The sequence below is a fragment of the Impatiens glandulifera genome, chromosome 2 (genome assembly GCF_907164915.1).
Source record: "Impatiens glandulifera chromosome 2, dImpGla2.1, whole genome shotgun sequence".
Classification (NCBI taxonomy): domain Eukaryota; kingdom Viridiplantae; phylum Streptophyta; class Magnoliopsida; order Ericales; family Balsaminaceae; genus Impatiens; species Impatiens glandulifera.
Genome location: NC_061863.1, coordinates 5,306,833 through 5,378,921, shown reverse-complemented (window position 1 = coordinate 5,378,921; position 72,089 = coordinate 5,306,833). Strand labels below are relative to the sequence as shown.

The 72,089-nt window shown below is 29.1% G+C and overlaps 4 protein-coding genes, 1 long non-coding RNA gene and 1 pseudogene across 5 annotated transcripts in view; 2 read left to right on the top strand and 4 right to left on the bottom strand.

Moving 5' to 3' along the window:
- Positions 1-13,316: 13,316 nt before the first annotated feature.
- On the bottom strand, positions 13,317-14,396 carry LOC124924214 (annotated as a pseudogene).
- A 24,160-nt stretch (positions 14,397-38,556) lies between these two features.
- On the top strand, positions 38,557-40,360 carry LOC124926681 (40S ribosomal protein S6-like). Its single transcript, XM_047466958.1, has 5 exons — positions 38,557-38,646; positions 38,740-38,804; positions 39,217-39,274; positions 39,369-39,477; positions 39,659-40,360. The coding sequence occupies exons 1-5, from the start codon at positions 38,641-38,643 to the stop codon at positions 40,171-40,173; spliced, it is 753 nt and encodes a 250-aa protein (XP_047322914.1). The 5' UTR covers positions 38,557-38,640; the 3' UTR covers positions 40,174-40,360.
- A 2,841-nt stretch (positions 40,361-43,201) lies between these two features.
- LOC124924213 (F-box protein FBW2-like) lies at positions 43,202-44,141 on the bottom strand. The gene is made up of 2 exons (XM_047464279.1): positions 43,831-44,141; positions 43,202-43,730 (listed from the first exon to the last, which is right to left on the bottom strand). Exons 1-2 carry the CDS (start codon positions 44,139-44,141, stop codon positions 43,202-43,204), a joined length of 840 nt encoding a protein of 279 aa, XP_047320235.1.
- Positions 44,142-46,912: 2,771 nt separating this feature from the next.
- LOC124924212 (protein MALE DISCOVERER 2-like) lies at positions 46,913-47,628 on the bottom strand. Its single transcript, XM_047464278.1, has 4 exons — positions 47,571-47,628; positions 47,329-47,485; positions 47,064-47,259; positions 46,913-46,987 (listed from the first exon to the last, which is right to left on the bottom strand). Exons 1-4 carry the CDS (start codon positions 47,626-47,628, stop codon positions 46,913-46,915), a joined length of 486 nt encoding a protein of 161 aa, XP_047320234.1.
- Positions 47,629-62,275: 14,647 nt separating this feature from the next.
- LOC124927301 (pyridoxine/pyridoxamine 5'-phosphate oxidase 1, chloroplastic) lies at positions 62,276-66,055 on the top strand. The gene is made up of 15 exons (XM_047467694.1): positions 62,276-62,437; positions 62,515-62,727; positions 62,811-62,849; positions 62,914-63,081; positions 63,159-63,264; positions 63,358-63,503; positions 63,647-63,889; positions 63,984-64,075; positions 64,156-64,206; positions 64,273-64,363; positions 65,210-65,314; positions 65,425-65,495; positions 65,568-65,663; positions 65,762-65,831; positions 65,937-66,055. Exons 1-14 carry the CDS (start codon positions 62,294-62,296, stop codon positions 65,826-65,828), a joined length of 1,632 nt encoding a protein of 543 aa, XP_047323650.1. The 5' UTR covers positions 62,276-62,293; the 3' UTR covers positions 65,829-65,831; positions 65,937-66,055.
- A 5,631-nt stretch (positions 66,056-71,686) lies between these two features.
- The window catches only part of LOC124923867, a 622-nt gene continuing 219 nt past the window's right edge, over positions 71,687-72,089 (bottom strand). The window contains exon 3 of the long non-coding RNA XR_007098272.1: positions 71,687-71,875. This is a non-coding gene — a long non-coding RNA (uncharacterized LOC124923867). The remainder of the gene's footprint in view (positions 71,876-72,089) is intronic.

Genomic DNA, 72,089 nt, shown 5'->3' with positions numbered 1-72,089 from the left:
GGTACTTAAATAAATAAAAAAATCAATTCATTATCCCTTACATAAAGATAAGCTTAATTATCTCTCAATTTTTTTAAAAGTGTGTTATGTTTCCTCTTTAACTTATATTATAAATTAAAAATGTTTCAAATAAATATATTAATTCACTTAGATGATTTTTATTAAACTCAACCATAGAGTTGCAAAAATGTGTTTTTAAACTTTTCCTATCTCACAAAAACTTATGATTATGATGAAAACTTAATGGTTTAAAAAACATTTCTTTTCATAATCAATGTTGTATATATCTTGTCTATTGATGTTGGTTATTTTAATGTTAAGTAAAGTCATTTCTTAGTTGCGGGTGGAGGTGGGTCGGTTCGGTATATCTTAATTTTTTTATATACCTTATTTAATGTTTCGGTATAAAAAAATGCATACATTTATCTTACCTTGTTTTCGGTACGGTATCGATATTACACATTTGATACCTAAAAAATATATTAACTTAAAAAAATTCAACTAAGAATAAATCAAAAATCATACCTCCAACTTTTTTTCGATCAGGAATCTTGAACATCAGTTGTCCTTCATATAATAAGTTCACAAACTTCTTTCTTTTCACAACTTTAAATGACACTTCATCAATGCTCACATACTCAGTTAATTTTATTTCACACCTTTTCTGGTTAAAAGTATATGAAACCAAAACACTTTTCGCCCCATCGTCTCGTTCGTCAATATAGTTTTACATTTATCACCTCTACAGACTCTACTTGTTTTATAGAGTGGACTCAACTTATACCTTTTTAATAATTGGTTTTTCAACCCACTAATACTTTCAAAAACGGTTAGAATCTCAACTTGACATTACTTGCATACCCCAATTGATTGTATTTTTTCATCAATTAACTCTCTTATTTTCTTTTCACAGTGTTCCTTAAATATACTCTTACTCTTTTAGGAGTTATAGGGAGTTTTGATTTTGAAGTTGTTATTACTCTTTTTCGAGTGTATTTTATATTTGAGATGAATTTAACAACATATTAAACTTAATTATGTCTGTTTTTAAAAAAATCAAACACTTTATAGTGAAATAAAGTTAGTTTTATATCTTATAAAATAGATTGTCTAGAGATTGTATATATTGAATTATATTATAATATAATTATAGTTTGATTTATTTTCAAAATATTTGATTATGTAATTAAATAATTAACATCAAATTTATTTATTTCATTATAAGTATTATATAATATATATTTTTTAATTTATAAATAATATTTCGGTATTTCGGTATAACTCGATATATCAAAATTTTGAAAATATCATACTCTTACCTTACCTATAATTTCGGTATCGGTATTTTACCTTAACTTTTTTCGGTATACCAAAAATATTGATATATTACGATACACTATTTTCGATATACCCTAGAATTTCGGTAATTTTTTTCATTTTGGTTGAGCCAGCTAACCATATATAATAGAACAAATATTTATAAATTTTCTAGACTTTTTTTATATTAAATCTCTAGTTAATAAAGTATTTTTACTTTTGTTAATATATTTAGTTTCTTTTAAATTATTATTACTTATTTAAATTTATTACAACAATTATTCATTTTTGCATATCCTCTTCATTAATCCCTTTATTTTTCTTATTTTGTATGTTTGTCACAAACTTTTGAAATGAAATTTTGTTAAAATTTTCTAATAATAATTTCCATATAAGATGATTCTTTTATATGTTGTTCTTTTTCTTCATCCATAAATTATTCTTGAATTCTCTCAATTCCATATGTTTTGTAGCACCATATATCATATTTACATTTTTTGAATTAATCTAAGAGCTTGTTCGGTGTTCGGTTTGGGGTTATTTTAAAAATCTAGAAGGAGAAAAAAAATAATGATTGATGATGATTTTGACGAGGTGATGATTATTTTTGGTAAAAAGACTCAAAGAGTATTGATGTATATAAATAAAATATAAAATAATAATTTAAAATAGATGGTATTTTAGTATTTTGGTTAAAAATTTGAGTGATGGGATAGATAAAAATGAGTGATGTGATAGATAAAAAGGAATGAAGTAGTATTTGATTTTGTATGAATTTTTTAAAAAACTCATACCGAACAAGGCCTAATATGACAAATAAGAAATTGTATAATAATGTAGGGTTAAAATTAAACTAATTTTATTAATTAAATAAAAATGAGAATTTAAGTAAACAAATTAAATAAAATTTAATCAAAATAAATATAAATTCACACTATAAATCTAAATGTAAATTTTTAATGAAAATTTGATCTAAATGATGATGAAATGACAATAACCAAGATAGAAGGTTAATAGGCAAGAAAGTGAAGTCTGTGATGAATACATTACTAATTAATAAATTTATTTAGTGTGATGGTTTAATTTCTAACCATATATATATTCATTCACTACTTAATTATTATATTTTTTTATAAATTACTAGTAACTTAATTATTTTATCTTCTTAATAATATATACGCAGGTGAAAAGTAAATAAAAAATATTATATATATATATGAATTTTTTGATATATCAAAAAAGTGGTAAGATAGTGTACCGAATCGATACGATAGATATATGAGATATTCAAAATTTAAATATATTAGTATATAATGAAATACCAAAATAATATTGATAAACTAAAAATATATATAATATTTATAAATAATTAAAATTAAATTTACATTTAAAAGTGAGATTAATCTTTTTCCTTAAAACTTTTTAGAAAAATAAAACTATAATTAACCAATTAATCATTCTTAATAAATTTATTTCATTTACAATATAGATTTAAGTCTTAACTCTAAGTATATATTTTTCTCTCTTATCTTAATATATTTCTTTGTTCTCACATTTCATTTTAATTTTTAAAAATCAAATTAAAATATAATTACACTTTAATATTATTCGGTATGTGTGGCATAACACCGATACTGTACTAAAGTTGCGGTATTAAATATGAACCGTGTGTTAACTTATTATGCCGAGATTTCAATATACCAAAATAACGGTACGTTGGTACCTTAACCAAATGATTTTTGCTATACCAGAAATTTTGATAATCTATACTATTTAGATAAAAAAAAAACTATATTACCGTATCACTCACCCTAAATATATACATATATATTAAAATTACATACAGTTTGAAAATTTGTTCAATGACTAAGTCAATATTATTAAATGTTCATAAACCTGAAAACCATATATTTCAAATTATCTTTCTCGTTCATATACCAAGTATTTATTTATTTTTGACATATATATTTTCTTAAATTTTGTCTATTATCTTAATTAGTTTATTCTTTATCATATTTCTTTTTTCTTTAAACCAATTTTAATAAAGATTAATTCAACACCCTCATATTTATATTTGTAAACTATTCAATATTTTGTACATGATTTTTGATTTGTTTTCATAAAATTATAAGTTTAGTAAGTTACATTCTAGTACTGTTGCAGTATAAAAAAATTAATAAAGTAATACTAACAATTTTAATTAATATGAGTGATGAAAATATACTCAAACCCTGCGTGTTTTTAACTTAAATGCAATAATATCATCTATTTTTTACTAAAATATAATTTATTTTAAATTAATATTTTTTATTTTATTTATATATATTAATACTTTTTATTTTTTTTATCAAATATAATCATCCCCTCTTTAAATTTATTAATAATCATAATTTTTTTCACACTCTAAAATTTTCAAATAACCTCAATTAGAACTGATTAATAGTACAAATAACATATTAGGAAAAGAAATTGATCATGTTGGCGGAGAAAGTAAGGGAGACATGACTGGTAGCTAACATGTATATTAGTTAGTTTGATTTTATTTTATTAAATAAATGAAATTAAACACTATTTTGGCAGAAAAAAGAAAGAAAGAAGTAAAATAGCAATTTGTACAATATTACATAATTTTTTTCATTAGAGTAAGTTAAAATTTTAACTTCTAAAAACCTATTTAGATAAGTTTTATTTATTTATTTTTATTAAAAATGTGATTTCTTGTTGGTATTATAGTCCGTTGTGTTTAGGTAATGCACGACAAGGCACATACTGTTCACTGTATATATTTTTTATTAATCTTTACAAATTAAATTTTTTATAATTTAAAAGAGATAAAATTGATTCCAATTTATATTATTTATCTAGTCAATTAAATAATTTAGTTAAGAAATGATTATACAATTGTGAGTAAACTTTAATAAATTATTTATTTTATTAAAACATAACTAATAGTTTAATTAAGAAATGGTTATACAATATTTTTGTTTGGAATATCTTAAATTAAAAATAAATAGAAAAATATAATATTTAGGTTGTTTAAATTATTATTATTTAATATTATTATATTATTATTTTTTATTGAATTTCAAACATTGTTTAATTAATAATTAATTACAGGAAAATTTGTTGACAGATGTGATGTAAGATGGTGTATAAAATTTTTCTGTTGAATTATAAATAAACAAAATGATAATAATATGATAAAATTGTTTTATTTTCCTAATATAAAATATAAGACCTCACTATGAGATAGAATTGAAACTTCTACGGAATCTATTATTCTTTTATTAGGTTAATATTGAAGATAACCTTAAATAAAATAAAATAAAACAATTAAGATATTGGGTTTTAAGTATATTATATAATGAGTTTTAGATTAAAAATAATAAATAATTTTGAAATTTATTTAAATATATTATTAAATAAATTACATTTTAAACAATAAAAATTAAGCATTTAACCTATACATAACTACATATTTAAAGTTAAGACACTGTTTATTTGTTTAAGAATATAAAAATAATGCACCTAAGATAATATATTTTATTAATTCCTTATTATTATTCTAATTATTATTTTCTATATTATAATAATATAAAATCAATATACTTCAAAATTTATTATTATTATTTTTTAAATAATAAAAGATGTTTAATTAAACATAAATCTTCCTAATTTGATTTCAAAATATATTAATATCACAATTTAATTATAAATAATTTTCTTTTTTAAATATATATATATAAAAATAAAAATAAAAATATAAATGATTAGGCGTTTAATAATAACGTGGCACAATCGGATCCCGTTTAAAAAAAAAATCTCTAACGTGCTTCCTTTCTCCAATATTTTTTTTCCAACCAATATATAATTGATGTCACTTTATTTTCTCTTACACTCCCATTTTTCTTTTTTTTTACTTTTTCAAAATTATTATTTTAAAAATATAATAGTTTAATGTATTCAAATTATATCATAATGCATAAAAAAAAAATTCACAATTCTAAAAACAATAGTTAAATATTAAAACACCTCCACTAATTACATTTACTTGTTATTTTATTTTTGGATAATGAAATCTGTTTAATATATATATATATATATATAACTATATTATTAATATTTTAATAATAATTTATATTACAAATCAATTTAGTAAGTAGAATTTGCAGACTTATATTAAAATACCATTTAATCTTTTTTATTAAAATATTATTATTATTATTTTTTATTATAAAATATATTATTTATACAAATTTTTAGTTTAAATTTAAATTTAAATTTAAAATTAAAATTAAAATAAATCAAATATATATATATATATATATATATATATATTCTTTTGTATAGTAAATTTAAATAAAATATTTATTAAATTAATACCCAACTAAGTCATTACATAATAAAAAATATTAAATATAAGCATATATATATATATAAATTAAAATAATTAAAATATTATTATTTTTAAATATTATAAGTTATGCAAATAAATAAGAATTTTATTTTATATATTTTAAATAATAATATATTATAAATACAATTTTATATATAAATGAATATTTTTAATTTTATTTAAAAATTTCAAAATATTATATTCTAAAATATCATTACTTAATTTTTTTGTATTTATTTAATAGTTATTTTAAATCAAATGTATTATATATTTATTAGAAATTTTATTTAATTTTAAATATAATTAATTCGTAATTATTATAAATAGATTATTACATATAAATTAAAATTATTAATATTATTAAAAAATAAAATAAAATTATAATTTTGAAATATTTTAAATAAAATAAAAATATGAATATAATGTTTTAAATATATAAAATTTGATAAAAAAAAATTAAAAGATCAAATGATATATATAATAATAAAATTAAAAATATAAATATTATGTATTTTTGCGGGTGTAATATATATATATATATATATATATATATATATATATATATATATATATATATATATATATATATATATATATATATATATATATATATATATATATATTAAAATAAGTTGGGTAGAAATTATATATAGTTTTAATCAATAATTGAATAGTTTTATATTTTTAACAAATATTTATATATATATATATATATATTGTATTTCTTTTATTTTTATATATTTGTTTTTTTGTTGCTAATTTGTATAATATAATTTGTATAATATTATATTAATTAATAATTATATATAATAAAACAAAATAAAAAAATAAATATTTAATTAGCAACATAAGAAATAAATTAAATCATTAGAGTTAAAAGTTATATTAATGAAAACTATTTTTATTATTGTAAGATTCATAGATTCACATTTGAATTATAATATATATTAATTTTAATTTACTTTTACGTACGGTATGATAGGTTTTTTTTTTTTACTTAGCGTGATTTAGATTTCAACAAATATTAAATATTTTTAAAATTCTAAAACAAAATTATGAAATTGTTTAAATTATTATATATATATATATATATATATATATATAATAGTGTTTAAAATCAACAATTAATTCACGTCATCATATATAATCCATGTCATCAGATATTTTCTCTCTTCTCTCCACTATTCTTTTTTCTTAATTAAATTTTGTTTTCATTATCATAAATATATATATATATATATATAAACAATTTTTTTTATAAATGCATTTATAAATCATATATATATATATTATATTATTTTTTATCATTAATTTTAATAAATACATTTTATCTTTTATAATATATTTTTTCTCTCGTTATATATATATATATATATATATATATATATATATATATATAATACTTTTTTTATGAATATAAATAATTTTTATATTAATATAAAAATTAACTAATTAATAATAAATATTAAATACAAAATATATATACATATGCAAAATAATAAAATTATTTCAACAATCATAAGTGATCTAACGGTTTAAGTGTTCACATTTAATGTTAAAGACCAGAGTTCGAAGAATGTATTATTGACTATAATATATGTTGGCGCAACTTTTAAACAAATGATAGACATCTGAAAGTGTGAGATCAGAATTAGTGATTAGTTTTGAGAGCTTTTGAAAATCTAAGGTCACGAGATGAATGTCGGGTGGTGGGTGATTTGTCGAGTGTGAGGTCAGAATTAGTGGTTGGTATGACGAACATTTGAAAGTGTGAGGTACGACGAACATTTGATAAATAAATTAAAATGTTAGCTTTAAAATAAAAATCAAATCAAATGTGTCTTTATCAAAATATATATATATATATATATATATATATATATATATATATATATATATTTATTTTAAAAATACTACTTTTCGGTGTTTTATAAAATCAAATGTGCATTTTTTTCTTCTTCTTTCTGTCTTCCTTTTTTTTTCTCCGTCTTCATTTTTTTTTGCATAGATTCCTATATATATAATATAGATAGCTTTTGGAGGCTTTTATAGACTAACATAATGTTAGATCCATTAACAAAACGATCTCTATCGTTCATGTCGTGCTTATCGTTTTTTTTTAAATCCTCTTAGGCAAAATATAAAATTAATATAATCTTTAAATACTATAATACAACAAATACAATAAAGATATATCTTTTAAATCTAGCTCATTTATTTATTTAGTTTTATTTAAAAATATTCAGGATTTTAATTATTTTGAAAATCGATGAATATGATAGTGTTTCCGAACTAATTATTTATTTCAATGTCATACAATTAGTGCATATGAGAATAAATTTGTTGGTTCATGATATATTTAAAATTATAAATCTATGGTGTTAAATGTGGATGTCTTTATTGTATTCTTAATATTTATTTGTTTTGATCATTTTATAGATATAAATAAGTAAAATAAATACAAATTAACAATAAATTATTATTATTTTGTATAATCGTTATAAATAATGATTTAACAAAATAAATTAACATTATTAACTCAAAATATATATTATTAAGATATAAAAATCTTATAATTATCTGTAAAATAATGTATTTTATTGATACATGAATTGTTAATAGATTGAGGAGAGTTTTGAGCTCCTTCACAATTTCATCATTTTATTAGTTTTTTTAGATTAAAGTTTTTATTTTCCTTCATTTCATCATTATCATTATCTATTCTCAAATACATTATCCTCTACTATACCACACTCTCATTTTATAATATTTTATAAACACAAATGACTTAATTAAAGATTCATAACATGATATATAACCGTATAAGTTGTCAACAACTTTTTTTCTTAAATGTTGTCGAAAATATTAAAATTATTTGTTTTGAATTTCAAAAGTTCACTCGAGCCACTATTTAAAAATTATTTTATTTTTAAATTGTTTCAAGTCTTATAGATATTATTTTTAGAGACTTAAATATTTTTTTCATATTAACATATTCAAAATCAACTAAATAATATGAACTGCACATACTTAAAATAAATATTATAAGTATTTTTTTTATAAATTAATAATTAAAATTAAAAAATACATTATATTTATTTTTATAACTTAAAAATATTTGAAGACTTAAAATTCTTATTTACATTTTCATGAATTCAAATTTTTACACACTCAAACTATTTGAAATTATTTGGATAATGACTAATGAAATTAATAAAATTATAAATTTAAAATAAATAAAAGATGGATCAAATAAATGAAAAAGTTGATAATTTTCCAGAAATTATTTTATCAAACATTTTTTTTAAATCACGTCCTTTTGAATTTTTATTTTGGATACAACAATCTTCCAAAATAATCCACATATTGTTTGTTTCTTTAATATGTGTGTTCTAAATCAATTAACTTTCACTAAATGAAGATATATTATTAATTTTCTCTCTTAGCAAAATTTGTAACTAAAGAATTTAAGTAGGTGGTACATTAATGTTTATATCATTTCCAATTTTTAAGTCAAATATTTATTTTTGGTGTTTCTAAAGCTTTTATTTTTATTTTTTGTTTCTCAATAATCTTTTCCTTGAAATAGATTGACTTTTGTAATAAAAAATCATATGTATCTATATATATACACGATATAATATATTAATATTAGTATAATAAAATTTTAAATGCTAGTAATTCATAACCCAAGGGATATAATCATATAAATAAACTATAAAATTGAATTTAAAATTTGACTTTTAAATTCATTTTAAGATTTACAATAAATATAATAGATGATGATAAAAGAAATAGATATATAATATATATTCACTACAAATACTATAAAGTCCCTTTCTTAAAAGGAAAGTCATAATTTTGTAATTGTTTACTAATATAATCTTTGATTTAGCATGATCTAATTTTCCTTTATAAAAGTGTAGTAATTTTAATTCTACATGTCTATCTAGTTCATTTAAAAAGTAAGTTTTTAAGTTTTTAATATAAAAAATTCAATTCATTATCCCTAACAAAAAATATAAGTTTATATTAATAGGTATTATCCCCAACAAAAAGATAAGTTTATATTAATAGGTGCTTAATCACTTATGCGTATAACTCAATCTTTAATGAAGATTTGTGAATCTTAAAATTAGGATATTATAAATATTATTTAATATTTAATTATTTTTTCCTTAAAAGTTTATTTTTATAATCTTATAGGCACCAACTTTGTTCTGATATATTAATTTTTTTAAATGATTAATTTATAATGAAAATTGATGAGAATTTGTTTAAGTACAATAATACACATATAACAGAGAAAAAAATAAAAGGTTCAAACCATATAAATAATAACAAAAACACAAACAAGATTATAAAACTCGTAAAATTTTGAAAATAACGATTATACTGCTCCATTTGTGTGACAGGCTTACTTGCATTGTTGTCATATAAATATTATTATCGTTGAATTTTTATAAGATGTACCCTGGAGTCTACTTAAATATTAATTAATATAACAAATATTCACCTTTTGAGGTATTAATATTCATTTATAATCGCATACAAATTAAAATTAATGTGGATGTGTATCTTATGATAAATTATTACTTGTTTGGAACCCAGTTTTGTAACTCGAGCTGGCCTGGTATGGATTTTTTTTTTTAAAATTTACTTAAAAGAATTATTTGTGTTTTAAATATTATATTGGGTATTAATTTAGATAAAATAATGTTTTAAAATATATTTTAATTATGTATATATTAACAAATTTAATAACATTTATTCATTTAACTACGGTAGTCCCTTTCAAAAAAAAAAAAAAAGTCATATTATGAAAATAAATATTCTCTTTCAATTTAAAAAAAAAGAGCTTCCATCTGCGCTGGTTGTGTTTTGAATACACTGGTTTTCAAATATGTGTGGCCCGGAAGTGAAGTTAAGATGTACTAAAAAAAAATATTATGTGCTATATAAATAAGAATTTTGTATTGAAATACATAAACCTTGATAAAATATTAAGTCTCACCGTCTCAATTTGTTCTATTAAACTCGTTGTTTCTTTCATATTGATTCATTCGGTCTAAAATCCACGTATTTGAAAGATTGTTTGGTTTTTTTATTCGTTTATCTATAGGAAAGTTATTCTCCTTTTAATGGTGGTGTTAGTGGGTATTCAATCCCAACCAAGGAAACGTTTTCATTTGTTACATATTTCGATGGTTCACGATCCTCTTTCATCGACTTTTCTAATTTACGATTCTGAAAGATTTCTTAACTTAGTCTGTAGATCAAGAATTAAATGTCAATTTCTAATGCGCATGACAACCATAGTTCCATATCCTCGTGGACCAGCTTTAATAAGTCGAAAATTTGGGAGAAATACCAAATATAAGTTTTATTCATTACATGTTTGAGGTTTGTTTTTCTATTTTCAAATTGAAAGCTTTAAATTTATCCGTCCATTACTTTAATTGATGAAATATTTAGGGCGATACAATGTGTTATGTTGATTTATTTTCAATTTATTTTATCTTTTGTATTATGATTTCTTTTAAATTCTCAAATTGAATGTGTTTGCTTATATATTGTGAATTGAACAAGATCATCATATGTACATATTTTAATTTGATGAATTTAAAGATAAAAAATTAAACGGTATTTTCGTAGCAATTGGAGTTATGAATTTTGAGTTTATGGATAATATGAGATCTGTAGTTCATGATAAATTATTAAAATTGAATGAATTATAAATTATCTTGTAATTTATATTGGTAAGATTATATGACACTACTTGTAATCTTTGTCATTAGAAAAAATCAGCAATTAATAATTTTATAATAATAAACTAATTATTATAAATCTTGAATATTGAATTACCATAAAATTAAATCTTATTATTATTTATTATTATTATTATTATTTATTTATTAATATTTAAATTTATTCAGGTCTCAAGTTTGATTTTCATTGAAATTATTATATCCTCTAAATCCAAGGTGAGTACAATTTAATCTGAACACTTTATTTATTTTTAATCTTTTTATTTAAATTTGAATTAAAATGTCCATTTTGTAATAAGGTTGATACAAATGTGTGGATTTTCACTTTGGATAATTAATTACGGAATTTGTAGGTTAATGGACACAGATTCAGATCCTACAATCATCAAAGGAATTTGAATCAAGATTAATTGGAAATGATGAACACCAATAGATGTGACTTCTCCAGTTGATATTCCAATTAATAATCTGCGGTTGGAGGAACTAACCCTAATAATTTCAACCTAAAATTTCCAAGGCTAGAAGAGCTTATAATCCAAATTATTTCAACCTAAAAATTCATTCCGAACCAAGAATGAAATAAAGATTATTAAATTTGGAACTTGAAAACTTCGGTTAAAAAAGAAACGGCTTGGATTCGGGGAAATTTGATGTTAGAACAGTACTAGCATAAGCCTCAAAAATAGGTTAGCAATATATTTACCACTTCCTTTATGTAATTTAGTAAATACAGCTTTTATTGATCAGCTAGTTAGAAGTTGTGATTGATGGTTGTTAATATATTAACATAACATTTTTATGGAGTTAATTTGATTATTTAGATGTATTTGTTAAAATGTGATATATTTATAATCAAATTCATATAGTAAATAAACATGACAACTCACGCACATGCTTAAAAATAATTATTTATAATATATATTTAATATTTTAACTTAATAATTTTATTTTGGTACAAGTAGCCTAATCTACTCAGTCTGAAACTATGAAAGAAATGGTATTTTTCTTTTTATTTTTTTTTAGATATTCTTTCTGGTTGAATACTTAGTTACACGTGAGAAAACGTTTTGACAACACAGTCTACAAAATTATTGATTTTTTATAAAAATATAACAATTTTACGCATTATTTACGAAACTTTTTTCATAAACATGATTTTAAAGGAAAATTTTATTTGTAGTATATTTCTGAAGGTCATGCCCAATCGATTCATAATCATGTTTATAAGTTTATAATGGTATGTGGCAAATAAATGCTAGAAAATAATGTTGAAGTCATACATATTTGTGAGAGAGCAAATTTTGAATAAATAATTAAAATTATTTCAAAATTAATGTTAGTGTACAAATAAATCAGAATTAGTGTAAGAATCATCTAGCACTGCTAAAAGAATACTCTATAGCAATTGGTAAACCAATCGCTATTAATTTCAAAATTAATTACTATAGGCCTATAGCGATTGGTCATAAACCAATCGCTCTCAATCGACATAAGTCTTCTTGTTGTTGCCTTAATTGGCAACGGCATTTGGTAGATAATCAATCTCTATATGCCTATAGCAATTGGTATAATAACCAATCGCTACTACCCAAATCATTTAGTTTCCTTTAACAAGAAGAGTCTTTTATACATACATTTTAACATACAACATCTTTCAACATAATTGAAAAATTTTATCAATTCCATACATAAATCCTTTCCAATAGTCTGTACAAATAAACTAAAAAGGATTCACTACTACAAAATGTTTGATACATGAAAATAATAGATAGAGTTGTTTTAAAAAATAACAAACCATTTGGAGAATGAGAGGTCTTTTGGTGCCCATTTCTACTTCACACGAATTCATAAGCATCCTTCTCATCAACTATGTGTTGTTTATTGTGAGGAAGTGTTTCAATTCAGCCATTTGAGAACTACTATTACCAATCTGTGACCGTCTTCTGTGATATCTGATACACAATAGTGTCAATAGAGCCAACAACACTCCAATAACTACTCCTATAGAGATCCCAATAATCAGTCAAGATGACTCCTCTTTTTTCTTCCAATCACTTCTTTACTTAAATTGGTTACTGAAACATATTGATATTGATAAACCTGCAAAGTTAAACATAATCTTAGAGATCAACATGATGCGTGATGCCTTAAGACCATAGGATGTTGGAATTCCACCCTTTTCCTTGCCAAAAAAATATGACTAAATATAGATCCTGAATCATTTTCTTGATGAATAGAGATCCATCTTAACAAAGTTTTGTCGAAATAAAAATGATTGAAACAACAAGGTACGACGAGAGACCTAGACTAAATAAACAGGGAGAAAATCTAAACTAAAACTCAAGATTCTATGATCTTCCATTATTGATCCTTAAATAGAACAGAGATTGTTAGAAATGATGAGTATTTTATCAAGCTTTGTCCCAACAATAATGATAGGAACACTAGGTTCATAATGCCTCACTTCAGGAATCCACTGCAATAAAATCCAAAATCAATCGTTGTCATTTAAGTCAAAAACAGAAAATGATGGAGTAACATTCAAACATTCCTGGCAACATTTTCATAACTGGCCTTACTAATAAGAGAAAATGTAAGAATGAAAACATCTGCTCCTCGATAACTCAAAGGTCTAAGTCTATTGTAATCCTCTTGACCTATAATTAATGTTACCAATTTCATAACTAGGATATATATACAGATAATGAAATCATCAGGGAAAGATTTTACTTGCGGTATCCCATAACCTTAGATTCACTAGATAAGAAGATCTAGAATTATTGATTCTTCGTTTAGAATTTATTACAGAGACTTACAGTTGGGAATGTTTTGCTAATGTAAGAAATCAGCATACAAGTTTTTCCGACGGCTCCATCACCGACAGTGACGCACTTGAAAAATCGAGAAACGCTCATTTTTTAGCACGATGAGTAAGTAGATCTTTTCAAAAATGTTCTATAAAAATGAGAACTTGTAAATCACTCTTTCACCTCCTATAAATATTCAAACCAATGATAAGGGTGGTTACGAGGGTTAAGGTTAAAGAATCTTTGTTTAGTATTGATGGGAATAAAAATCCGGATCCTGATGGATTTAATGCACAGTTCTTTAAAGACAATTGGTCAGTTGTGGGTAAAGACGTTACTGATGGGGTTCTGGAGTTTTTCAAGAATAGGAAGATGCTAAAGCAATGGAATACAACGGTCCTAACCTTGATCCCTAAAACTACGGTACCCAAGAAAGTACAAGATTTCAGACCAATTTCCTATTGCAATGTGATTTATAAAATCATTTCAAAAATCATTTCTAAACGATTTAAAAATGTCATAGGAAAAATTATAAATCTTAACCAATCTGCATTCATCCCCGGTAGAACAATCTCTTATAATATTCTTCTCATGTAGAGCCTTTTAAAAGGCTACGGGAAAAAGAAAATATCCCCGAGAGTGGCTTTCAAAATAGATATCAAGAAACCTTTCGACTCAGTTAGATGGGAAGCCATTCTGGACTTTCTGGTTGTATATGTTTTTCCTATGATTTTTATTGAATGGATTATGCAGTGCGTTTCATCATCCTACTTTGTTGTTAGCGTCAATAGTGTCCACAGAGGCTATTTCAAGGGTGAAAACGGGGTAAGGCAAGGGGACCCCCTCTCTTCTTACCTTTTCGTAGCTATCATGACGATCTTTGAGAGCATCTTCGTGATGTTCCGAAAGAATCGTCCATGCATCTTTCACCCATTCTGTGAAATAGAGGAGGTAACCCATTTATGCTTTGTTGACGATTTGTTCATTCTAGCGCACACAGACCTTGATTCCATTAAAACTATTATGATTGCACTAACGTTCTTTTCTGAGGTTACAAGTTTAACTATTAATGAAAGCAAAAGTGTGGAATTTTATGGAGGTGTGAAAGACGAAACAAAGAAGGACATCTTCAACATTATAGGCATCAAGGAAGGCATTTTTCCCGTAAGGTACTTAGGAATTCCGTTAACCGCGAAGCAGATCGAGATCTCACACTACAAGCCGCTGATTGAAAAGGTAAAAAATACGATATCTAGATGGGCAGCGAAAAAACTTTCTTATGTAGGGAGGATCGAACTTATCAAATTAAAAATGTGTTCATGGGCATAGATGGCTACTAGGCACAGCAGATGGTCATTCCGAAGAAGGTAATGAAGAAGCTCGACACGCTGATGAGGAACTTTATCTGGGGCAGTAGCGAAAGAGGAGGAAAGAAAGTCAAATGGACCGCTCTCTACAAACCGAATGACGAGGGAGGCATCGACTTGAAGAACTATATCGAGTGGAACAAGGCTCTCACCTTCAAGAATCTGTGGGCTTTGGAGCACAATCAGGAGTCACTATGGATCAAATGAGTGCATATGAGGTTTATGAAACACGAAACCAGCATCTGGACCTGCAAAATTCATGAAGGTATGAACTAGTCTCTAAAAAAGATTCTTAAACTAAGAAGCGATATTGCAGATCTTAATGATATCCGGCTAGGGGACGGGAAATGCACTCTATTCTGGCACGACCCCTGGTTCAAAAACCAGCCTATCATCCACAAGGAGGAGTTTCAAAATACCCGTATCAAAAGGGACTACGCAGAAGCGAAAATTAGAGACATTAAAGACGGGAATTGAGACTCACTCTTGAGAAGAAATCTAGAAGGACAGAGGATACTTAATCATATAAGTAACATACAACTACACGATAAACCAGATATTCATGAATGGAAAGCTGAGGACAATGAAAAGCTGGTATCGATGAAAATATGGGAGGTAACCCGGGAAAAAGCGCAAATAGTAGAATGGACTCATCTTGTATGGTCAACGAAGATTATCCCTAGACATTAGTTCATCCTATGGCTCGCCTTCTGGGAAAGACTCAACACTCGTGATCGTATCAGCAAGTATATGAGTATCCCGGACACGAACTGTCTTCTATGTAGAGGAAATGAAGAAACCATAGATTACCTATTTGGGAGCTGTTGTATTGCTTCGGAGCTTTGGGACATATTTTATAAAAGCCTGGAGCTGGTCAGTTTCCCGAGCGGATGAAATGAAATCAAAGAAGCAGCACTACTCAAAGCCAAGAGAAATAGATTTGCAATAAGCGTGTTCAAGTGCGGCTTTGGAGAAGTGGTGTATAACATTTGGCAAGAACGGAATGTAAGGGTATATGGAAGAACCCGCAGGAGCGTTGAAAAGTTATTGAAATATATTGTATCAGATTGCAGCGCCCTCACGGAAACGTGAAAAAAAATTCTAAGCACAGAGCAGAACTAGAATATCTGTAGGAACTGGAATTTACCGTTTTTAAAACTCACTAGAATTGAAAACATTGTAATCAGATAATTCATTTACTTTTTTAGTTTTTTAGCTTTTATTTAGAATGTTATGACTTCAAAATCATTCTAGACCTATCTAGATTGATCTCTTAAACTCGTGGTTTTTTTCCCGGTTTTGGGAATTTTAATGAAATGACGCTAAGTCGTTTTTCTTAAAAAAATATGCAAACAAAATAAGAAATTTGAACTTCGAATAACCTAATACGCGAGTGATTTAAATGAAACCTAACCCGATTTCTAGGGCGCTACTGTAGCATTCAGATGCTTCACCAAAATCGCCTTCTTTGACTGCAGCAGATCCCTTCTCCATAAAATTTTCTATATCTACTAGCATGTTCTCCTCATTTGCATCAGACACCGTAGTCGAAGTCTCGGCAACATTGCCGATGAAGAAGTTTAGTACTCATATTTCCTCTTTGGTTGAGGTGGAAAGTGGATCTTCCTACAAAGGATAAAAACCCTAAAATGAATATAGAGAGTTGTAGAGAGGGCAGTCAACCGAGGAGAAGAAATGGAGATTGGAGAGAAGGAGAGAATGAAAAAAAAGGGATCTTGTGGCAGCATGGGGAGCGGGATTCGAAAAGGAAAGGGAAAGGGTAAGGAAAATGAGAGATATGTTAATTAAACCGATGGGGAATAGCGATTGGTATATGTACCAATCGCTAATATGACTTAAGGTAATAACGATTGCTCACTTATTCAATCGTTATTAATGCTTCCAAAACGCGGTAAAACATGTCGCATTTTTTTCGCGATCTTTTATTAGGTATAGCGATTGGTTTTGTAACCAATCATCATTACATGTAGTGTAATAACGATTGGTGTACATATCAATCTCTATTATCAAGATAGTAACGATTGGAATTAAAATCAATCGCTATTACCTTAATAATAGCGATGGGTCTTTACACTACATAAAAAAATTTACTGGTGTAAAAGTTTTCCTCAGTTTTTTTTTTAAGTTATGAAACTCAAGTTAGACATAAAAAAAGTTTTATGAAATAGAAGAATCGTGTTAGTTACTAATTGCTACCATTTCCTTTAGGTTTTTGGGTAGCCCATTTAACTATCTCTTATTTAAAAAATTAACAAGGACTAATGTAAGTATAGAATTCTCAATTTTTTTATATTAAATTTTGTCTAATTAATTAATTTAATTTAATGATATATGATTTTGGCATAGTGGGATATTCTTTCAAACATGTGCAAATTTGGAAGAAATCTCACCTATTGTGGTAGGACAAGATGATGCTAACTACACCTATTGATACAAATGAGTCCAAGTATAAAACCTAATAAATGATTAATCATTTTGATTATTATTATTATTTTAAAAGTTATAATATAAAATTTATTTTAAAAGTTATAATATAAAAATCAAAGTGCTAATTAATTATGAATATATTTAGCAGAACAAATTGTTGATATACTTAGGTTAATTAGGATCATTTAGGAGCTTACTTGATATATGCCCCCATTAACATTAACTCCCTCAACATGGTGAAGAACGGAGGAGACTTAAAGTATGTGCAGACTTAAAGTGTGTGCCGATCCTTTCGGGTTTTGTGCTTGTTCCTTTCTATGGTACTACTGACAACATTGGAAGTGGCGGCGGTTCAATTTTTGATTGTCCTTTCGACTGCTGCGTTTGATGAGATATATATTGAGACTGCTATTAACTTGGTTAACTACAACATGAATAAGATTAAGACCAAAGGAAATCTTCTGCTCTCGATTTTAGTATTCCCATGTTGCGGACCAATGAAATTGCAGGAGCATTATTTTAATAATAAATCAAAGCTGAGTTGAAGGGAAGGAGGGAGGGAGTATTCGGAACCCGAATTTCTATCCAGGTTTACCCCAAATGTCGTTAACGGAATGTCTAGTTAACGTATAGAGTGAAACTCCTTTCCCTCATGCTCCATTTCAAAAGGAATGCATATATAAGTTTAGAGCGAAGCTCATTTCGCTCCATGCGCCATGTAATAACAGTGTATATAGATATGAGATACGGAGAGAAGTGTACTTCGCTAGTAGTCATGTAAAACGGAATGAAGAGATCTGTCTATCAGGGCGAACCATACTTAGACTTAAGTATTTTCTTACCCTGACGCTCATGTAAAACCCCAACACATCCATGAAAAGACAGTTTACCTTTCATGTAAAAACATTACTCATGTATGTAAATACAAAAATTCACCAAAAGTATTTATTTTTAAATTAGAAAAAAATTAAAAAAAATAAAAAAATTATACTATTCTAGAGACTGGATCGAAGCATAATTCGTTTTAATTACTTTATATTCTTATAGAATCGGGTGAAACTTCATTCGCTTAGGAGCCATGTAAAACGGAATGAAGAGATCCGCCTATCAGGGCGAAACATACTTAGCCTTAAGTATTTTCTTACCCTGACGCTCATGTAAAACCCCCAACACCTCCATGAAAAGACAGTTTACCTTTCCTGTAAAAACATTTACTCATGTATGTAAATACAAAAATTCACCCAAAGTATTTATTTTTAAATTAGAAAAAAATTAAAAAATTATACTAATCTAGAGACTAGATCGAAACATATTATGTAAGTTTTCAATTACTTATTTTTATATAAACATAAATTTCTAAGTTTTCCGCGAAGCATCCTTCGCCTATGAGCCATGTAAAACCGAATGAAGAAACGCTTTTCGAGCGGTGCTTATATCGCTCAAGAGCCATGTAAAACCGAATGAAGAGATGCTTTTCGAGCGGTGCTTCCATCGCTTGGGAGCCATGTAAAACCGAATGAAGATACGCTTTTCGAGCAGTGCTTCCATTGCCCAGGAGCCATGTAAAACCGAATGAAGAGACGCTTTTCGAGCGGTGCTTCCATCACCCCATGTAAAACGGAATGAAGAGAAGCTTTTCAAGTGAATCTTCTATCGTCCATCCGCCATGTGAAACAGAATGAATAGACGCTTTTTCGTGAATCATACTTCATTTGAAGAGTTACTTAGCGATGTTTACTTCACTTGTATGAACAACTTTAATATATATAAACCCTAATATCATTATAATAATAAACACTTCCGTCTGATTCCTCTCTCTCTTATAGTGTCCTCCTCCTTTCACGGCGATTCGAATCCGGCTCCTCCGTCTACCAAACTAGAAGGTTCGATCTTCACATCTCGACAATGGTACGTACACCAAAATAGTAATCTTTTCTTTTTCTTTTCGTTCATATTTAAGAAACCCTACTCCGACATTTTCATGTTGAATGAAAATCATTCGTATTTAGGAAAATGTACTTAGGGTTAGGGTTGTGTATGTTATTTCTACGAAACCCTAGTTACTAATGTAGTGAGAACTCATTTTTGATATTAACAAAGCATTTTTTTATATGCAGGTAAGAAACAATGATATCATCCTAAACACTATAGGCAAAGAATGGATTTTTTGCCTAAATGCATTATCTAGTGAAGATATAGTACTATTCTTGACCTATAACCATTTTGTCCATATTATGTAAGTTTTCATTAAAATTACCATGTTTGTAATAGATAATATTATTATTTTTACACAGCAGTTGATGGTTCAATATGCTGACACTTGTGGTGCGACGGTGTCAATGAGGTGGAGAGACAACGTAACCCATGTCATAACTTCCACTGATGCAAATGGTGGATGTTATCGATCTATCAAATTCTTAAAGACAATATTGAACGGGAGATGGGTCCTCAAAATTGATTGTGAGACTCTATTTGTCTTAACTCAATATTAAATTTCACATATAGGAAACTAAATACAAATGTTTTTTGTACATGGATAAAATCATCTTTGGAATCAAAAACTTACGTTGAAGAGGAACTGTATGAGGTTCAGCAAGATTATCATGGGACCTTGGGCGGTCCAAGAGCTGACAGACTACGGTATTTGAACAATATAAGTTTGGTCTGATTCCTCCTCTATATCTTCATTATTTTCCACGATAACTGAAATTGTTTTGTTTATTTTTCAGCTGCCGAAACTATTCGACAGTTTCATTTTTATTTTTGCAGGTGAATTCATCCCAGCTTACAAACAGGATCTCATAGAGTTTGTAATTGCTGGAGGAGGTACCATTAAAGAAATGGAGAATCCATTTTATGAGCCCGAGGAAGAAAAAACTATAGTAGTATACGATGAGTCTCGGCACGATGTTAATGAAGTCATTTGGATATTTGAGGCAGTGAATCCTTTGTCGGCATATTTGGATGAATATGGTATTCCTCACACAAGATTGTTTGAATATATTGCTGCTTGTGATTTGCATCATTTGTTTACTTAGACTTGTAAAATATTGAATATTTGCATTGGAATTTGTTTTCTATATTCATGATTTAAGATTTTGGTTCTTAGTATTGCAGTTTTAAACAATATTCATTTAATATATGAACAATGGAATGAGTTTTTAATATGAAAATTACCAATTATTAAATCTTTGAACATTAAAGAATCATGTAATGTAAAGTATACGCACCTTTAGTATTTACAAATCTCAATTAAATGTGAAACGCTATACATGTTTTTCAATTTTCAAAAATTGTGAAGCAATCTTCGCTATCTGATCAACTAACCGATCAAGGCTTGACATTGATTAACATTAATTTATAACAATAATGTTATTTATTTTATTATTATAATCCAAAAACTATCAAGTCACTTCACTCCACCTAACACAATAAATGCTATCATGCAGCCATGCCGGCTTGCGTTGTACGATTCTCTCTCTCTCCGGTGAAGCAGTATTTCAACTTTTCTTCGCCGAAATCCGTCAATCCTTTAAGATTAAAATCTTCAATAATCCATATTCCAAAATTATAATCTGGAAGTGACAATGATACGTTTTTCACTGTCATATTCTTTCTCAAGTTTTCTTCGTATCGTTTTATTTGTTTTTTGAAAACTTGACTATAAATGTTATGTTCTTGTTAATTATCAGGAAAGAATCCACATGAACGAGAATAATAATCATGATTTGAGGTATACTGTTGTGTTTGTTTTCTCTAATATTATAAGATGTTTGTATTCATATTGAAGTGAAGCGCTCTTCATTTATATGATATTTTTATTCATATTAAAGTGAAGCGTTCTTCACTTATAGGATATTTTATTCATATTGAAGTGAAGCGCTCTTCACTTATAGGATATTTCTATTCATATTGAAGTGAAGCGCTCTTCACTTATAGGATATCTGTAAATACTAGTGAAGTGAATCGCTCTTCACTCATAGGATTTCTGTAAATACTAGTGAAGTGAAACGCTCTTCACTTATATTTCATTCATTTTACAAGCATCTTTATATTTTGTTGAGATGAATGTTTATTTTCTCCACGTTCTATAATTGACCAGCAAATCTGCGAGTTGTCGGCGTCAATTGAATTTCGATGAAAACGGCGAACCTTTGGAGGACATCGCAGTCAACTTGATTCCACATTTAGGTCGGGAATTTGAGAGGGAAGAAGATGCCTACGAATTCTATTTAACATACACTAAAATAATAGGCTTTGGTATAAGGCGTAGTTCAAAACATGATGACAAAGATGGTTTTTTACTAGATAGAGTATTTTGTTATAGTCCACAGGGTGAAAGGGAAAAAGACAAACAGGATGTTTATGTGAAATGTAGCCGTTTTTTAACGAGGTTCGGTTGTGAAGCGAAATTGAGGATAAAAAAGGCAGCAAATGGAAAGTTTGAAGCGGTAACTTTTATTAGTGAGCATTGTCATCCTCTTGCAAGTCCAAAAAAAACTCACCTATATAGATGCCATAGGAATATTTATGTAGTTGCAGGCTTACACATTGAGATGGAAAATAATGTGGGAATCCTTCCAAAGGCATCACATACTCTAATGGCCAAACAAATCGGTGGCAGGGACAATCTTGGTTTTATTCATGAAGATTACAAAAATTACTTGCGATCAAAAATAACTAGAGATTGTAATTTTGGGGATACAGAGGGTGTATTAGAGTATTTGCAGAAAAAGCAATCGGACATCCAGGTTTTAATAATGTTTTTCAACTTGATGTGGACGATTTGATAACAAATATTTTTTGGTGTGATTCCAACATGCGATCTGATTATTCATACTTTGAAGACGTTGTTAGTTTCGACACGACCTACAAGAAGAATAAGGAAGGTCGTCAAGTTACGCTTTTTTGTAGGTGTTAATTATCACAAAGAATTTATTATTTTTAGTGTAGCTCTATTATATTATAAAACTGCTGTGACTTTTGAATGATTGTTTGAGACTTTCACCACAGCTATGTGTGAGAAAAAATTTAAAACAATTCTTATAGATGAAGAGGTATAGAACCAAAGAAGGGGTAAGGAATTGAATAAAATAAAATAAAAATAAATAAAAAACAATCCTAACTACTAGTTTGTTTATGAGAGAAGATTCAAAGATGCCCCTTTTAGCTTGTGGGTTGACCACCCGACCGGAGACTAAATCAAGCTTTTCCAAAAAAATAAATAACATATTTTATTATTAATAATATTTTTTAAAACTTTAAAAATAAATAAATAATTTTATTCATACACTATTATTTATTTATTCAAACATCAACTATGCTATTATATATTATTATTATTATTATTTATTTATTACTACGATTATGATTATCATTTTATATATATTATTATTAATACTATCATTATTATTATTATTATTTATTTTTATTTTTCTTATTACTACTATTATTTATTTATCTATATTATTATTACCATTTATTACTATTATTTATTATTATTATTACTATTATTATCATCTTTGTTTGTATTATTTATTTATTTTTGTTTTTAAATACTTAAAATTAATTTGGAATATAATTAATTTGAAACTTAATTTATATACGAGACGGGAGATATGTGGCCGGAGGAGGGCGAAAATCGGCAAGGAGATCTTGGCAGGAGGAGGACAGCGCGGTGGAGGAAGGTGCGGTAGAGAGAATATATTTGAGGATGAAGTGGAGAAAAAAGAAAGGAATCGCGGAATAAGAAATAAAAGAAGGACGAAAGAAAGAAAAGAAGCGTGTTAGTGTAATTAAAAGGATTTCATCCGAGGCTCGGATGTACTGGGGCCCTAGAAAACAAGTTTTCACCGAAAGCTGACTTCAGAAGCCCTCAAAAATAAACTTTATCTGCGAGGGACAGAGATAATTGATGCACTCAGTGGTCTTTGCATATATCACCGAGGGAACATTAATTTTTTCGGTTAAAATTATATTTCCGAGATCATTTCATTGCTCTCGTGAGTTTCCTCAGTAAATACACATTTTTTATTAGTGTTAAAATATATGGAAACTTTACTCAAATTAATTATTTTATTTTAATCATGTGTAATGAGCCTTATAAATATTTCAATTTGTTGGCTACTTATTTTTTAAAAACATATAAATCCTGTTGTAAGAAATAAGTGTTTTCAAACCTGACTTTATAATAAAGAAACTAGATAGAGAGGTTATAAACCCAAATATTGTTATAATTCTAATAAATAAAGTAAAAGTTATGTTAATTCAATCCTATAAACCTATTTTGATTAGCTAGTTGGACTAAATTGAATATATATATATATATATATATATATATATATAATAGATTATCAAGCTATAAATTTTTAAAAATATTTGTTAGCAATAGACTGTCAATTTATGTGTGACATGCTTGCACTGGGTATATATCTTTTCACTAAAATATTAATTAATATAACATCATAGTTGATCCATATATATATTCTCCGAGTTATTCATTGTTATTAACATTCACATACAAAATAAAATTAATGAGAATATGTATCATTATATCATAAATTATTAAGTATTATAATATAATAGAAAATAAACCGTTAAGTCATATCAAGTATATTAATTGATTTAAATATAATAAGAAGGTGTTGTAGCGTAGTGTTAACACCTATGCCTATCACACATGTGACTAGGGATCAAATCTCACTGACAGCAAATAATATTTAAAGTTTTGCTATTTCAGGAAAGCTGAGCAAAATCCGAAATTTACCTATATGCAAGATCGGCTCGACAATGTATACCGGCTCAGTCAACCGGAGTTCGGTCAAAGCGTTCGGTCAATCGGTTCGGTCAAGAAGTTCAAAATCCGGACAGGTTCAACCTATGTGTAAAAATCCGGCAGGTTCAACCTGTGTGCAGAAATCCGGACAGGTTCAACCTATGTGTAAAAATTCGGACAAGTTCAACATGTGTGTAGAAATCCGGACAGGTTCAAGTTCAGGACCGGTTGAGTTGTAAACCGAAAGAACGGTCAAGAAATCTAACCGGTTGAATATCAAACCGGCCAGAAGAAGCTATGAAAAACCTGAAGTCATCCGGTTAACCTGAAGCTATGAAAAACCTGAAGTCATCCGGTTAACCTGAAGCTATGAAAAACCTGAAGTCATCCGGTTAACCTGAAGCTATGAAAAACCTGAAGTCATCCGGTTAACCTGAAGCTATGAAAAACCTGAAGTCATCCGGAACAGGAACAGACAAAGAACCGGACCGGTCAAATCACAGAACCGGTTAAGAAACTCAACCGGTCAAACACCTAAACTGATTAGAAACATGACCGCACAAAGAAGGTAAGATCGGTCAAAACTAAACCCCTGATTAAACACCAGACAGCCGGTCATTTAGAAGCCAAAAGTTGACCGTCAGGTCTAAACCCCTAATTTACATACTGGAAGAACAGACTGCCAGGTCTGAAAAGTTGACCGTCAGGTCTGAAAGGTTGACCGCCAGGTCTGAATCACTGAACCTCTGCTCAACCAATCAAATTCAAGAAAATGAAATATGACCGTTGGCATATTTCACCTATAAAAGGAGCAGCTGAAGAGGAGTAAATGCGGGACACAGTGAACAATTAATTTACAAGTGATAAGATTGTGTTCTCTCTCTAGAAAAGGCCTAAGTGCTAAAGTTGAAGTGTGTATTTACAATTGCGGTGTAAATTGTACGGGTGTTATCGAGCAGGAAATAAGTCTCGATCGGATTGTATTTGTATTCCTTAGTGAATATCCTTCTCGCGGTTTCGAGAGGAAGGGGTGACGTAGGAGTTTTATCTCCGAACATCCATAAAAACTTGTTATTTACTTTCCGTCTGACTTACTTTATAACCGAACTGTACTAACTGACCTACACCATCTTGACCGAATCTATACTATCTAAACCGAATCACCAAGTTACAAAAACCAACCCATCAATTTCCAAACATGTCTTATCCAAAAACCGGTTCTGCCTATCTCGTGAGTGTGCTGCTTCAACCTGAAACAAACCTCTTCCGCGCTTGAACCTGGTTCAAGGGTTTGTGACACTTTGTGTAGTATTGAAACCCCGGTATTAATCTCTAACCGGATTAATCACCACCCTTTGAGTGAGACGCGCTAACCGGCCCAACCCCGGTCCTCCAGCCACGACCTAGATCCTAACAATTGGTATCAGAGCAGTTACTTTCAATACTCAAGCAAGCATGTCTTTTGATAGGCCCCCAATGCTAGAAGGTGATGACTTTGCCAACTGGAAGGCACGCATGTACCTACACTTAATCACCATGGATGATGAGATGCAGTTCATCATAGCCGAAGGACCGATAATCATTGACAAGGACATGAAGGACTGGACAGCTGAAGATAGGAGAAGAAATAACCTGGATAACCATGCCAGAAACCGGATCTCCAACGGTGTGGACAGAAACACATACTGCAAGATCAGAGACTGCAAAACCGCAAAGGAAACATGGGAAACAGTTATACAGATTCACGAGGGAAATGAAAGAACCAAGGAAAACAAGTGGGAATGCAGAAAACCGAGGAGAGATGACCGGAAACCGGACAATCAAAATAACCGAAATAACTATCAACAAACCGGTGAAGGAAGTGAGGTTCAGAAAGCACTGATAGCCGATGATGGAGGAAGCTTATGGGCTCACAGTGACAGTGATGATGAACTCACATGCCTTATGACAAATGAGGAACATGTATTTGACTCTCCTTGTGAAGAATTTACTAAAGATGAGTTATATAATGCATTGAATGATATGGTAGCAGAGTATAAGAACCTACTAACTCTATTACCTAAGCAACCCAATTTTAGAGCCGACCTCATAGTACCCATTCTGACCGAACCAAAGATCATACAACCTGATGAAACCCCTACCTTAGAAACCAAGTCAGCACCTAAACAACCCTCTGAAACCGAATAGCTCAATGAGCCAGTTCAAGAATTGACCGAGGAAGAAAATGCCCGCCTCTAGTATAGAATGGCCGCATGGAAGAGATCTAGTGAAATGGTAAGAAAAATGTGTAGTTACAAAAGACACCCTACTTGCATGTTTGGTCTAGGTTACAAAAACAATAGATCCCAAAGCCAAAAACACTTAGACAAAGTAAGGCTCACAAAGAATGATCTTCCCTTTGTAAGTTTTATAAGAAGCTCCTTAACCGCTGAAGAGGAACTAACTGCCTACTATACGGAAGACAAACTAACCTACGTAGGTCCAACTGATTCTGAGAAATGGCTTCACCCTGAGAAAAGGAAAGCTAACCTGCTCAATAATAGGAAAGCCAACCCACAACCGCATAGGACAAACCAAAGATCACCCCCACACAAGGCCTTCTTAGGAAAACAGAAAGATTCAAAACCTAGTGCAAGAAAAGTAGTTAAAACCTTAACCAGGAAAGTTGTCCGGTTTGTCAAAGTTTGGATACCCAAGGGACTAATCAACCGCGGACCCAAAGAAAAATGGGAACCAGATTTTCTATTGTCTATGAATGTAGGTAAATCAAGACAAAGGCTTGGAAAAGACAACATTGCATTCGGACAGCCGGCTGCTGACAGACACATCACATGAAGGGAACAAGCATGAAGTGGCTAACATCCTCACAAAGCCACTTTTCGAGTCTAAGTTTTCTTCCCTTAGAAATATTTTAGAATTGTTAGATTACAAAAATTTTCATACAAAATTCTTCTTCAAATAATGTTCTCCTTAAACCAAACCGTTTTTCCAAAAACCGGCCAAACAAACATAAAATTTTTAAACCGGTCAAACAAACATAAGATTTTTAAACCGGCCAAACAAACATAAGATTTTTAAACCGGCCAAACAAACATAAGATTTTTAAACCGGCCAAACAAACATAAGATTTTTAAACCGGCCTACTTCTTACTTCTTGCATGGTTTTGAATATTTATTCTAAATAATCAAAATGGGAGAAATTGTTAGAAAAATTAAGTAAGTTAATTTTAAACCGGCCAACGATTACAAGTTTTGAATATTTATTCTAAATAATCAAAAAGGGAGAAATTGTTAGAAAAATTAAGTAAGTTAATTTTAAACCGGCCAACGATTACAAGTTTTGAATATTTATTCTAAATAATCAAAAAGGGAGAAATTGTTAGAAAATAAACCGTTAAGTCATATCAAGTATATTAATTGATTTAAATATTAGAAGAAGGTGATGTAGCGTAGTGGTAAACACCCATGCCTGTCACACATGTGACCAGGGATCAAATCTCACCGACAGTAAATAATATTTAAAGTTTTGCTATTTCAGGGAAGCTGAGCAAAATCCGAAATTTACCTATAGGCAAGATCGGCTCGACAATGTATACCGGCTCAGTCAACCGGTTCGGTCAAGAAGTTCAAAATCCGGACAGGTTCAACCTGTGTGCAGAAATCCGGACAAGTTTAACATGTGTGTAGAAATCCGGACAGGTTCAAGTTCAGGACCGGTTGAGTTGTAAACCGAAAGAACGGTCAAGAAATCTAACCGGTTGAATATCAAACTGGCCAGAAGAAACTATGAAAAACCTAAAGTCATCCGGTTAACCTGAAGCTATGAAAAACCTGAAGTCATCCGGTTAACCTGAAGCTATGAAACCTGAAGTCATCCGGTTAACCTGAAGCTATGAAAAACCTGAAGTCATCCGGAACAGGAAGAGACAAAGAACCGGACCGGTCAAATCACAGAACTGGTTAAGAAACTCAACCGGTCAAACACCTAAACTGATTAGAAACATGACCGCACAAAGAAGGTAAGATCGGTCAAAACTAAACCCCTGATTAAACACTAGACAGTCGGTCATTTAGAAGCCAAAGGAATAACCGGAAGTCATCCGGTTAAACCGACCAGACCGGATGACATCCGGTTAAGACAAATAGCCGACCAGCCCGAAAGCCATCCGGTGAAGACAAATAACTGACCAGCATAAGAAGATACTTCGGGTATCTGTTGAGAATGATACCAAAAGAACAGACTGAACATTTCCATATTCATACAAGTCTGAGGACAGTCTACAAGCTGCAGAAAACCGTCCTACAATATCTTTCCACTTCAGGATAAATCAGAAAGGCAATCTTCCAAGTACAGACAAATGTCTAACCGACAGTTACCACATTGAGTAAAAGACAAACCTATCCGGTTTGTCCTACATACTGGAAGAACAGATTGTCAGGTCTGAAAAGTTGATTGTCAGGTCTGAAAGGTTGACCGCCAGGTCTGAATCACTGAACATCTGCTCAACCAATCAAATTCAAGAAAATGAAATATGACCGTTGGCATATTTCACCTATAAAAGGAGCAGCTGAAGAGGAGTAAATGCGAGACACAGTGAACAATTAATTTACAAGTGATAAGATTGTGTTCTCTCTCTAGAAAAGGCCTAAGTGCTAAAGTTGAAGTGTGTATTTACAATTGCGGTGTAAATTGTACGGGAGTTATCGAGCAGGAAATAAGTCTCGATCGGATTGTATTTGTATTCCTTAGTGAATATCCTTCTCGCGGTTTCGAGAGGAAGGGGTGACGTATGAGTTTTATCTCCGAACATCCATAAAAACTTGTTATTTACTTTCCGTCTGACTTACTTTATAACCGAACTGTACTAACCGACCTACACCATCTTGACCGAATCTATACTATCTAAACCGAATCACCAAGTTACAAAAACCGACCCATCAATTTCCAAACCTGTCTTATCCAAAAACCGGTTCTGCCTATCTCGTGAGTGTGCTGCTTCAACCTGAAACAAACATCTTCCACGCTTGAACCTGGTTCAAGGGTTTGTGACAGTTTGTGTAGTATTGAAACCCCGGTGTTAATCTCTAACCGAATTAATCACCACCCTTTGAGTGAGACGCGCTAACCGGCCCAACCCCGGTCCTCCAGCCACGACCTAGATCCTAACATAATATATATATATATATATATATATATATATATATATATATATATTAATAATAATATATTTCAATTTTGACTTATAAGTTTATGTAAGATTTAAAATAAATATTATAAATATTCACTACAAATAAAGTCCCTTTATTAAAAAATAAAATAGTCATATTATGTTGATCTTTCAAAATACAATCCTAAATTAATATTTTCTATGTATACTTTAAAAAAAAGTAAGCTTTTTGCTATTCTTTTTCACCAACAAAAGATTACTAAGTTAGTGTTACCTATCTCTAGCTATAAATGATTTGAAAAGGTCTACAATAAGGCCTATCTTCTCTAGTTGTGTTTTGGATATACTAGTTTTCAAATGTGTGGGCCTGAAGTGAATTAAACTTGGTTTAGGGTTTCTTAAATTAGCCCATTAACAATATTATTAGCTCTATAAATAAGAATTTTGCATATGAAATACCTAAATTCTAACAAAATATTAAGTTTCGCCGCCTCCATTTGTTCTATTTATTCCTCTGTTCCTTTCATTTCGATTCTTTCTTTCACACTCCCCGGATTAGAAAGAATGATAGATAGTATTGATTGATTTTTTTATTCGTTTATCGATAAGAATGTTATTCCCCTTCTAATAGTGGTGTTAGTATATATTCAATCTCAACCAAAGAAATTTTTTCATTTTCTACCTATTTCAACAGTTAACGATTCTCTTTCATCGCTTTTTCTAATTTACAATTCCGAAAGATTTCTTAAATTAGTTTTTAGATCGATAAATAAGTGTCAAATTCTAATGCGCATGGCAACCATAATTGGAGATCCTTGTGGAGAAGCTTTATTGAGTCGAAAATTCTCAAATATAAGTTTTCTTCCTTACATGATTGAGGTTTGTTTTTCTAAAATCAAATTGGAAGCTTAAATATTATTCGTTCGTTATTTTAATTGATAATTTTTTCCATCTTAAGAAATAATGTGTTGTTTAATTTTATCTATATTCAATTTATTTTTTTTTATTATGTTTCCTTTTAAATTTTCAAGTTGAATGTATTTGCTTATATATTGTAAATCAAGTAATATCATAGTTACGCCATTCAATTTGACTATTTGACTGATTAAGATCATTTAATGATAAATTATAAAATAATCTTATTGAATTTAAAGGTGACAATTGATATATCAATTAGTGTTTGATGGGTGTAGACAAAGTTATTAATATTTATTAATATTTATTATATTTTATTTAAAATATTTCAGGTCTCAAGTTTGATTCTTATTGAAGATATACAATACATCAAATTATCTATTTCTAAACTTTGTGGTATGACATCAAATAATTAGTTATATAAAAGTTCAATTTATTTGACTGATTATTTAAAATTTTAATTATTATAATACTCAAATATGTATCTTTTTTGTTACAGCGCTGATTCTTTTCGGACGTTGCGATGGATTAGAAGTGAGATGAGCGGTGAAGTGTTAGAAGAGGATGTACAAAAATTATCCTTTGTCACCTCATCGGAGACACCGTATCTCGTGGTGGGGATCGACGTGGTGGTGATTGGAATATTTGGATTGTTCACAAAGAATGGAGTCAAAGTTTCTAAGTTGAAAATTTTGGAGATAAAGTCCGATTGAGATGAATTCTACGACACCTATAGTTGGGACGAGGATGAATTTAATCTGTCTAGGTGTTTTTTAGAAGATAATATTGTGTTCTTTTTAAATGAATGATTAATTTGTTTGACAAAATTGTGAGAAATCAAATGTATTAAAATATTATGATAAACAAATTATTTGATTATGTATTAACTAACATTAAAAATAAAATAATTATCATTTTTTAATTAAAAGTAGGGTTTAAGAGAACAAATTTATTAATTTCCTAATTGTTTATATATATATATGAAAATTCTTTTAAATTTTAATTAAAAATTGTAAAATATGTCTCAATTGTTGGTTGCGCCAAGGCTTTATCTGATTGGAAATGATCGGATCAAAATAGGTTCTTTTAGGTGTTGAAGATTGACAGTATGAAGTATTCATTATCCCTAACAAAAAGATAAGTTTAATATTAATTATATCTCAAAAAAAAATTTAAAGTGTCACATGTTTCCTTCTTTAACTTGTATTATAAATTAAAAACGTTTCAACAAATGAATAAAATTAAGATTCCCCATTCCTCAATCCAAATTGTTCTTAAATAAATAAATAAAATCAATTCATTATCCCTTACAAAAAAAAGTTTTACACTAATTATATCTAAAAAAAATTTAAAAGTGTGATATGTATTTTATTTTTTTTTTACTTTTATTATAAAACAACTAAATATATTAATTAATTTAAATGAATACTATTAAACTCAACCATAGAGTTGCAATAATATTTTTGTTAAGCTTCCGAATGTCACAATAACTTATAACTATGATGCAAAGTTAATGGTTTAAAAATATTTCTTGACATTAGATTTTGTATTCATTAAATTAAATGTAATGTAAAGTCATTTCTTAATTGCCATGTATATTAGAACAAATATTTATAATTTTTCAAAACTTTTCTATTAAATATTTGTTAATACATTATTTTTACTTTTGTAACCAGTATGTTTAGTTATTCTTAGATTATTTTTACTTATTTTAATTTATTAGAACAATTATTCATTTCTTCCACGTCCTCTTAATTATAAGCCTCTTTATTTTTCTAATTTTTGTATGTTAGTCCCTCTTTTTCTGTCAATATTGAGATACAAAATGTTCGAAATGAAAATTTGCCAAATTCTCCTAATAATAATTTATGAGTAAAATAAATCTTTTACAATATCTCAAATGAAAGAACAAGTTGGGCGGTGTAATGAGCTAATGTCGGATACATTAGGCCTGATCTTATGCAGACTCTACCTCAATGAATTGCGCATTGTGGTGCCAACAAAACATATCGACTTGAGAAAAATAAAGAAGAACTATCTATAGATAAAGAGAAGAACAACCTATAAATGAAGAACTATCTATAGATAAAGAGAAGAACAACCTATAAATGAAGAAGACGTAAAACAACTTAAAGATGAAGAACCTATTATAGAGGAAGAAAATAAAAAACAATCAATAAAGACATATTATGAGTAATAGAATATACTTCATCCTCTTTATCCTTGATTTTTTTTTCTTTCATCTTAGCTCGTCTCTTAAATTGTTGTTCATTCTCTTCATTTTTGTATGTTTATCTTTTCCATCTCATCTTTTAGCCTAGTGGCAATAAGAGAGGGATATTAACCTTAAATTTCTGGGTTCAAACAAGTTGCAAGCTATATATTTAATCCGTTGTCCCATTTTTTTTTTTTATGTTTATCTTTTTCTTCACCCATATTTATATATTCTTATTTTTAATATAAACAAATTTTAATTGTTAATTAAAAATGTTTAATTATATATTTACAAATTCTTTAAAAATTTAAATTAATTTAAAATTAAATATTATTTCATTTAATATTATCAGATATTTTAATAATTATTAACAACTTATTTTTTTATTCAAATAACACCTCATCAAAATTTAAATAAAATATATTGATATATTAATTATAAAATTCAAATTTATTTTATCTTCTCTTATTAGTTAGTTTTTTAATTTTTTTAATTAATCTTTTACTAATTTTTTATTATTATTTTTTCAGTTAAATAAATAATTTAAAATTATATATATTATTAACATATATATACATAATTTATATAATTTTAAAATATATTTATTATTTTGTAATTAACAAAATGTAATAAATAGTAAAAAATTATATTAAAATATGTGATTATATAATTTAAAAACAAAATTTAATTTTAAATATATATATAATTGTTTAATTTGTTAGTCTGATTCAAATTCACTTATCAACTATTTTTTTTAGTATTAAATAAAATAATATTTAAATTTTAAAATTATTTAAATTTAAATAATTTTTGATGAAAACTTTGTTTATTTTATAAAAAGAAATATATATATATAAATTAAATGAGTCAATTTTTAATGATACATGTCAAACAAGACCAGCTTTTCGAAAAATATTAAAACATTCATTTATAAAAACAAATACAGGAATTTAAACAAACGCAGTTTTAATTATTTTTTTCAAAGAGTACACATAAGGGAACATGAAATGGAATAGATTACATCTATATAAATTTTTCATAATTTATATGTTTAGATAATTCTAAATTAAATTTATTTATATACATATGTACTAATGATTGGGTTTATGCATGATAAAGAAAAAGTTCATCTTTAACCAAGTCATAAAAAAAAGATAATTTGATTTCTTCTCTTTGTTATAGATTTCATTTAAATATTTGACATTGTTAATTTAGTAAATTAAATTAACCTCATTTTCAAAGAAAATTTAATTTATGAGATCTTAGAGCTAGCAATTATTATTTTTAATCTATTACTGAAAAACTAACCTTGAAAATCAAATTACACCAATGTTTAAATTATAATATTTTAATTATTTGTGTATATTATTGTATATAAAAATGCTTACATAAATCTCCAAAATTAGTTTTGGAGCAAAAAATGAACAAGATCATGTAAAATGCACTACCAACACAAATCTTACTTAAACATGTTCCATGAGCAAACCCACAAAATGAAAATAATTAATGATCATAAACATGCTAAATAAGCATAATCCACGCACGCGTGGTCGGACAAAATTCCGTCTAACATATTTAATTATACAATTATGGAGAAATATATTCTTAATTAAAACGGATAAAAAAAATAATAATTAAATTATTTGTAAATAATTATTAATGATCAAGATAATTGATCATCATCTAGATCACCTTTAATAATTATTTAAAAATAATGAATGATTATCAAAGAATTGATTTCTCATTTCAAGTAATCAAAATATTAAAATTGTTGTTTTTACAAACTTTTAAGGGTATTTAAGAAATGATGCCTCTTCAAGTGAGATACAAAATTAAATTTAAGAAATTGATGATGTATGTGAACAAATGAAGAGCAACTAAAGAATGATGAATTAAATTAACCTCATTTTCAAAGAAATGATGCCTCTTCAAGTATAAGATCATTCATTCTTTGTCCCTTGTTCTCTTAGCTATATGCTAAACAAAAGTCTTTGCCTTCCATCCTTCCTTATTAAGGTTAGTTCAGGTCAGTTGAAAAAATCGAAAAAAAAGGACACAAGAATTATATATTATTATTATTTTATTATGAAATAGTGAACAATAAATTTGATCCTCCGTTAATAAAATTGATATTATCACAATTTATATCTTAAAAAATATATAATTTTTAAAAATTGATATTATCATAATTTATATAGTCATAATATCTTACAAATATATAATTTTAATATAATAATAATATTATAATAATTTATAATATTTTGATAATATTTTACATATATATTATCTTATATTCTAACCCTCATAATTCAAATTTAATATCAAACTTTTAACCAAATTTAAAAAACCGACAATACCAGAAAATACTAAAACCGATAATACCCAGGAATTTCAAACTTGTCACCAACCTAACAACCTTTCTAAACTCTAAAAGAATAATCCATATTAGTTCTTTCATTAATACCATACAACAATGGAATTGCATAACACAAAACCTAAATCTTATCGAAGTGACTCAATTACTTATGTTTGCCTCAGATGTTTCAAAATAATTGGGGCAATGACATATCAACTGTAGCCTACCTCATAAACCGAACGCTATCCCATACTCTAAACTTCAAAAGTCATGTACAAAGACTTGCCCATTCATTCCCATACACTAAAATTATATCTCATAACCTTCCAACCAAAGTCTTTGATTGCACTTCATTTGTTCACATTCATCATCAATTTTGAGTGAACTTGATCCTCGTTCTACAAAATGCACATTTCTCGGTTATTCACCCACACAAAATGGTTACAAATTCTACTCACCAATGACAAAAAAAAAACATACCATACTACTCTGATATTAAGGTGGAGATGGTGAACAAATATCGACGTGAAACATTTACTCTAGTAGAACCCATCGAATCTAAAACCTCACATCAAGCTATAAGAAGAACTATGAAGAGAAAAAGTAAGCATCAAGCTAGAAAAATAGATAAAACATTATTAACAACGGGAAGACTAAAGCAAGAATGAAGATGCACATCCCTCTTCTAGCTTAGTGTTAACAATGGATGAATATCTCCAGCTTCTTTGAGAGATCTTATATTTTTGACCATGACATGTTATGTCATGTTAGTTTTTCATTAATTAAAAAAAAGAATAAAAATGGAGACTGTAATCTAGAAGTGTTGGGTCAAATTATTTTGACTAAAATAAACTAAAGAAGCTTATTTTTTTTGTCGACTTTATTTTGTTGATCTGTGATTAAAACTTAGTTGTGAATTAAGCTAAGTTGTTTATTTGTTTTTGTGTAGGTGCATAAGGCTATGCTAATTTAGACGTGGTCTAATCAGGCTAAATAGACGTCAAACGTAGTTAGACGATGTAGTCTAACTCTTTTAAACGAAGTTTAAAGGGAAACGTAGTTAGACGTGGTAGTTTAACTCATTTAGACAAGTCTAAGGGAAAACGTAGTTAGACGTGGTAGTCTAACTCCTTTAGACAAGTTTAAAGGGAAACTTAGTTTGACGTGGTAGTCTAACTCCTTTAGACAAGTCTAAAGGGAAACGTAGTTAGACATGATAGTCTAATTCTTTTAGACAAGTCTAAAGGGAAACGTAGTTAGACGAGGTCGTCTAACTCCTTTAGACAAGTCTAAAGGGAAACGTAGTTAGACGAGATCGTCTAACTCTTTTAGACAAGTCTAAAGGGAAACGTAGTTAGACGAGGTTGTCTAACTCCTTTAGACGTTGTCTAAAGGGATGCGTAGTTAGACGAGGTCGTCTAACTCCTTTAGACTTGGTCTAAAGGGATGCGTAATTAGACGAGGTTGTCTAACTCCTTTAGACTTTGTCTAAAGGGATGCGTAGTTAGACGAGGACGTCTAACTCCTTTAGACTTGGTCTAAAGGGATGCGTAGTTAGACGAGGATTTCTAACTCCTTTAGACTTGGTCTAAAGGGATGCCTAGTTAGACGAGGTCGTCTAACTCCTTTAGACTTGGTCTAAAGGGATGCGTAGTTAGACGAGGTCGTCTAACTCCTTTAGACTTGATCTAAAGGGATGTGTAGTTAGACGAGAGGTAGTCTAACTCCTTTAGACTTGGTCTAAAGGGACACGCAGTTAGACGAGAATGTCTAACTCTCTTAGACTTGGTCTAACGGAGCACGTCTAATGCCTTGATTTAGAAGCCGTCTGTTCAACAGAGAGTTAGCTAGCTAAATAAGTTGTATTCGATTCAAAGTATTTAATGGATATACTTCCAGTTGTGGAAGAAGGGGTGACATAGGAGTTTCATCTCCGAACATCCATAAAACTCTCTGTGTTCTTTACTTTCTGTCATTTACTTTTCATCGGTTCAAAGCTTCAAATCCGACGAACACTTTCGCACTTGAATCTGTTTTCAAGAGTTCGAAAGATTTGTGAAGAATAGAAACATATATTAATCCATTACATGATTATTATCGAATCGTTTATCGTAAGTTGTTATCAATAGTCAAACTCTAGTATCTATTGTTAGCACTGGTCTATCAAGAAGATATATAAATTTTACAAAAGAAAGAAAAGTTAACTTTTATGACAAGTAAAACTAAATTATTTTTTAATTATTTTATCAAAACAAAACATTGACATATAAAAAAGAGAAATAATTTATACGAAAATATAAAGAATTAAAACAGAACTGACTTGGTTTGCCCACATTTGCATAAGAGATAAATAAAAAAAAAATGTTAAAAAAATAATAATATTAAATTTTAAAAATTTGTTATATTCAGGAAATTATTGTCGTGAACATTTTAAATTTTTAAATTTTTTTTGTATGATATTTTTAATTTTTTTTTTTTTTTTTTGTACAAGTGAGTCAGATTCGTAATATTATTTCCGTTATCAACTCTGTTAAGAGTATATCCCTATGAAAATTGTTTATTAAAAAGTTTTACGATTAATTTTTAAGTATATATAGTTATCGCATACAAAAATCACATCTTTCTACCTCCCAAATGGTGTATGAATGAAAATAAGAGAAATTATCAAACTAAATGAATTTTTATTTCTTATATCAAATTTGAATATTCTAACATTCAAATAACTTATTTATCAATTCAATTAAAATATTAAAATAATTTTACTTTAATTTTTTTTAATTTTAAATATATATTTTGTATATTTTGTATATAAATATCCCAAATAACCCACTTTATTAATATTTTGTAAAAAAAAAATTATTCTAAAAAAAATAAATAAAAACTCAAAATCAAACAAGCTCTTTTAAAGTAGCAAAATGAACACTTAACGGGTGGGTTATCTAAATAACCCGGCTATTGGGTTAACATGTTCGGGTTATTTGACATAAACCCACGGACCCGAATCTGAACAAGGCCTATAAGTTGTAGACGAAACCCTAATCAAAGAGTTTCTTTTCATCTTGAGTAGCTGCTATCTATCTTCGGCGCTGAAATAACCCGCCGTTGAAGATGAAGGTCCGATCTCTGCAACCAAAACTTCTATTCTCTTTTGTTGTATCTGTATCTTGTATGTGTATCTCACGTCTATTCTCTTAATCTACATTGCAGTTCAACATCGCAAATCCAACCACTGGCTGCCAGAAAAAGCTCGAAATTGACGATGACCAGAAACTGTAAGTTATCCCATTCGTTTCTTCTCATACTTTTCCTCTTTTCCTTGCGTTTTAAAGTAACGTCGATTACATCTGGTGATGATAGCTCGTTCTTAAGATGTTCGTTTTGTTAAATTGAAGAAATTCTCGTTGATTTGCCTCGTGTTGGAATGACTTTTGCAAAATGAATGTAATGATGTTTAAACATTTATATGACATCATTCATTGCTTATTAAGTGTTATGTTTGAATCTTGTTTCCCTGAAGAATGATTCTCAGAGTCAATAATTTTAACATTCTTTGATTAGAAATAAACAGTAGAAGTTTCTTCTTTGAATACAATATGGGTTGTTCATCCTTGTAGCCAAGTTATTAACTTTCATGGGTATCGAAGAATTGACTTCCTGCCTTGTTATTTTATTTTAAACCCACAGCCGTGCGTTCTATGATAAGAGGATCTCACAGGAGGTCAGTGGAGATGCTCTTGGAGAGGTATGCTACATACATATTCACCTTCTGTAATTGAAATTCTCTGTTGAATTTATATTTACTGTAGAAAATTGTGTTTTTTTTTTAAATCTTATAGGAGTTCAAGGGATATGTGTTCAAGATCAAGGGGGGTTGTGACAAGCAGGGTTTCCCAATGAAGCAAGGAGTGTTGACTCCTGGCCGTGTCAGTCTGTTACTCCACCGAGGTCAGTTCTTGAAAAAACTAACATGTTTGATGCAAAAGTTGGTTTATTTTGTTAAAATCTAACATTTATAAATGTTTAGTAAAGGAAATAAGGGTGTTCTAGGTTATTTTCTGTGCTCTGGTTATCCAAAAAATCTATGATTGTGCAGCCCTGAGTTTTGTTTTTACTTTGGTTGCGATAGGAACATCATGCTTCAGGGGATATGGTAGGCGCAACGGTGAGAGGAGAAGAAAGTCTGTTCGTGGATGCATTGTTAGCCAAGACCTTTCTGTTCTGAATCTTGTTATTGTGAAGAAAGGTGATAATGATCTTCCCGGGCTGACAGATATTGAGAAACCCAGAATGAGGGGACCAAAGAGGGCTTCGAAAATTCGCAAGCTTTTCAACCTCTCAAAGGAAGATGATGTTCGTAAGTATGTGAATACTTATCGAAGAACATTCACAAATAAGAAGGGTAAGAAAGTAAGCAAGGCTCCTAAGATTCAGAGGTTGGTGACTCCATTGACTTTGCAGAGAAAGAGAGCTAGAATTGCTGACAAGAAGAAGAGAATTGTTAAGGCTAAATCTGAAGCAGCTGATTATCAGAAGCTTTTGGCTAGCAGGTTGAAGGAACAGAGAGAAAAGCGTAGCGAGAGTATTGCTAAGAAGAGATCTAGACTGTCGACTGCATCTAAGCCTTCGGTTGTTCTTGCTTAGATGATCGAAATTGCAGGTTTTTGGTTTTTAAGATGGACATGATCTTGCTTTATTTCTTGTGTTTTTTTTGTTTCATGTGTTGTTTTCTTGGGTTGTTCTTAAACAATTAAAACTTTTTTTGTGTTGACTTGTATTTTGTTGATTGAACCTGATGATTTATGAACTTATTAGCCAAAAACTTATAATAGGTATTGTCTTTTTCATCAAATCCATTCTTCATTTATGTAATCACTTTTTATTTTTGTTCATTGGGTTTTAGTTCTTGTGGATGGGGAATCTATTTAAATCATAGTGTTTTTAGTAAAATTGATTTCAGTGTGATTAGAAAATTGTTTTTTCTCAATATTGAGCCTATTTGAAAATATTTTTTGAGTTGTATTTAGGTCTGGTATGCTTAGAAAATAAAAATAGTAAGTTTACTTCAAATTGTTTTAGAAATTATATTTACCCTAATGGTTATTCTAATATGTGATGCTTAATCTATCATGATATCTCCATTAAAGAATAAACCCGGTTAAAAAATATGATTGAATTTGATATATATATATATATCAAATTGCTTTTCCCACATCTTACTTTTTAATTAATTCTAAAATTACTTATTTATCTATATCATATTTATATATTTACCCTTTCTTATCTTATTTATTTTACTTATTTTATTTTATTTTATTTAATTATTAAGTTTTTTATTATTAATTATAATTAATTAATTAATTTTTAGTATTTTTTTCTATTTTATTTATTTAATTAAAAATATAAATTATTATTATTTTTATATTATAATTGTTTAAAATATATAAAATATTAAAGTGTGTCTTGATTTAATAAAATATAAATATTTAATATTTTATTATATTAATTATATATATATTATTAAATAAAATATTATATTTAATTTGACTAATTATTATTATATAATATATTAAAGATTTTATCTTATTTATTTATTAGATAATTTTATTTATAAAAAAATTAATTTTTATAAATATTTTAAAATATATATATATAATTAATATAATAAAATATTAAATATTTATATTTTGAGTACATATTTCAATATTTAATATATTTTAAATAATTATAATATAATAATAATTTGTATTTTTAATTAAATAAATAAAGTAAAAAAAAACATATTAAAAATTAATTAATTAATTATATTTAATAAAAAACTTAATAATTAAATAAAATAAAATAATAAAATAATAAAAAATAAAAAAAATAAATAAATATATAAAAGTGATAATAATAAATAAGTAATTTTAGAGTTTATTGAGGGTAAGGCTAAGAAAATTCACCCCATATATATATATATATTTAATTTTAGAGTTTAACAATGTTCAAATTTCTTATTTGGGACAACTAATTTCAGACATATTTTTAACTTGCAATTTGGGCTCTATTTTGTTAATGTTAAATTAGTTATATAAATAATACATAATAGTTAATGGAGTTTGAAATAACTAAAATAATTTTTTTTTAGTTTGAAAAATTCTGAAATGTTAAAGTGAATTGACAATTTTAAATTTAAGAAATTTATAACTTTCTTATCTAAAGTATACTTTTTTTAAATATAGAGTAAAATGATATTCATTTATTTATAAATAAAGTAATGACAGGGAGTTAAAGATTTTTAGCTAATAAACAGCAAGAATGATTATATTTATTTTTTTTTTTTTATTAATAATTTTCTCTTTTTTCTCATTACTTACATTTTATTACTATATCTTAAAAAAACTCATTCAATCAAAAAATCAATTTTTATTATTAAAAAATACTTAATAATTTATCTTTTTAATTTTTATTATTATATATTTTTTAAATTATTGTACAGGCTACTATAAACCATTTTAATTATTTATCTCTCAAAAATTGATTTTCTTATTTTTATTAAAAAAATTAAATTTTATTTTTAATAATAAAAATGAGTCAAATTAAAATAAATAATATTTCATTGTTATATTTAATTAAAATCAATTATTTAGTTAATTTACTATTTTATATTAATAAATTGCCCATCTAATTAAAAGTATCAATCAAATAAATTTACCAAAAAAATATGGTACAAAATTTATCGTAACATCTACTTTTATAAAATCAAACTACATAATATAATCGATAATTGATTAAAGACAATTTATCGATTATTATGTTGTTTGATTTTATTGTAAAAGTAAATGTTATGATATATATTATGTTTGATTTTGTAAAAGTAGATGTTATGATATATTTTTGACTATATATTTTTTGTGAGTTTATTTTATTGATAAATTTTAATTAGATGATGCAATTTATTAATATAAAATAGTAAATTAACTAAATAATTATTTATATTAAGTGTTTTTTAATAATAAAAAATTATTTTTTTATTGAATGCATCTATTTTTAAAATAGAGGGAGAAAATGTAAGTAGTGAGAAGAGAGAAAAAATTATTAAAATAAAAGAAAAAAATAAATATATACTTAGTCGGCAAGTCCAATCAGCTAGTCTTTCGCTACTCTTCGCTACAAATCTTTGACTCCAAGTTATTGTATAAATAACACATAATACTTAACTAGAAATGATTAGGTAGGTAAGGGAATTTGGTGAGGAAATGAATTGACATAATCTTATTATTCGTTGAAAAAATCAAATAATTTTTCTCTTTTCTTTATTTCCTCCCACTTTTACATTTTCCAACCAAAAAAGGTGATTCGAAGTGATTTCTCACAAAATTCCATCTCTCTATCACTACTCATGAGTTAACAGAGTTTGAAAAAACTAAAATAATTTTATTTTATTTTTATAATAACTTAGGAAAATAATAGGTCTGAAATGCTAAAGTTTAAAAGATATTCAAAATCCAAATTCATTCAATTGACAATTTTAAATTTAAGGTATTTATAATTTTCTTATCTAAAACACGCTTTCTAATTAAAATAAAATGATATTTATTTTATTCCAAAGGTAGGTAATACATAATTAAATAAAATTGATTGTCATAATATTTCAATACATTTCATTTCTTCCAATTTTTTCAAACATTCATTCAAAGAAGAAGAATACAACATTCTCTTCAAATTCATCGCCCTCGTCGTTGGACTCGTCCCAACTATCAGAGTCGTACAATTCATCCAAATCTGACTTTATCTCCAAAATCTTCAAATTAGGAAACTTTAACTTCAATTCTTCGTGATCAATCCAAGTCTCCCAACAACCCTTCAAATCCAACAGCTCCAAATTTCGACACTTTTGAATGATCTCCATCACTGCCTCTGTCCCCACAACGAGATATGATATCTCCAACTTCCTAAGATTCGGCATCGAGTTGGCAATGGCTAATGCCTCGTCGTCTTGACCAACCTCATTTTGAATATCGGTTGGGTGCATTTTTCTACTAAGGGAGGTAAGTTGTGGACAACTATTTCCCATAGCCAAAAGAGATCGAGCCCCTATTTGATACGAGTAGCTCAAATCCAATGAGGTGACCGAGGAGAACTTCTCTGCCTCCAGTTCTAACACTTCGTCGGTCATGTCACATCTAACTAATTCCAACATTTGAAGAGAACTAGCACTGTAACAAAATAAAGAATACATATTTGATTATTATAATAATTAAAATTGTAAATAATCATTTCAAATAAATTGAACTTTATATATAAATATATAAGTACTTGTCCGCGATGAAGGAGATGATGGCATTGCCACAAAGATTAGAAACGGATAACTTGCGCATACATCCGTCACTTCGATTGATTAGCATTCGAACCATCCTATCGATTTTCTCCGGTGTGGAATCGTAGCACCAATCATTAATGTTGATCTCTTGCCAACAGTACGATCCTTTCACCACATTTTCCCAAGACTTGCATACACTTGGCATCACCATAAGCAATTCCTCAAGAGAGAGTCGGCCAAAGATCAGGCCAAGTGCATCGGGCGCTAGCTCATCCCATCTTCGATGATTGACATTTTGTTCTTCCATCTGAGACTTCATAAGAGAATATTTTAGCTACAATCATTTTAAGCATATATATTGTATATAGCTTAGTAACATTTTTTGGAATTTTTAAAGGGCCTTATTTAATCAAATTAGAAAATAGAAGAGGAAAGCTAAAGGAGAATTTAGGGAGCTTACCTTGCTCAAATAATTGGGTAACAATTAATGGTGATATGGTTTGAGTTTAAATTGTATTTTTTTTGTTCTATTTATAAGGATCTTGGTAACTTTATTTTAAATGAGATTTAAGAAAGATAAGAGTGTTACTTTATATTTTTTTGATGAGATAAGAATGTGATTTTCATATTTTTGATGAGATAAGAAAGTCTTTTATAATTAAAATACTTTAAAAAAATAATAATATTCAATATTATTTTGTATAAATGTGTATAAATTTAGAGAGAAAAAAAATACTATTTTTAACAATTTTATAATAATATTAATTGGTACTAGAATAAAAATTGATAAAAAAACGATGTTGAGAAAAATCACAAGATGATCATGCCCAAATATATAGAAAGTAAGTCGGCTTGGAAAAAGAAATTTTGTTACCTAATATTAATAACCACACATCGAATACGACAAAATGACCGTACAACGAATACGACAAAATGAATACACCAAATGCGACAAAATCATTGACAATTACTAGGTTGAGTGTAATTCAAGACTATGAAAAAAAAAACATTAAAGAATCTTTCAAACAATTAAAATGCATCATAGTTATAAATGATTAATATTTGAGAATCCTTCAGAGAATTGTTTACAAGGTCCATGCTTATTTTAATTTGTAATGATTTAAACCTAACAATTTAAGCAAGTTAACAAATCCAATTGAAATATCAGTAATCTAAAATACACGGTTAGAAAAACAAAGATACCTGGATGAAATAATGTTAAACTTACCCTTTCTTAGGAAATGTTAACTTATTTTTTTTGTGAAAAAAAAAATTACAATTTAGTTTTTCAAATGAACAAGAAATGTAGATTAATATTTAATTGGTATATGCCGTTATGAAGACTAATATTACATTTTTATATAAGAAAAAGTAGATTATGAAAATCTAGGATTGCATTATTAAAAATTAATTAATTCTTTGTTCTTTTCTTTTCTTTTCTTTACTTTTTTTAAGAAAGGAACTTTATATTATTTGTAGCGAATATTTTTTAATTTTTATTTTCTTATCTTAAAAAGAATTATAAATCAAATTTTAAATTAAATTTTAATATTTATTTATCTCTTACATAAATGAATTACATGTTTCCAAATATTTTATTTTAAATTATTATTATATATTGATGTGAATTGATTAGGTATTTATTTCATAATATTTTCATAGTTATGTAAATAAAATTTAGAGATAACTATTAGGTTTATCTAAGGTCTTTTTCATATTAGGGTTTTTAAAAAACTTAGAGGGAGAGAAAATAATTGTTAGTGATAATTTTGAGGAGGTGATAATTAATTTTGATAAAAAAACTTAGTGTATTGATTTAGAGAAATTTGATGAAATAACCCTCATAAGAGGTCTAATTACAAAAAAGGCCCACGGTTGATAAAGTTGGCAAAAATGACCTTTTTGCCCTATGAAAAGTCTGTAATACCCCTCGCGCGCCTGTTTTACCGCTTAATTACGAGAAATGTATTTCTCGCATTTGGCATTTCTCGCATTTGATTCTCAATTATGAGAAATGTATTTCTCGCATTTGGTGCTCAATTACGAGAAATATATTTCTCGCATTTGGTGCTCAATTACGAGAAATATATTTCTCGCATTTGGTATATTTCTCGCATTTGATGTATTTCTCGCATTTTGTAGAAAGTGAATATACCAAATTTTGGTCATATGTTTTCAACTCATCTGCATTTTCGCATATGTGTCTCATGGAGTATCAGTGTATCACAACCAAACATTCAAGTTTATCACAATTTTTAGCTCATGAAATATCACAACCAAACATTGGCAGAAAAATAGAATGCCTACAAATTTTTATATTGACTATCACAACCAAATATTTTAACTATTGGGACATTTTACATTAACTTTGTTATTTTACATTGGGAAATTTTACAATAATTTTGTTCATTTTGCTTACTAATGATAAATTTTAATCTGTCATTGGAGATAACTAAGAACATCCCCGACCAACATATAAAGGGCGTTTAAAGAAATTTTCATTCATTCTTTGATAAATACTTCCACATTGTATTTAAGAAGCATTTTTGTGTATTTTTTACATTTAATCTATTTGTCTATTCAATACAGGGCCAACTCTGGGTAAGGCAACCAATGCACTTGCATAGGGCCTCCCACTTTTATAGGGCCCCCATTTTTTTATATTTAATAATATTATATTATTAATATTATTTTTTTCTCTTTTTTCTCCTTTAATATTAAATATATATTATAAAAATAACTTTTTTATCTCCTTTTTAGTCTCGTATTATAATATATTAATTATTTATATTTTATTTTATTAAATTAATTAATTTTTTTTACTATTTTAGGGGCTCAAAATTTAAATTTGCATAAGGCCCCCAAAATTTCAGGGCTTCTCAAGAGCGGCCCTGATTCAATATGTTTTCTTTACTAGTATGATTTTGGAAATAATAAAATAAGTTTGTAAGCAAAACCCACTACTTGCCAAGAATAAAAATAATATCTTGGAACAATTTCAATGCATTTTTAGTATTACTAGATAACAACTTAGGGCATTGAAAGACTTAAATGATAAGTATGAAGTTTACAATACAACTAACAAGTAGTGTTTTCACATAGGTCTTTGGCACCTGAGTCTTGCACTCTAACATGATCAGTAACTGATGAAACCTGGATTAAATACTGAGACGTTAGCTCAGAAAACAACAGAATATATATTTAGATAATCCATTGCCTATTCGAAGACCATCAGTAACTGATGAAACTTGCTGTGCGGGTGCTCAAAAAGTGTTCTGTTTGGAGCATATTCGAAGACCATCATTCTTGTGAAAGGCTGATCTTCTTCACAAAAACCGATCAGATTCACAAAGTTCTTATGGTTTACCCGCGAAAGTGTTGCAATCTGGACGACATTAAAAGTAAACACAATGATGAAAAAGTCACTAAAACAGGAAAGAGCTTAACTTATTCTCCATACATTTTTTCTGAATTGACCCTCTAATTATTTAGACCAATCTTCAGCAGACTTCATTGCTGTAGAAATAACTGTTATCTCTACTCCACTAGAAAGAGTCCCTTTATAAACTGTTTCGTCTGATAATGAACCGATTATATTACTAAAATCTTCGCAAGCAGTTACCAGTTTCGATCTCTGCAACTTTGGAACACCTGAAATGCAGGTCCGATAATTGGAAAGGAATAAAATATTGCTAAATTTACGTATCAAGAAGATATAAAATCTTGAATTACTAACTAGTGACAAATGCTTTTCTTAGCTGACCACTCAACCCAGTAGCCCAAGGTCCCACCATAACCACCTTATTTCGTCGACAAAAGAAAATGCCAAGAGCGGAAGCCACAAAGAAAATAGACCCTCCTACTCCAGATCAGATCATTGCACGGTACATGTGTTTGGAGTGATTGTGGGGAATCATATTTGGGGAAGGTGGCAAAGAAGGATGGCTTAGTGGAGGTAAAGGAGTTTCTAGTCGTGAAATTGATGTCAATACAAGAGAAGGTGATGGAACAAATGATTTAGATGGAGAAGACGATAATGGTGATGGTGATGGGCTTGGTGACAAAGATATATGTGATTGGATTGGAGACGATGAGGGTGAAGCCGAATGCAAAGATGGTGAAGGTGATGGTGAGGGTGAAGCCGAATGCAAAGATGGTGAAGGTGATAATTTGGGCTTCCTCTTATGGTGGTCGGCATTTGTCTGCAGTAGTTTCCGTTTTGGGATCCTACAAGAAAACCATCTCATCAGAGTCAGATCATATAAAAAGAGAGAAAAAAAAGTATCGGGTTTCTGCTGTAGTTCTATATCGACGAGATTTACTAGGAACCAGAACTGCTAGTGCAACTGGCACCCGTGCAAGAACTACAAATTATTGCCAAGATTAATTGACAAAAATCAACTGAAATTATTGTAGCCTAGATCCAACACTTTCAACTCTTTAAGTTTCTCAATCTCTTCTGAAATTCTTCCCCATAAAGAGCTATTACGTAAATTACTTCAGGAAGTTAAAGCACATAAATATGAAAAAGGATATTCAACAGCAAACATGAAATCAATAAGATATAGATTGTATATTTGGATTCTCACATAAATTTAAGGTAAGTTAGCTTTCCTAACTCAGGTGCAAGTGTTCCATCAAGACAAAGATTTTTCAGATTTCTGCAGTTTTAAGTCAAACAATAAATTTACCAAAGTTTCCTAAACCTAAACATAAACATAAACATAAACATAAACATAGACATAAACATAGTGGATCAACACTGCCCATTCAAAGTTATAGCCGCCTTGGCATTTTCAAGTTTGGAAAACTATAAGAGAAAAGAATAAATATATAGTTCTTAACTGAAGAACATATATGTTACATTGATTATGCTCGTCGTGAACCATTAATTTGGAGGTGCGTTTGATGTAACGATTGTAGAATTTGTGATAAAAGAGCCTGTCGACAACCATCATTACTGATTTTTGCATCTTGTTTAAAACCACCATTCCTACCATGTATTTCATTTCTCTCTTTCTATTCCTTGTAGAATCGCAGTCGCAGAGATTATTCAATCGTCTTCTTTCGTAGTCTATTGTAGATCGATATGAAACCCTAGCCGTTTTCATATATTTTACAAATGTCTGAATCTCAATATATACTCAGATATATCAAATGCGAAAAATACCAAATGCGAGAAATACTAAATACGAGAAATACCAAATGTGAGAAATACATTTCTCGTAATTGAGCACCAAATGCGAGAAATACAAAATGCGAGAAATATATTTCTCGTAATTGAGCGGTAAAATAGGCGCGCGAGGGGTATTACAGACTTTTCACAGGGCAAAAAGACCATTTTTGCCAACATTATCAACCGTGGGCCTTTTTTGAAATTAGACCTCTTATGAGGGCCATTTCATCAAATTTTCCTTCATTTATATAAATAAAATAAAAAATAATGAGAAATGATTGGGAGGGAATGATGTGGCACAATTTGATTAACAAAAAAAATAACAAAATTTCTCTCTATTCTCTACACATCATTCCCTCCCCCATTCCTTTCCTCAAATTCCCTCCCATATCACTCCTTAAAAATAATAATATAAAATAGAGGATATTTTAGTATTTTAAATAATGAAATGAGTGATGTAATTGTTGGAAGTGATTGATTAAAAAATTGATTTTTATTGGGTTTTAAAAAATCCAAACCCGCCCTAAGTGAGCAGTCAATATATTATCTTAATAAAATTAATAAATATTTAAAATATAACCTTTTATAATAATTGTATTTATTTATTTTTAAATAAGCTAATTTATTTAAATTTGATAAAATAAATAATTTAAAATATAATATGTCAATTTTAAAATTTTAAATTAATATATATATATTATTTTCAAAAATTTAGAATCTTTGAAAGTTAGTATGGTGGATTAAAATAGTCAATGAAATTTAAAAACTTTTACTATGTTCAAAATTTTAAATTTTTTTTAAAAATGTGTTGAATTTTGTTAATCTTGTTATATAATGATAGGTAGGTGAGGTATTAATAAATTATAATTATAAAAGTATATTATAATATAACAAGATTAAAACTTTAAACATTATTGTAAATTTTATGAATATAAAATTTGAATATGGTAAGATTTATTTTAAAATTTTATTAACTTTTTAAAATCCCCATATTAACAATTTAAGATTCTAAAATTTTGAAAATAATATATTTAAAATATTGTATTTTAAATTATTATTTTATAAACTAAATAGATTAACAAATTATTTACAAAATTAAATATATAAAAATAAATACAATTATTCTGAAAATATTATATTTTAATTAGTTATTAATTTTAGTTCAAATCTGACTAGGTGATGCATAAATTTAAAATACGGTCAAAATTTCAAGGATAAAATTTAGTATTTATATATGCTGTATAAATTATAATTTTTAATCTATTAAAAATTTTAAAATAAAATTAATTCTAACAATTATCAATATATTATATATAAAAATTAAGATTATTAATTAAAAAATTCATAATAAAATCAAAATTTAAAATGTTTTAAAATAAAATCATTAAATTAAAATATTAAATATTTTATAAAATAACTATTTTTAAACATAAGTGTAAGTTGTCCTTTTAATTTGATTTGATTCGATTAAGGTGTATTTATAAGTGAGCTAATCAAAAGAACAATCAATGATATAGTAATAGTTACAATTTCAATCACAATTTTTCACTAACTCAAATAAAAGCTATATTTACTAAATTACATGATATTATGCTTAGTGAGTGTGATAAATGTATAGCTAATGATCAGTGTTATGAATTTCGGCTTAGGCGCTGCCTAATTGTTCGGCGCTAGCTTAGTGCATCGAAAAGGCTCTATTCGTATGAAAAAATTGCTCGGACGCCTTTTCGGCGCACATGGGTGCCTAGGCGGTCAATTCGGGCGCCCAATCAATTTTTTACTTTTTTTTATTTAGTTTCTAATTAAAATAGCATTTCAATCCAATCTCTGCCTAGTACTATTCCTGATATTACCACTCTACCCACTACCATCATCATTAGAACCTGAAACTTTTAGTGACATCACTTTCTTAGTCTACCTCATGTTTATTATTATTAATATGTTATTTTATATTATGCCTATTTTGATGTTTGGATATTAGAATTTGAAATTTTATAATTTTGGCGTTATGTAAACTTGTAGTTTTATTTGGAAATTTGGGATGGTTAGAATAATTGGGATCCTATTATTCGGGAAATTTGATGAAATGGCCCCCATAACAGGGGAAATTCCAAAAAGGGCCCCCGCCTACTAAAGTTGGCAAAAAGGGCCCTTTTGCCCTGCGAAATGTCGGAAATACCCTTTCGGCGCCATTTCTTACGCTCAAAGACGTGAATTACCAATCACGCGATTTAATCTAAATCGCGTGAGTTCATCACCGCGATTTAGATGAAACGCGTGATTCGTAATTCGCGTTTTTAAATGTACGCGATTTACCATGCACGCGATTTAATCTAAATCGCGTGAGTTCATCACCGCGATTTAGATTAAATCGCGTGCATGGTAAATCGCGTCTTTAGTCTTATATATAATTTTCAGGCCCTAATTTAAAACAAAACCTCCCCGATTCTCCCTCCCACTCCGACTGCGGCCGACTTTCCATTCCCACATCCATCAAGATCATCGTTCCTCAACATCAGCGTTCCTCAACATCATTGTTCCTCAACATCATCGTTCCTCAACATCATCGAGATCCTTCCAACATCATCGTTCTTCAACATCATCAGGTCAGTTTAGGGCTTAGGGTTTAGACTTAGGTTTTGATGTATATTTACCGTTTATATTCATGGATATGGATGTATTTAGGGTTAAAGGATTGGTTCTGATGTATATTATGCCGTTTCCTATGTATATCGAAGTATTTAGGTTTAGGGTTAGGTTTTGATGTATATTTACCGTTTATATTCATGGATATTGGTGTATTTAGGGGTAAAGGTTTGGTTTTGATGTATATTATGCCGTTTCCTATGTATATCGAAGTATTTGGGTTTAGGGTTAGGTTTCGATGTATATTCTGCCATTTATATGGATGTATTTAGGTTTAGGGTTTGGTTTTGATGTATATTATGCTGTTTATAATGGATATTGATGTATTTAGGTTTAGGGTTAGGTTTTGATGTATATTTTGCCATTTATATTGATAGATATTATAGTATTTATGTTTAGGGTTAGGTTTCGATGTATATTCTGCCATTTATATTCATGGATATTGTTGTATTTAGGGTTTAAGGTTTGGTTTTCCTATATATACTGATTGATTGTTGATTTTCAATTACATGAATATTGTATGGTTAGCTATTGATGTATATTCTGCTGTTTATAATGATGGATATTGTAGTATTTAGATCAGGAGCTGCCGTTGTGGTTTTCTCAGTTCGTTCAACAAAATGGTATGTATTAAAATGGTTGTTAATAAAATTGTTTTCTCAGTTTGTTCAACTTTTTTTTTTTATAATATGCAGGCAACAAACACTGTTATGACCTTATGTCCCAATCAATTATCACCTGAAAATAATGTATGTTCTATTCTCTCTACTATGTCCATATTAACTAGTTTTGTATGTAATAACCATTATATTATTGTTTTACACAGTTGTTGATAGTTGAATTTGCTCGCACTTTTGGTGCAAGGGTGTCTCCGAAGTGGAGAGAAGATGTAACTCATGTTATTGCTTACACTGATCCCAATGGTGCATGCGGCCGAACTCAAAAAGTATTGAAGGCAATTCTGAACGGGAAATGGGTCCTTACTATTGATTGTGAGTCTCTGTTAACACGATTATTTTCATACATATGTCTGTTAAATTAGTTTAAAAATTATTTTCATACACATTTGTTTAGGGATAAAATCATCATTGAAAACCGAAAACTGTGTTGATGAGGAACCTTATGAGGTTAAACATGATAATCATGGAGCCCAAGGTGGTCCTAGAAAAGGCAGACTTCTGTTGTTGAATAATGTGAGTTTGGTATTATTCCTCCTATCTGTACTTTTTCTTATTTTGCATGATAACTGAAATTATCTTCTTTGTTGGTTTTTCAGCGTTCGAAACTGTTCGACGGTTACATTTTTATATTTGTAGGGAATTTCAACACACTTTACAAACAGGATCTCATTGAGTTAATAGTTGCTGGAGGTGGTAGTATTAAAGAATCGGATAATCCAGATTATCCATTTGCTGAGCCAAGGGATGCGAAAACTATAATAGTATACTTCGAGATAGACAGCAGGTATCGATCAATTGAAAAGGATTTTGATGTTCTCCCCGACAATTGGCTTTTTGAGACAGCGGCTGCTATGTCAAGCATATTGGATGAACATGTTGTTCCTCATACAAAGTTGCTTCAATCTGTTGCTGCTTGTGATTTGCAGCATTTGCTTACTTAATTTGGAGTTGTTTAGACTTATTGTTCTTCTTCTATTTATGGGTTATTTATGATATTTATGATATTTATGGTTTATAACAATACTTAATTTGGATATTTATGATTTATGGTGGTTTATATTACTGAATATTCTTCTGTTTATGCTTTATTACTTATGTTAACAATATCATAACTTATCCTCATAACTCACGCATATTGTGTATAATCAAACAACAAGGAACAATGTTGTTATTCGCCACATAACTCAAACAACAAGGAACAATGTTGTTATTCACGCATATTCGCCACATAACTCAAACAACAAGGAACAAGGAACAATGTTGCTATTCACGTGTTTCATCTAAAACGCGTGAATAAACTCACGCGTTTTAGATGAAACGCGTGAATGCATTTCACATTAAAACGCGTGAGTTTATTCACGTGTTTTAGATGAAACGCGTGAATGCATTTCACATTAAAACGCGTGAGTTTATTCACGTGTTTTAGATGAAACACGTGAATAACAATTCACATTAAAACGCGTGAGTTTATTCACGTGTTTTAGATGAAACACGTGAATAACAATTCACATTAAAACGCGTGAGTTTATTCACGTGTTTTAGATGAAACACGTGAATAACAATTCACGTCTTTCATCGTATATATTAATTTTGTGCCCTAATTTATAACAAAACCACGAATCCTTAATTTCCCCTTCTCTCTTCTCTCGCTTTCGCCACTCCGACTCGACCCTCCCCTGAAGAACTCGACCACGAGCAGCAGCAGCAGACGACTACGACGACACCACGATACCCTGAAGAACTCGACCACGAGCAGCAGCAGCTTACCCACTACTCTTCGTTCTCAAAATGGGTATGTTTATTTAATATTTAAAATGCTATTCAAATAAAGTAAGGGTAATTTGTGGATGATTGAAATGATTTGATTAAATCTAAATAACCCTTCCTCAAACGAGGCCTTGATTTGGGTATTAGCTTTGTTTTAGTGCATAGAAAGTCTTATTGAGTTATTGTCTTGGAATTTGTTTATCAGTACGTTGTTTAAGTTCCACAGTTCTTATAGTTACAAGACCTTTTTGTTTAAGTTCCACAGTTCTTGAGTTATCTTGTTATTCTAGTATTAAGGTTTAGGGTTTGCATGCTGGCATAGTGTAGCTGATTTCACTCAATACTATCTTGTTATTCTAGTATTGAGGTAGAGTTTACTGGTATGTTTCGTGGAGATACAATGTTCCAAGAATTAACCAGCGTTTTAATTGCAAGATTGGGGACAAACGTTTGGATCACCTCATAAGTCCACACTTGTAAGGCTAGTGCGAACCCATATACGGTATAAGAAACATCGACATCTTTGTCTTTGTCTTTGTTCTTCTTCCCCGAGGCGGCATCCTTCTTCTGCAGATACAGCTTCCTGTAGCGATCAAGGTCTCTGGTCAAACCCTTCATGGTTGCTCTAAAGGCCACCTTTCCCCATGGAAAATTGAGGAAGGTGTCGATGTCATCGACCATGCTGAAGAGTTTCATATTTATTATCCTCCTCGGGTCAAGGGCAAAGAGATAATGGGAAACAAGGTATACCAGCCCCAATTTCCATGCATCTTCCCTATCAGAGCAGGACAGGAATTTTGAATGAAGGTCTCCTATTCTAATAAGTGGAATACGTTTAAAATATTTAAGAACCAAAGTTGGAGATTCTTCAACCTAGTTGAAAATTGTTTGCTCAGTAGGGAATCTCCCAAAATTGAGACCTGTAACCAATGCAAACTCCCTCATCCCGAAGCACAGCTCTTCTCCATTCACAAGGAACTTCATCTCCATAGAATTTGAGCTGGACTTCCTGAGGAGCATGTGGTGTATAATCATTCCTGAGAAACGCAGTAACGGGTGCCCTTTGAATAAGAATCTGAATTGGGTTTCCTCTACCCTTTCAGTTAGATTCATCTTGGCAAACTTGGCAGCAATATTTCCCATATTGGTTTTCCAGGATACCCTCCCAGCAAACTCGGGTATTGTAGTGGACTCCATCTACAAAACAATGAACAAGATGGGAATAAGCAAATCGAATTAACCATTGAGAGATGCTTGCAAATTTCTTAATACATTAAGGTACAGTAAAGGTGCAGTAATACATTAAGGTGCAGTAATGGACAGTTCTAAATACATTAAGCATATGATGTGTCATTTCTTAAATCAATAACTCATCCTGTCTCATTGGCATTCTATTAAACGTAAAGCAGTAAAGCAGAATAAGAACAGACGAAAATTAAGCAGTGTATTATGCAGTAAAGCAGCAAAAGTTAAACCCTAAGCCTACACAGTCAAAGAAAACACAAAAAAACCATTTCTTCACAAGAACATAACAAACACGAAAATGCCATTTCTTAAACGAGAAATGAATGAATAAACGTGAAATGCATGCATGCAGAATAAGAACATTGATACAATACTCGTCATATACACTAAAAGCATTTACACACATAAACGAAACCAGAACCAAACCCTAAACCCTAAATACATCAATATAAATCAATATAAACGGCATAATACACTTCCAAAACCTAACCCTAACCCTTAAAGCCCTAAACTTACCGGAATATGTCGAATAGACGGCGGAAAAAGACGATGATGTCGAATAGAGTGGAAAGTCGATGACGTTGAAAGAGGAACGATGTTGAGTGAACGATGATCTTGATCGATGTTGAAGGAAGTCGGCAGTTGAGAAGACGTGGTTTTGGAAGTCGGAGTGGGAGGGAGAATCGGGGTGGTTTTGTTTAAAATTAGGGCCGAAAAATTATATATACGACTAAAGACGCGATTTACCATGGACGCGATTTAATCTAAATCGCGTGAGTTCATCACCGCGATTTAGATTAAATCGCGTGCATGGTAAATCGCGTACATTTAAAAACGCGAATTACGAATCACGCGTTTCATCTAAATCGCGGTGATGAACTCACGCGATTTAGATTAAATCGCGTGATTGGTAATTCGCGTCTTTGAGCGTAAGAAATGGCGCCGAAGGGGTATTTCCGACATTTCGCAGGGCAAAAGGGCCCTTTTTGCCAACTTTAGTAGGCGGGGGCCCTTTTTGGAATTTCCCCTGTTATGGGGGCCATTTCATCAAATTTCCCTATTATTCTCATATTTGGAATTTTGGAACCAATCATTAACTATTGTAATTGCATATTTAAATTGTTTGGTGTTGAGTTTTTCCTATTTTGTAACTGATTACAGTTAAATTTAAGTATCAGATAAATTTAGAACATTGCTAATTATAACATACCATATATGTTTAATTTGCATACTAATTAATATTTATGGTAATTCAATAGTCAAGAATGATAGCAAGTTCATTATTATAAAAGTATTAATTGATATTTTTTTAATTAGTAAGATTAAAAGTGATGTCATATAACCAATATAATGAATTACATCATCATTTATAATTTATTTAATTATAGTAATTTATCATGAACTTGATTTTAAGTCCATCAAATTGAATTTTATATATATATATATATATATATATATATATATATATATATATATATATATATATATATATATATATATATATATATATATATATATATATATATATATATAACGACTCTTTAGCGAAAGTAAGGCCACGAATCCCACGTGGCTTTGCCAGCTAGGAGAGAGAAAAAGCAAAACAAAATAAAAAAATTAAATATTTTAGTTTCCCCATTTTTTTTTCCCTCTCTTTCTTCTTTTCATTTATCACTTTCGGCGAACCCCGATTTCTTTTCTGGCGATTTTTCTCTCCGACATCCCCGACTTCTTCTACTTTCTTCATCTTCTTTCAATCGAAAATGGTAAGAGAACTCCTTCGTGTATGTTCACTTCATTGTCTGCCTCCGTGTTCACTTCATACTATTTTTTCAGACTGGTGGTCCAGGTATATCTCCATACAAGACTCCAATATCTCCCAGATCTCAAAGGACAAGGTAAATAACATCTTCTCTTTTAGAATCGTAGATCATTTTGATGATTTGAAGATCGTTTAGCTTTTTGCGGTTATGGTTAGGGATTTTAATGATTTTAACGATAGAAAACTATGATTATTGTGTATTTGCTGCATTATGGGTCCGAAAATGGATGGTTTAGAGACCCGAAAGTATGATTGTATAATGTTTGGCTGTTATGGGTCCCGAAAATGTGATTTTAGGACCCGAAAGTATGATTATATAATGTTTGGCTGTTGTTATGGGTTTAGTTGTAGAACTAATTTCAATTAGGGTTGTAAAAAAACCATTTCTGGTCCCGAAACCACTCATTTCGGGTCCTGAAACAACTCATTTCGGGTCCCGAAACCACTCATTTCGAAAAAAAAAAATCGTTTCGGGTCCCGAAACTACTCATTTCGGGTCCCGAAACCAGCTTTTCTGGTCCCGAAACCAGCTTTTTTGTCCCGAAACTAGCATTTCTAGTCCCGAAACCAGCATTTTTTGTCCCGAAATCACCATTTTAGGGTGATTTCAAACTCCGAAATGGTTTCTATACGATCTTTTATGCCTATTTTATTTTTTTATAAACCAATAATCTTATTGTAATGTTAATTTGATTTGTAGGTCATGTATGAAGATCCAAATCTTCTTATTGATCAAGTTAATGAAGAAATGAGATTATTTGAGATCTCTCAAATTGTAGGTTGTATTTTAAATGTGATATAAATGACAGATTGTAACATTGTAAATAAATTTTTAATTATGTAAATTTCTAGTATAATAACATTATCTTCAATTATTTTTGATTTTCTAAGATTCATTATAATGTTTCAGATTAAAAAAAATTAAATAAAGTGTCCCGAAATCACTCATTTCTGGTCCCGAAACCACTCATTTCGGGTCCCAAAACCACTCATTTCGGGTCCTGAAACCACTCATTTCGAAAAAAAAAATTATTTTTGCCCATTTCGGGTCCCGAAACCAGCTTTTCTAGTCCCGAAACTAGCATTTCTGGTCTCGAAACCAGCTTTTCTAGTCCGAAACTAGCATTTCTAGTCAATAATCTTATTGTAATGTTAATTTGATTTGTAGGTCATGTATGAAGATCCAGATCTTTTAGAACTCTAATCTAAATCGATTCAGCAGCTAAACCATAAACGTTAAACATAAATATTAATATGACAATCATTTCGAACGGAAGATAAACGAAAGAAAGAAAAAAGACTTTATATTTCAATCGATCGGAAGATAAGAAGTCGATGAAACGTTTCAGTAAGATCGACAGTGGGTTGGGTTTTGGGAAATGGAAACGAAAAATAAAGAGAGAGATTGCCGTGGGGGGTTTTGGTTTTGGGAAAAAATGAAACGTTTCATAAACGGAAGAAGTCTTACCATTTCGATCGATCGGAAGAGAAGTCGGTGAAAATGAAAGAAGAGAATCGCCGATGGGTTTAGGAAAAATGAAACAAAAGAGAAAGAGAGAGAATGAAACAAAAGAGAGAGAAATAATATGATTTTGGTTTTGAGGGGAAATAGAAGAGATAGAAATAATAGGATTTTGGTTTTGGGGGGAAATAGAAAGTTTCAATTTTATTTTTATTTTTTCTCTCTCCTAGCTGGCAAGGCCACGTAAGATTCGTGGCCTTGCTTTCGTTAACTTGTCGTTGAGAATATCATTTCTCATATATATATATATATATATATATATATATATATATATATATATATATATATATATATATATATATATATATATATATATATATATATATATATATATATATATATATATATATATATATATATATATATATATATATATATATATATAATAACTAAAATAAAAGACAAAATGAATGATCAAACTAAAACAAATAGATAATTTTAAGTTTTCAATTTGATTGTTGAAAAAAAAAACCTCAACCATGTAAATAATAAAACTTGTATTTAGAGATTTCTCCCAAAATTTAGTGTCACATGAAAGTTTGTTCACGTGGATCCGACTATGGTTGTTATTCACATTAGAATTTGACATTGAGGAATGATAAACTCAACGAATGTTCAGCGAAAGTGAGGTCACGAATTCTACGTGGCTTTGCCATGTGGCTAGGAGAGAGAGGGAAAAAAATTCATCAATTTATTTATTTCTCTTATCTGACTGCATTTATTTATGTATTTCTTTCTCTCTCTGAAACTTCTCCGGCGTTATTTATTTCTCTTGGCGTTATTTATTTCTCTTCTCCGGCTGCATTCATTTATTTTCTCCGGCTGTTTTATTTCCCTCCCTAAAACTTCTCCCTGAGACTTCCTATACACCTCCTCGTTCGCCCCCTATCCTGATATGTCTATTCGTACTCCCCCTCATCCCCATCTGTCCTCGTTCTGAAGAGGTGGTAGTGGAATGCGTCCAACATCGCTTCCACGTCCGAATTCTCTATTTGCCCACTCCGTATCCAGTCTAAACTTCAATGTCGTGTCATTCCAATATGACAGTATAGGAAATCGACGTTCATTAACTCCTCCCAGTTCAGAATTGCTCACCCTATACACGTAGCATAGCTGAAAAACATACATATGTTAAAACCATTTATTTTTGAAACTAGAGAAATACATTAGTGATAACTTACAATAAGGAATGTATGTGGTCCTTGGAAATGTCATTTTTCATTAACCTTCCATTTTTCACATTAATTAACTAATCCTTCAAGTGCAAATTTGCACCAATTGAACTTTTTGATATTATCAACATCTGAAATAGATTTTAGAATTCTATACCTGCAAATGAAAAAAAAAACAGATTTGAGGATTATTTAACAATGCATATACCATACATATATGGTGTCATGCAAGTGAAAATAACAGAAATGAAATATACATGGTTAGTTAACCCAGGTGATCACACCAGAGAAAGTTGCTGATCACAAATAATACGAAGTCTATTTTAAAATTGTTGTCAGCTGCTTTGTTCTCAATCATTTTCATTGACATAACAGTCACTAAAGAGGTGTCATTAACAAGGTTACCCCATCGAGTCATAAATGTCTTCAACTTGTCATCAGTCTCGTTATTCTCGTATTCTACAATGTCCAGCTCCCCTATGTGGAGACCCAATATGATTTGAACATCCTCTTTTTCGATTTTCATAAGTTCGCCACTCTTTAGGGTGAATGCACATTTATTACAGTTAAACTGTTTGACTAGATAACGAGAGATCTCCCCGGGGCATTTTGAAAGCGATAATGATAGTAGAGAGTCAAAGCCTATTGACTTCACAACCTCTTTTTGTTTATTAGACAGAAGTTGAAGAAAATTGAAAAGGCCAAAAGACGATGTCCTAGTTAAAAATAAGTTGTGGAGGGCTGTTGCTGCTTTGGGGGTTGCTGCTTTGGGAGCTGCTGCTTTGGGGGTTGCTTTGGTTTCTTGGACATTCCTTTTACGTTTATTTGCTCTACAAAAATAAAAAATAAACATTAAAAAACTATGAAGTATATAATCAAATAAATGAAGCATTTCAGGTCTCGAAACTACCCATTTCGGGTCTCGAAACACCCATTTCGGGTCTCAAAACACCCATTTCGGGCCCTTAAACCAAGTTTTTAAGACCCATAATGCAGCCAAACACAATTTAATCGTACTTTTGGGTCCCGAATATTTATTTCGGGTTTTGAAACCACACTTTTGGGTCACGAAACACCCATTTCGGGTCCCGAAACCACACTTTCGGGACTCATAATGCAGCCAAACACAATATAATCATACTTTCAGGTCCTAAAACTACCCATTTCGGGTCCCGAAATCACCCATTTTGGGGCCCCGAAACCAAGCTTTCGGGACCCATAATGCAGCCAAACATAATATAATCATACTTTTGGGCCGAAACCATCCATTTCGGGTCCTGAAACCACACTTTCGGGACCCATAATGCAACCAAACACAATATAATCATACTTTCGGGACCTGAAACCACCCATTTCGGATCTCGAAACCACACTTCCAGGACCCATAATACAGCCATATACTATATAATCATATTTTAAGGTCCCGAAACCACACTTTCGAGACCCATAATGCAGCCATACACTATATAATAATACTTTCAGGTCCCGAAACCACACTTTCAGGACCCATAATTCAGTCCTACACAATATAATCTTAGTTTTCTATCATTAAAATCATCAAAATTATCAAAATCCTGAATCGCTAAACCCTAACCGATCTTAAAATCATCAAAATGATCTACGTTTCTAGCTAAAAGATAAGATGTCTTATTTACCTTGGAGTCCTTGGAGATCTTAGAGTCTTGAATGGCGATATACCTGGACCACCAGCTTGAAAAGAATAGTAGTACGAACCCTAGATCACGAAGATACATGAAGGAAGACAATATAAATGAAGTGAACATACGCAAAGGAAGACCTACCATTTTCGATCGGAAGACGATAAAGAAAGGAGAAGAAGTCGGGGATGCCGGAGAGCCAAATCGCCAAAGAAGAAATCGGGGGTCGCCGGAAATGAGAAATGAAAAGAAAAAAGAGGGGGAAACTCAATTTTAATTTTTTTTTTTTGGTTTCTCTCTCCTAGCCACGTGGTAAAGTCACGTAAGATTAGTGGTCTTGTTTTCGCTGAAGTTTCGTTGAGAATATCATTTCTCTTTGACATTTCACTCTTTGATCTGAAGCCTAATTTGAAAAAATGATTGGGAGATTGTCAACCAACACAATAAAGAAGATTAATTTTTTTTTTAGAAAATTAAACATTTATATATATATATATATATCAAATTTATAAAAATAATAATTTAATAATGAGTTTAAATGTAAAAAAAATTAAAAAAATAAATTTAAACAGTAAAATAAATTAATTTAATAAATTAAATAAAAAATAAGATTAATTTGAAAATTAGTTCGAAACAGTTTTTTTTTTCATTTAAATTATTAAATGAAAACGCTGTTTTTTTATTTATCCCGTGTCACAGGATAAGACAGGGAGTTTGTAACAGAGGATCTAAGCCCATAGATTACCCTGTTAACCAAATGCCATCACAAAAATGAGTTCTTTACTTGGGAGAACGAAAACGATGACATGTATTCTTCTCACTCAATTTCTCGTTCCTAAATTCTCAAATCCAAATTCAATCAGCTCCATTTCCTCCTTCGAATCCGCCATCTCCTTCCGCAAGCTCTATCCATCGGTATCTTTCTCTTCTCTCTACTCTCTACTCTATCCTTAACCCATCAAATCACATAACCACAGCAGCTATTCGTCTAGGCCTTATTGGGTTTCACTTCTCCATCGGATATTCGTGGATTCTGCTCGATTTCCAGTAAACCCACTTCATCATTGTCGAGCTCCATCAAATTAGTTTCCCCATCGCAGGCCCTGCAAATGTCGGATTCAATTTCGTATCTTTCTCAGAGAGAAGCCGCAGAGATTGATGAGATTCTTATGGGTCCTCTCGGATTCAGTGTAGACCAGCTAATGGTCAGTTCTTTTTTTTTTGTAACTTTCACTTTTGTTTGTTTGTTTGTACGTTTGATTAATTCCCCTGCGATTGATTTGTGCAGGAACTGGCTGGATTAAGTGTTGCTACAGCCATTGCTCAGGTCAATTTTCAGCAATCTGTTTTAATCGGCATTCAATTGTTTGTTAAATATTTGGATTTGACAGGTTTATGAATCCATTACACACAATCGTGTTCTTGTTATATGTGGTCCTGGAAACAACGGTGGTGATGGTCTTGTAGCTGCTCGTCATCTTCATCACTTCGGATTTAAACCATATGTTTGTTATCCAAAGCGTACTCCCAAGCCCTTGTATGATGGTTTAGTGACACAGGTTAGTAAAACAACTGAAATATATGATTGTTCTACATTTGCTCATCAAGTGACTGATAAAATGCTAAAATTTTGTAGCTGGAATCGTTGTCGATCCCATTTCTCTCTGCGGAAGATTTGTCAATTGATCTGTCTAAGGACTATGATATTGTTGTAGATGCAATGTTTGGATTCTCATTCCATGGTATAAATCTTCTTTACATGATGATTTAAATTTTCTTATTTATTTTTTGGGTTCTTTTCATTTTATAACTTGTAAGGTATAATCTTTCACCAGGTAAGCCTAGGCCGCCATTCGATGATCTAATTCAGAGACTATCGAGGGTTGAGAAATCTCCTTTTATTGTCTCTATCGATATTCCTTCTGGTTGGCATGTTGAGGAAGGAGATATCAACGATGATGGGATAAAACCAGATATGCTGGTAGTTCTGCTTCTTATTTATCATCATCTGAAAAATCTAAAACTCATTTTGAACTTTTGGCGTTTTTCAATGGGATTGTGATTTGTGACAAAATACCAGTTTCTAAATGTGATTGATTCTTTTATTTCCATCATTAATTTTAGGTCTCTTTAACAGCTCCTAAGATGGGTACAAAGAAATTCTGTGGTTCACATCATTTTCTAGGCGGTAGATTTGTTCCTCCATCAATTGAAGAAAAATACAATCTTCAACTTCCACCATATCCCGGAACTTCCATGTGTGTTCGGATTGGTAAGATACCCACAATCGACATAGCAGCATTGCGAGAGAATTATATATCTCCTGATTTTCTCGAGGATCAAGTAGAAATTGATCCATTTGATCAGGTATACCTAAAAAGTAAAAAAAAAAATTATTCTTTGGATTTACTCTTCATTGTCTAGCTTTTAGTTATTAACAGAAACATCAGTTTTATCGCAGTTTCAAAAGTGGTTTACAGATGCAGTGGCTGCCGTAAATATTAAGGAAGCAAATGCCATGGCTTTGTCAACAGCTGGTAAAGATGGGAAGATGTATGTTTTAATTTATCTCCTTTTTGATACTTTTATCTATTTCAAGTTGTTCATCTATTAGTCTTTTACTATAATTGCAGTTCATCAAGAATGGTATTGCTAAAAGGATTTGACAAAAACGGCTTTGTCTGGTAAGTTTTCTTTGATGCAGGTTTCTTTTATATTGTGTGTTTTGGCTCATCGGCTTCTCCAAACAGGTACACGAATTATGAAAGTCAAAAGGCGTATCAGATATCTGAAAATCCTTATGCATCACTATTATTTTACTGGGATGGTTTAAATCGCCAGGTCAGTGATGGTTTCATTTTGAAAACACCTTTTTTTATGTCAGATTTCTTATTCGGGTGTTGATCCACATCTGGAAACCTTTATATAAATTTAGTATGATATAAGCTCGCAAATTATGACTTTTTTAGCTCAAGTAGAAAGAAACTGTCTTAAGAGACTCTCATGTTCGATTTCCACTAAAAATGCTCTGATTTAAGTGGGGGTTTCGTGCTAGCTTTCTCCAAGGAATTTAGAGAGTTGATTTTTTTTTTTCTTTCTACTTTCTTCTTTTGTTGTTGATGAAGTTTAAGATATTAACCTTTCACTTGCATAAATGAAGTAAGCTTAGTTTTTTTTTGGCAAAATGAAAAAGCCTTATATTAATAATGGAAAGGAAAGGATTTACAGAATTTTATTGAGATGCCGATGCTAATCTCATTTTTAAAAGCAAAAATATACATCATAAATTTCATCGTAATTTCATTTGTCAAAATAGCCTAATCAGCTACATTGCTAACATTCCGATTGGGATACAATCTCCATTCTTTGCACAACATCCAATTGGTGTTGTTTGGATTCTGTCCACACTTAACTCTGAATCATTAAAAAAAAATAATCCTTTCTGGAAACTAGGGTTTGTTTCATGGAGGGAAGCTAGTACGAACCCCAACCTCAATTAGGGTATTTTTAGTGGAAATCGAACATGAGATATACAAGATTTTTCTATACAAATTACTGCATAGTCATTGACATTCACATACTTCTGATACCTTAATGAGATTGCTAGACCATTTCACTTAATATTTTGGATTGTTTTATAATAAATAAATCTGTAGATTTTTTATTACCTAATGAGACTGATACTAGGTAAGAGTGGAAGGACCTGTGGAGAAAGTTTCGGAAGAAGAATCTGAACAATACTTTCATAGTCGCCCTCGAGGAAGTCAAATTGGAGCTATAGTTAGCAAGCAGGTTTCATTTCATTTCTCTTCTCTTCTCTTTGATTCTGTATCTAGTATCACAGTTGAAGGCGTCTTAATTTGTCAGTCTGTATATCCATTACTCGGTTATTATGCTTTCAGAGCAGTGTTATACCTGGACGACATGTTCTCCATCAAGAACACAAAGAACTCGAGGAAAAATACAGTGATGGGTCAGTTCTATTGCATTTAAATAATAGATAATTGAGATCTCCAACTAACTAGAATAATCATATTATCTTCAGAAGTTTGATTCCCAAGCCCAAAAACTGGGGTGGATACAGGCTCAAGCCGGAGGCTTTTGAGTTTTGGCAAGGGCAATCGTCACGTTTACATGATAGGTACAGTTACTGATTTGCCCTTTTGTTTTGCTTGTTTGAATAACTTGTTATTTCATACAACATAACACGAGTATATGTTTTATTCATCTCTTCCACAGGATAAGGTATCTTCCTGAAGTAAACGATGGGAAACAAGCGTGGAAAATCGACCGATTGGCGCCCTGACTGGTAATTTACCGCATTATTCATCTAATATTAGACTGTTAAAAGATTACCAATTTGTGCTTAGGTTAGAACTGTTATTTGATTAAAATGTTTCTTGTTTAATTGCAGGTTAAACATCGGTATGGTGGATATGATGTGTTGTTTGACAGGATTACTACCAAAGCTTTAAGTGCTCACCCCAACACAAAATTGAAGCTTAAATTGAAGATGGATTCAGATTTATAAGACAAAATTGAAGATTGATGGATTAATATATATAGACTTAAATGCTAGATTGGTTGCAAAGAGTGTCATAAAAAGATAGTCTTTCAAACTATGTATTCTTACAAAGAGATCCACAACATTTTGTGTATGAATCATAACTCTTCTTAATTTCACATTAAAGTGTTTTTAGTAAGAATTAAATTTGTGACTTTTAATGTTTTACACATGTATGATTTTTGTTAATTAAGTTATTAAAAATAGATTAATTTTACTAAATAAGATTTATGTGTGTAAATTTTGAAAAAATCTTTTTTTTTTTAAATTCAATAAGAATTAATTTTAGATTAGTTTGAAGAGAAGTTTGATGTAAATGGAGCTACATGTTTATACAATAAGTGGTCATGATTGAAATATGTATTATTATAAAGGTTAATTTTATTTAAATTTTTAAAATAAAATTATTTAATTTAATAAATATGTATATAATGAATATTTAAGTAATTATTTTAAATAAAATATATTATAAATTAGAATGTTTAATCTTATTAAAATTTTAAAAATAAAATCATTATTTTATCATTAATTATCAATTATAATTAGAATATATATTAATATATTAATTAAAATTATTAATTTAATTCAAAACTTTAAAAAATTGTTTTTTTTATTTTTTTATTTTTTATTCTATAATAAAATAATTAAGTTAAAAAATATATTTTATAATGGGTCAGTTATTTAATGGCATATTAGTTGAATAGTCAAATTTTTTTATGCATTTTATTCTCAATATTTTTATTATTTATATAAATTGAATTTACTTATCTGTAAATAAACTTTTATTATATATTTATTTATATTGCACACTAATAATAAATTTTATTGATCACTTGAACACTTAAAATAAGTAACTAATTAAAATTAAAAAAATAAAATTTATAATAACCTAAGAAATGGTCATCAATTTATAATATGATATATTTCAATTGCTCTATATAAACTAATTAAGCAATCAATGCAATTAATATTCAAACCAATATATATATCATCATCCTCCAACATGTTCTTACTAATGCCTCTTTGGATCGAGCCGACACACGTCTATCCATGGCCACACCCTATGCCGAGGAAAAAAAATCCAACAACTCGCAGGATATATATGTTTTGTCGATGCAAACAATCGAATTCACGAACTTTTCCCTTCTACAAGTATAAGGGGAGCTAGTATATGGTACGCCAATGGTCTCATGGGGTATTCCGACAATATTTTCATCAACACAATGAATGTGAGTGATCATATGTTTTTCAACCGAAAGATGAACAATTTGTTTGGCTTGTTGTCGGACAAAACTGTCTCTAACATATCGAGATTGTATGCGGCTGGGAGTGTGGAGCTCAATGGGTCGGGGTTGAAATAAGTTTATGGGCTAGTTCAGTGTACAAGAGATCTTTCGAGTGTGAATTGCAAGAAATGTTTTGATAGGAGAAAGTTGCAACATTGGCTATAATATTTATTGGTTTTTTAATGTCTACTCATGATCATCACTCAACTTATTTCTTTCTTTATTATATTATTCTCTTAAACAAATAATATCATTGTCTCAGATATTTTACAACCTATAAACTATATCCTTAAGACCATGTTTATAATAGATTAATTTAAGACAAACTTAATTGGTATAACAAATGAATGAATAACGTTTTTAGTAAAATAAAAAGAAAGATGGTATAAAATTATTGCGTTAAAATAAACAAATACATGCCAACAAAATGGAATTTAATAAATAAAAAATAAAACTATAAAAATAAAACTAAATAATAACACATAATTATAATCTAGTGCAATTCAACCAAAAATCACATAAAAATAACATTATATACTATTAATTAAACATCAATAACAAATACAACAAAAATAACCAGATATATAACGCAAGCAAAATCTAATGAAAACAAATACTTATTAGATTTTGATGATAGGAAAATAACGAAAGCTTAATTAATATATATGCAATTAATATCATATATAACTTTATCTACTAGAAATCTTTAAAAAAAATTCAAAAATTCAAACCAATGGATATTTAGATCATAAATTATTTTGAGAATGTACTAGTCATCAAATTCAAAATGATAATGAAAATTGCATTTGAGATGCTTATAATACATTTCTTGAAATTATTATGACATACTGCAACATTTTCAACAAAAAATTGAATGAATTCTTTTAACTAAAAATCTCTCTGCATGATCAACAAAAAGACACAAAGAACAAAGTTTACTTAAAAGAGTGGACGAAACAAATTCTTGTTTTGTTTAAATCTCTTCTATTTTAAAACCTTCAAAGTTCAAACGATCCAAAGAACTCAAAAAATAATATAAAAAGTCAACCAACCGATCTAAGTCCGAAAACGAACATAAAATGTTGACAAAACAGTGTCAAAGATAGAACAATAAAAGAGTAGTTTTTAAAACTTTTAAATATAAACTAATTTAAGTCTATTTAATTTGATAAGAAATTTTATCATTATATGTTTCTCCAAGCTACCTACTGAATTATATTTACAAAAACATAAATAACTTTGAATATATATATATATATATATATATATATATATATATATATATATATATATATATATATATATATATATATATATATATATATATATATATATATATATATATCTATCAAAATAGTCAACTTATTGGACAGTTGAGAAATAAAAATATTGATTGGTAATAAAAATCAGATAAAATAAATTATTTTCAATAAAAAAAAAATAGATTATAATAATTAAAAAATTTAAAAGTTGAATTGTAAAATTGAGTCTCTATTTTAAAAAAATTGAGACTTCTGACTTTTTTTTTAACTTTGCAATTTTGAATCCCTTATTCTTAAAGTTATACCGAAACAATATTTTCTCTTTAACGGTTTCAAACCCGTTAACTACCGATTCTCTATAATTCGGTTTTAACGATTATCTGAAATTAAATAATTAAATATTAACATTAATATTTTATTTATTTAAATAAATTAGTGACATTGATATTTTATCACATATTTCTTGAAACTATCAATGTTAGAATTATTAACTTACTTGAAAAATATTTGTAGTTGAATTTAATCAAGAAAATTATAAATAGGTGATATATTTAATATGAAAAATGTTGATTCATGAGATATACATCCAATATATTTGAAACAAAATTATTTAATTTTGGTGATAATAAAAGTGTGAGTTAACTCAATTACTTTACATATAAATTTTTTAATTTTTTTGGTATCATGAAAATATTATATTTGATGTTAACTAATTATTTAACAATAAATAAAATTCAAAAGTTTTAAGATAATCCAATAGAAATTTAACTTTGTGCAAAAGTTTTTTATTTATCAGACTCAATTTATTCACTATAATGATTTCGGTGTGCTTTGGTGTTGTGATTAGTTACATTATTACTGCTAATAATTATAATTAAAAAAATATAATAATTAATTTTGTATTGGTTATGAATTAAATGTAGATTAATTTGTTAACATAAATTGTTAAAAAAAATGTGGATAAATTTGTTGAAATATTTTGAAAAGTAATTTGTAATTAAATAAAAAAAAACGGTGGGCAAAAATTAAAAAAAAATTGTGGATTTTGGTAATAAATTAATTGATTTGTTTTCAAAGAAATTCGTGTGGATTTGGTAAATAAATTGTGGATTTTGATAATAAATTTGTGCTCTTATTGTATTTATTTAAAACTTAAATATTTCCATTTAAGCTTTTTTTTTGTATAAGTCAAAATTATATTATAATTTTATAATACTTATTTTTACAATACTTTAATTTTTACACCTTGAAAAACTATCTTCTAGTTATGGATTACAAACATGTATGTTAAACACTTGGTATATTTTTATTTAAATATTAATAATATGACTTTATGAATAGTTTGATTTTAGTAAAAAATTATCAATTGAGTTTCAATTATAAATGAAAAAAATCAACAATTAAATATTATCATAGTGTTATAATTAAAAGTTAATTCTTAACTAAATGCTTACAACAGAATTATTTTTATCATAATTACTATAAATTCAAAAAATGTAAATTATATAAGATATTACTTGTATCATGTAAATTTTTTAAAAATGTATAATCTTTTTTTAAATGTTCAATCAATTTTAAAACAGAACCCTATCAATTAAATAATAAGGATAATATATGGTAAGAATTGTGATCTTAGAAAAAAAAAGGTCATTATATTATGTTATATTAATTAATCATCTATAGTAACTAATACGACAAAATTAACTTGACGTTTCTAAGAACATTCACTAAGTCAACAACATTTAAGTTTCATAACTTAACGACAAATAAGAACTAATACGGCAAATAAATAAGTAATCATGCATTTTTTTAACATTTATTTCATTTTGTCATACATAAAAATTGCAACATTAACTATTTGTTTCTATTCCAGACAAAATGGGAGGACTCGAACTTTAGGGATTGATATGAGTCAACTCAATAAGTTATTGCATTGGCCTAAGCTTACTCAATTTCTTAAAGCTAGAATAATCTGGATTATAAAAAGATTCTAAATTAATAGTTGGCTCGTAATCCAACTCAGGTCCCAAAATCTTCAACTTAGGGAGTTTTAATTTAATTTTTTCATGGTCAATAAATAAGTTCCAACAATCCCTCACGTCCAAGAACTCTAGATTTTGGCAATTTTCAATAATCTCATCCATTGCGAACGGATCCACCATGAGGGCTGATATTTCCAGCTGCTTCAAATTCGGCATCGTCTCGGCTATGGCCAATGCATCGGTGATTTGACAAATCAAGCTTTCATCATCAAATGGAAGCATGTTTCTTCTTAGTGTTGAAAGGTGTGGACAATTCTTACCTATCGCCTCTAAAGCTAGAGCCCCCACCCCACATTCAAGCAATAGCTAAGATCCAAGGAAGTGAGGTTAGAGAACTTCTTTGCCTCTCGAGCAATCAGTTCATTGCTCGTATCGCTTATACTCATTCCTAACACCTCAAGAGAACCCGCGCTGAAACAAAATTCAAAACAAAATAAACAAAAATATCCATAGAATATTATAGGAAATTTTACTCTTCTATTTTTATGGATAATTTATTTTTCATTATTTTATAATACATATCTCACGATACTTTTTATTCGCACTACAACAAAAAAGACTTACGGCGACGCTTAAAAAGATTTCTGCCAACCCTTAAAAGCGTCGCCAAAAATATTACCGACACTTATTTTTGCGTCGCCGAAAGCAGGGTGGGCGCAAGTTTTAACGACGCTTATTTAAGCGTCGGTACTACTAATTTAAGCGTTGCCAAAAGGCAGGGACTTTTAACCACGCTTATTTAAGCGTTGGTAATAGTAACTCAAACGTCGCCATTAGTCTAGTTTATTTTTAAACTATTTTTTTTAACAATTCTCTTTAAATTTTATTAATTATTTTTATTTCTACATTTTTTTTAGATGTTTTAATATTTTTTTATATAAATTAAATAAAAACACCAACATTTCATAGATAATAAAAAAGCTTAAATAATTAAATTAAAAAAAATATATTTATTAGTAAACTTCATGATATATTTATGCAAATAAAATGCATTAATTTTCAAATAGTTAGTTCCCATGAGATAGAACTTTACTATTTTCTCTTACACTTTCACACAGAATCCTTAAACGACTATCCATCATTTACGGCATAACAGCTTGGACAATCTTTTATTTCCCAGTGCCTTTTAGCTTGAAGTCTTCTATTTCTCAGTGCTCCACCCATTTTGAGTATTGTCTTCAGCCCACAACCGTATTTTACTGAAAACATAACAAAATCAGTGACAGTTTCTCTACTACAAACAAATCAGTCCAGATGTTCAGCCTCTTTAATCAATTTTCCAAGAGCATGTCATTAACTATATAAAACTGCTGTATGTCATTTGTCACAAATTCTTATACAAAGAAAGAAAAGGAAGAATCCTAAAAAAGGAGAGGAGCATATCATATCACACAAATCCTGGACTAGCTTGTG

Coding starts and splice junctions, on each gene's coding strand:
- LOC124926681 (XM_047466958.1), top strand. Junction 39,275..39,368: donor GTGGAGATGCTCTTGGAGAG/GTATGCTACATA, acceptor TAAATCTTATAG/GAGTTCAAGGGATATGTGTT. Junction 39,478..39,658: donor CAGTCTGTTACTCCACCGAG/GTCAGTTCTTGA, acceptor TGGTTGCGATAG/GAACATCATGCTTCAGGGGA.
- LOC124924213 (XM_047464279.1), bottom strand. CDS start 44,141: ATGGAAGAACAAAATGTCAATCATCGAAGATGGGATGAGCTAGCGCCC. Junction 43,731..43,830: donor ATCTCCTTCATCGCGGACAA/GTACTTATATAT, acceptor ATTTTGTTACAG/TGCTAGTTCTCTTCAAATGT.
- LOC124924212 (XM_047464278.1), bottom strand. CDS start 47,628: ATGGTGGGACCTTGGGCTACTGGGTTGAGTGGTCAGCTAAGAAAAGCA. Junction 47,486..47,570: donor AAGAAAAGCATTTGTCACTA/GTTAGTAATTCA, acceptor CCTGCATTTCAG/GTGTTCCAAAGTTGCAGAGA. Junction 46,988..47,063: donor AGTTTCATCAGTTACTGATG/GTCTTCGAATAG, acceptor TATTTAATCCAG/GTTTCATCAGTTACTGATCA.
- LOC124927301 (XM_047467694.1), top strand. CDS start 62,294: ATGAGTTCTTTACTTGGGAGAACGAAAACGATGACATGTATTCTTCTC. Junction 62,438..62,514: donor TCCGCAAGCTCTATCCATCG/GTATCTTTCTCT, acceptor CTATTCGTCTAG/GCCTTATTGGGTTTCACTTC. Junction 65,315..65,424: donor GAGCTATAGTTAGCAAGCAG/GTTTCATTTCAT, acceptor TTATGCTTTCAG/AGCAGTGTTATACCTGGACG.